The sequence below is a fragment of the Panicum virgatum genome, chromosome 6K (assembly GCF_016808335.1).
Source record: "Panicum virgatum strain AP13 chromosome 6K, P.virgatum_v5, whole genome shotgun sequence".
NCBI lineage: Eukaryota > Viridiplantae > Streptophyta > Magnoliopsida > Poales > Poaceae > Panicum > Panicum virgatum.
Window position 1 is genome coordinate 40,731,562 of NC_053141.1, and position 68,097 is coordinate 40,799,658.

A 68,097-nucleotide genomic window follows, 5' to 3' on the forward strand; every position below is an offset into this window, starting at 1 on the left:
ATGTGACAGGACTAAGAAAAAGTCATGGGAACCAAACAAAACCTAGATTCTTTTAGCCTTGTAGAATGCAGTTTGCGCTAATGTTTAAAAATCCAAGTGCCGAGCGCACTGTAAGGAAAACTTGCACAACAATCATTGGAGCATCTCTAAGAGTACCCATTCTTGTTTTTTTTGGAAAACATAAAAAAATAAACTCTCTAATAGTTTCTCATCCTAATTCCCTATATCCTAACAATTGGCAAATTGGATTATCTTGTGCGTAAAAATACACACACCTCCGTCGCTCCCCATCGCCCCTCCCTTGCGGCTTTTTTTTTCCTAGTACCGTCTTCTCCCCTCCCTCCCCCCCGCCATTCTTCCTTCGTGCCATGGATCCAGTCTATTCTTTTGGTTTTCCCACGTTCTAGAGTTTATGTGGCCGCCGCCGCCGCCATTGGCCTACCGCCATGGACTTCGCCCGCTACCACTTCTTCCTGCACCGATTCCAGCTATCATGATGCGTCACCAGCACAAGTAAGAGATAAAACAGAATTCTCTCGTCGTTCTCTTTCTTTTCCCCCAAATTTCAAACCCTCTCGTGCCCTAAATTACTGGTAATCTGACTTGCAAGAAAGCTTCTGTCTGCCAGCCATGTCCGCCAGCCATGAAAGTTTCTCGTGGAATTATCCTTGTGGGGCCACAACTTCTCATTTTTGGAAGAAAAAATAGGAAACTATTGGAGATGGACTCTTTTTTTGTTTTCCCATACGTATTTAGAGAGTTGGCAAACAACAAGTTTTGAGGAGAAAATATTAGGAACTCTTGGAGATGCTCTTACCATGACATCCCCTAATTAAGCATTGTAGTAATTGTCTGTTTATATCCAAGGGCTAGTTTTTAGTAAGCTAAAAATTAGCTCTAGATGATCCAAACAGGGTACTAAAGATGGACTAAAATTAGCCAACTCTCTAACTAATGTTCAGTCCATTAGCCCTCCAAACCCAGCTAGGGCTCATTCTTTCAAAGATGCTCATAGGTATAGGATTGTGTAGCGAAAGGACCTATAGTCTATTGGTTACAAAAGCCTCGGTAGCACCTGAGGTCCTGGGTTCGACACTCCATGAGAACAAATATTCTTTGATTTAACGGCGTTGTGCATTCAGTGGTACACAACGTTCCCATCGAGGTCGAGGATTTGCCGGCTCAGCCTTCGAAAATGCTCGTAGGAGTAAGGTTTGTGTACGTGTGTTTATAGGGGTGTGAATGTGCGTGCATTGTGAGTATCTGAGTTGTACTGTGTAATCTAAAAAAATATAGAATTGTGTATGTGTATTAATACCGATAAGTATACGTGCCATGTTTCAAAAAAAGAAAGCTAATTGTAAGGGAACATAAAGAATATTCATTTATCTAAAATACCATAGGAGGAATAGATTGTGTGGCTATGACATGTAGCATGTGTGCCTCTCCATATCCAAAGATGTTGTTTGGAAGGGTTTCTCCCAAAACAGATTCACCGGTTAAGTCAAAACCAGTAAAAAAATTGAGTTCATCCAGCTTCTAGTTTATTTTTTTTACTTGTTGACAAAACAACTTTAAATATTACAGTACCTCGATGGCTCGATTCCAGTTACACATCTACACCGTCTCTCAAAACGAACACACGCACAGAGACCCTACTTTCAAATTTTTCTGAATTTGTCAAATGTATATGTCACAGGGATGGTTGTTTGAATTCAAAAGCTAAACTTTAGACCATGTCACGTTCAAAGATAATCTTAGCATTTAAAAATATTAAATAAAGTCTAATTATAAAACTAATTGCAGAACTCTGGGACTAAACTGCGAGACGAATCTAATGAGGTATATTAATTCATAATTAACCGATGGTTACTGAGTATTACTGTAGTAGTTTATGAATTAATTAGGCTCATTAGATTCGTCTTGCGAATTAACACTCATCTGTCAAAAAAAATTATAAATATATTTTATTTGATACTCCTAAATAGTAAGATTTCTTTTAATGTGACAGAGATTTTAAAAATTCTTAAAAAACAAACAGTCCCTTAGTATTTTGTTTAGGCCCTATTTGGAACCGCGATTTCTGCGGCGGCGGCGAAGGAAAGGGAAGAATCCCGCCGAACGCCTCGCGACAGACGCGCTTATCTCCATCACGGTCGCGAGCGTCAGTTCATTTTTTTTAACTGAAACGCCCCTTATGCAGGAAGCGAGGGAATCTGGGCTTTTCTCCATCGCGAGTTTGGGTATCGCGCGACTGGTGGCCACCGAAACAAACAGGGCCTTAGCAGAGCAGTTCGTTTGATCTCAATTCTCAGGCTGCGATGTCACGCTTCACCCGGGCGATGTCCAGCGCTGCCTTCCCGTAGAGCTTGTTGCTCTGCTGATGCTCCATGTAGTCCCGGTACCTGACGCCCCGGAACTCGAGGCCCCGGCCGTCGGGTACCAGCTCCAGGACCGGTGCGACCACGGCGTCCAGGCACGGCGAGATCATGCTCACCACGGACATCCTCGCGCGCTCGCCGCCGACCACCGCGCGGTGGAGCGCGCCCTTGTATCTCCCGTTGCTCACGATCTAATTATTAGTCGGACACGAACATCAGTGGCATGACATTGCCGGCGTGCTCATAACCGTGACACGATCACACGACATAGGAGCTCGTGTTCTTCAATTCTTACCTCCAGCTGGTCGCCGGCGATGACGAAGAACGCGCCGGGGAGGGGCTTAGCGAGGCGCCACCGCCCGCCGCGCTCGACCTGGAGCCCGTCGACGCCGTTCTGGAAGAGCAGGGTGAGGAAGCCGTGGTCCGAGTGCGCGGGCAGCCCCATGCCCGCGCCGCCCGGACCGGAGCACGGCGGGTAGTGGTTGGCGACGAGGATCTGGAAGCACGACTCGAGGCCCATGGCCTCCGGAATTCGACCGCCGTCGAGGCCCAAGCTCTCGGAGATCGCCCTGGCGAGCACCAGCATCAGGGCTCTCTTCTTGGCCGAGTACTCGGCAGCAACGTCCCTGATGACAGCCACGGATCACACGTCGTTGCTGCAGCGATGGGTATGGTGCCAAAGCAGACAGACGCAGGGCAACAAACTGATTGCTTGGCACTTGTGCAGTTGTGCCAGTACCTTAATTTTGGTGGATTTGCAGGGCAGTGGAGCTCAGGGTGCGCGAACATCTTCAGGTAGTCCCTCCAGTACCTGACGCCGTCGACGACGGAGAAGAAGCCCGTCCCGATTCGGACAGGATCCATCGGCCCGGCCTCCAAGTACTCCACCTTCTCCTCCTCCGGTAAGCTGAACAGCTCCCTGCACGTCTCCATTGTTGCCTCCTTGAGCTCCTCGGGCACCCCATGGTTGACCACCTTCGTGTCGTTCGTGCCAGATCGATCGATGCACTCCATTAAAAATCGAGACGAGAGTCTTGTATCTACTACGTAGCAGGAAGAACAAATCGTGCAGCGCCAGAGTTCCAGTCCTACCATGAAGAAGCCCCAGTCCTCGCACGCGCGGCCGAGGTCCCGGATGGCCCGCGCCCGTCGATCGGCGGCGCCGTTGACGAGGACGTCGAAATCGACGACGAGGATGCCGCCGCCGTCCGCGCCGCATGTTGCGGCGTCCGACGCGGGCACGGCAGGGTCGTGCTCATTGTGCTCGCCGTCTGTGAACGGATCGGTGGAGTGATGCAGAGGAGTTTCCGCCATTGCTGTGGAGTGCGGAGAGGGCCGGAGATGATTCAGGAGCAGAGTGGCGCAACCGGCGGGGGTGTTTGCCGTGGCGCCCCGGCGTTCACTGAAGGAAAATGACAATCGTACGCGGTGCGGCGTTGGAGGTTTGGACATGACAAGGCAAGATGATGGTTCAGCTACTGTTATGTAGTTTTCTGAAGATATTTTTCGCGGTGAGATGTCCTCAGCTGTCGTAAAAGCATTTGCTGTCCTACGCCTAAAAACAAGAACGCGGCATGACCACACTTGCGTGTATTTTTCTTGGCAACAGGTGCAAATCAACCTATTCGTAAAAACTATGCAAACTTCAATCTGGATCATTGGATCAATATCCAAGAGGAGGACGCAGGGAGAGTGGGAGGGAGGATTTGTAAAAGTGTGATTACCTAATTCAAGGACGGGTGGTTAATTGTAAAATTACCTCCCTCCTTATGCCCCTTGGATGTTGATCCGATGGCCCAAATTGAAGTTCGCATAGTTTTTACGGAAATGTTGATTTGCACATGATATATTCCTATTTTTCTTTCCGAAAACGTCATACGCTCACGTACACTCATGCTCACATACACTCATGCATATTCAGCCATATAAAAATACGTATGCAATCTTACCTCTCAGTACCTCCGAAAAAATGAGGCAGCAAAGCTTGAGATTGATAAATTCATCACACACGCTTTGTTATCATCCGACATGTTGTTTACCAATAAAAAGAATAGCGTCCAATAATTTCTGATATAAATAAGAAAATTGGAAGCATATGAATCTAGTCAAGAACTCAAATCTGGATGAGCATGTTCACCACAACTCCATAAGCATGCTCAATTTACTCACGAGTGTCTGAATTCATTCTCTTTGACATTGCTTTAAAGAGCTACTTCTACATGCAAAAATGATTAATAGATAAAACAACAACAATAGACTTGTCATTGATTTAATTTTATGGTTGTATTTTTTCTTATTTTCTCTAGCAGCAAATCTATGTTGCAATGAGATTACATAAGTGGACGCTTGTCCTAACCAAAAATAAAAAAGATATCATATACCATGCCCTTTAACCATAGCTTATTGGGATAGTAAAGAGCACCACACACAAGTTTATAGCAAACATCAAATGGATATGAAATATAAAATAGAGAATGAAGAGGCTTTACTAAAACACATGGAATATAAATATGAGAGATTTGGTTGTATGGTCAAATAAGCAACATTTTTCAATATACAAAAATGTATACAGGTATAAACTATTTCTATAAGTTTTTTTTGAGGGATAACTATTTCTATAAGTGATTAAGGGCTTGACCAGTCTATGCACTATGGGCCCCAGCGCGACAACTATCCTTTATGAGCATCCATCCGGCATTTTACATTTTTTTTTTGAGAAACTGGGTCGTTTTCTTTATTGATTTAACATTTTGCACTGACAACTTACAAGAACATCCCTAAAAAGATAAAAATTACAACCATGTCCTTGTAACACTCTCCCGGTGATCCTCAATGCTGGTGATCGGAGCCGCCGGCCAACGACGACCCAACGACTTGAAGCCGAGCTCCAACTCGACGAGGAAGCTTCTGAAGAAGCCACTTCAACTTTTTTGAACCAACCTTGGCAGCAAATGGCGCACCGAAGCAATCGATGCACTCTTGAGTCGATGAACGCCCATAGAATCCATCGCCGAGGCGAAGGAGAACTGGCACTCCAAGATCCGCTGGTGACTCGACCAGCAGCAAAGAGACACCGAAAGACAAACTCCAACCCGATTTCACAAGGTAGGAATAGACTAACCTCTGAGCTGCAGCACCCGTCGCCGGAGCCGCCTCGGAGTACAAATATCCTCGCCGAACAGCAGACACCTGCCGCCATTGAGGCACAAAAGAACCCATGCGACCACGCCATGGGTACAGACCAACAAACCTGCAAACTGCCGCCACTCGCAAGGATTGGGAAACCGCCGGGGATGCCCAAGAAGGCCGCGTCGATACTCGATCTGGCTTCACCGCAACCACATCGTCGTCGCTTGCAGGAGCCGCAGCAGCCCAGGTCGACAGAGCCACGCCGCCCCGGCAGCATGGCCAAACCTAACCCTAGACTACCTACACCTAGGAAGAGGAGGGTATGTACACTGGACACCATTTCCGAGGACCCCCTCGTCCTCCATCGCCAGCAAGGACGCCGGAGGAGGAGGGGATCCTGCAGATCCGGCGTCGGAAACCGAAGTCGCCCTCGGTTCGCCCCGATCTACTGTGGAGAAGGGGAAGGAAGGTTGGAGAAGACTCCGACTATGTTGTTCCGCTAAGCAGTATCCGGCATTTTACATGGGCTTAGAAAACTTGTAGCCCACTTTGCAGAGGCCCACCGTCTCCTTTGACTTAGACGGACCCGGAAACCTTGGAACATCCATCGAATAGGTTAACGTGGCCCACCCTTATTATAGTTTCATTATGAGCGATTTTGTTATTGAGTTTGATCCATTATGAGGATAAGAGAATATAACAAAGATATCTCTATTTACATTATTTGATCTTTGAAAATAGTTGCCCTAACCATTTTTCTTAACATAGTCATCTTCCTTTGTCATAACTTTTTTTTACAAAATAATCATTTGATTGTATCATAAGAATTTTTAAATTGGTCAATATTTGGTAGAATTCCTTCTTCATATATTGAGCCCATGTAAAAATCTTGATCTTTTAACTATTTCATGAATTACGATTTTGAACAATCATAACGTTTAGAATCATAGAATGCTACCAATGATCTTCATAGCTAATAAGTAGGCTTATCATTTTTGTGCTTTTCAACATTTCGGAAGACACAGTTTGGCATTTTTCAAAACCTAGTTTGAAATTGAGTCTGTCCGGCCCATGGTTTTATTGGTTGGACTCGCAGAAAGAAAAGAAAAAGGGTAAATAATTTTCCATGTTGACCTGCTAGTAGACTGCTACAGTCCAGAATTTTCAGCTCCATAAGTTTTCTTTTAGAGAATGTGCCTTGGCACGTGTTCCATTTAGAGGAAGAACCTCTTGCGAGGTTGAAGATGCATTTACCTAGAAATGGTCGAAACACTGCTAAAATATTCCTTCTATTACACAGGAGTAAACTCAAATATGGATGCTATGCTGAATTGTTGATTGTCTGTTGTCTTTCTCCTTTGCTACCAAATTGGCATATGGATACTTAGACTTTCAGCACTTTGAAGGAATTTTGATGCAATTGTGAAATAACCACCCGTGCTTGCCTTACTATTTGGATTTGAAGCACAACTAGTTGGACTGAACGCACTTACAACTATGTGCTCCCTGGACGTGCATGTGCTAGCTTAAGTGCTAATATACGCCTATGCAACTAAAATTGGTACTCCCTCTGTCTCAGAGTATGGATATTTTTAGATTTTCTCCAAGTCAAGCCTTTTCAACTTTGGTCTTAGATGATAAAAAAATACATAAAGATTGACAACATAAAACTGACATTAGTTTATTCATAATGAAACCAACAATCATAACATGTAATCTTTTCTATTTAAAAGTAATTATTTTTGTAGATATTATTGGTCAAAGATGAAAATGTTTGACTTTGACCAAATCTAAAAGTTGTTATATTTTAGGACGGAGGTACATCAGGCTGAGTTTGAAATCAAATGGTTACAGGCTAGCTCTTCATGCTGTTTTGATCTTGCCGTGGGTCGATCACTCAGTGTTCTGTAGACTTTCTAGAGATTGACTCAGTCGACCAGGCGCAATCCAACATGGTTGAGAATTCAGTCTTGTCATATAGACAATGTTCGATTTTGTAATACCATTATTGCTAGGTGTGATGGCGAAACCGAAAGCGAAATCATACGACTTTTTTGAAGAAAAAAATAGGTGATCTGTGTCGCAATAATTAATCCAGACATTAACCGGTTCACAAGGAAAAATGATATAATGTTGAAAGCACTTCGATCTGATCATTGTCAAAACTCCGTGCTTGGAAATTAAAAGAACACCCTTTACTTGTTTCACACCTTGTCTCGAGCTGGTAGCTGCAAAAATAAATGTTGTCTTAACGAGCTGATGTGTTTGCCTGCAAGTAGGAGTAGTTGTTGTTTCGATGTGTGCATGGGCCTGTTACATGAGATGGACACAGTAGTGGCCATTTACTCTTACTCATTTGGAGATAGAAAAAAACGTATGGATATGGTAATTTTTTATGGGCAGCGTGTAGAGGACAACTGTTATGGTTAGAGCAAGTACTGTACATACAACTTCGAGTATTGTAGCTTAATTAATCCAGATCTGACGGTTGAAATCAATTGATGGAAAAGCTGATAAATGCACCGGATGGTTTAGTTGTAGGATCGTACTTGACGTACTCAAAATATGTTCTTATGGAGTTTAACCTCCATGAGAAGTGGACACTCACACACTAGATGTGGTCCACTCCAACAGAATGGAATACAGCAGAAGCATACACATAAATTGAACAAATTCCATTTTAGAGACAATTGTGAAGTTTTAGAGTTCTCATATAGATCGAGTGGCCCTCTCAAAAAAATTATCAAATGTATATACATAAAAAACCTATTTTTAGCGATTTTTTAAAAGTACAAAATTATGTAGATAATTCATGTTAAATTATATTTTTTTTTCAAAAGCTGTTAATGATACTTTACCAAATTTCAAGTTTCAATAGGCATTTTACATTCGGTACGTTGCCACCTCATCACGTCACCCGGAAATCCATCTGAACTTGTGATGGGTTGAAAAATAAATGATTTAATAGTCAAACATTGAAGAATGAACGATTTTATAATTGAATGTTGACAAGTTGACTCAGAGACTCAGAGTGTAGTTGAGGACTATGAAATGGAGTTTTTCAGAACTAAAAATGCTGATTTATTCATCCCTTTCATGCTTTTGGTGGGGATTTGAAACTGGTAGGTGGTGCTGGCTAATAGGATTTGTGGAGACTTATACACTTCAGGTGCCTGAAAATTGATGGAGAGTGTAGAACTGTAGTTGACAACCAAATGCCAGTGAGCGGCAATAGGCTAGTTTGATTAGCATCTAATAGACATTGACGTTCTTGATCGACTGAAGAAAGAAAGAAAAATATTCAGGCGTTTAAAACATATTAGCAACATTTTCCCTGGATTCTCATCATCACAAGAATGTGTTACCTCCCTGATTGTAACGAACCAAAGGAATGCAGAATTTGTTTTTTTTACCGACAGTTAAAGTTATATACACAACCTGTCGCCCACTCTGATTTGCCGCCAAAAAAGAGAGTCACGGCGACGACAAGGACACGTTCCTAACTTTTTTACCGGGATACTGTACTCTGAGCACTTGGACCTAACGGTAGAAGAAAAACGCCACGTCAAACATTGGCGCCAAGTGGTCACGCCCCGCCGTCGCACTGCTCCACGGCCTTGCCGTCGCCGGCGACCTTCGCGCCCTTGGCCGGCGCGTCAGCCTCGCCGCGCCGCACGGAGCCCCACGCCGGCAGCCTCGCGGAGAAGGTGCGCGCCAGCATCGACATGTTGGGCCACCGGTCTGAGCTGCCGAGCCGGACGCTCCTCCCGGCTCGGGCGGCGCCGAGGAAGCCGCGCCGCGCGCTCCCGTCACCGCCCGTCTGGACGCTCGCCGACCGCCGGAGGTTGCCCGCCGCGACGACCTCCCGGAGCACGTGCTCGGGCAACCGCAGCGTGTACCGCTCCGAGGACTCGGCTGCGGCGGCGGCGGGCGCGGCGAGCGAGTGCCCCGTGGTGTGCGAGCGCGGGAACTGCGCGGGCCGCCGCCCCGACTTGGTGCGCAGCGCGCGCTTGACGCTGCCGATCCGCATCAGCTCGGCGGCTTCCTCCCTCCTGATCCTCTCCTCCTCCGTCTCCTCGGCATCGACGGCGACGACCACCGCCTGCTCCGGCTGCTCCGGCACCGGCACCGCATGGGCGTCCTGCTCCGCGGCGGGCACGACGCCCGCCAGCGCCAACGGTGGCGCCGCCGCCGTGGGGGCCTCGTGGTCCGGGGCGAGGACGGCGCGGCAGACGGGGCAGGTGACGTGCGACGCGAGCCAGGCGTCGATGCAGTCGGCGTGGAACGCGTGGGCGCACCTGGGCAGCAGCAGCCGGAGCGTCTCGTCGTCGTCGAACTCGCTGAGGCAGACGGCGCACTCGAGCTCGCCCTTCCCGGCCCGGTGCGCCCGGACGTCGGCGTAGGCCATGGTCGGGAACGACTCGAGCACGGCGCGGTCCAGCCCGCGCGGCCTCCTGGAGCGCGACGCGAACCCGATCCCATTCCCGCCCGCGGGGTGGTGGTGGTGCTCGCCGGGCCCGCCCAGCGGGGGCCCCGCGCAGCGACGCAGGTAGATGGAGAAGAAGCCGAGCAGGAAGAAGGCCGTGACGAGCACCACCATGACGATCGCCATGGACGGGTTGAAGCTCTTGGGGTCGAAGTAGCTGGGCCCCGGCCCCGTCGGCGGGCCCTGCTGCGCCGTCGCGGTGTCCGCGCCCGCGCCGGCCAGCGCGGCCGCGGCGAGGACCAGGAGCCGCCGCCGGCCATTGCTCGTGCTCGGACCCATGGAGGGGAGCTAGGTAGCTACCTCTACCTGGCTATGAATCCAGCTGGGGTCTAACCGGAGGGTGGTGGTCGGGTTGGGTAGACGGGTACTCGTCCCTCGTCTCCGTTTCCGGTGGGAGTATTAATGGGGAGCGCGCGCGCGGAGTGGTGGCGAGCGTGCCGTCCAGACGTGGGTCGAGAGTGAAAGAGTAGAGGGCGCCGCCGCCGTGCACCCGCCGTCGTTGGATCCACGCGAGACCGCGACGCCCCTGCACGCCTGCGGCCTGCAACATGTGGGGGCTTCTTCCCGCGGCGCGCCGGCTCGGCTTCCTGCGTGCACGCGAGCGCAAACAATGCTGGTGTCGCCATCTGCTCCGGTTCGTCCTGGCACGCAACTTTGATGCGATCAACGAGGTCGGGCCGGCCGGCCGGCAGCCGGCAGGCTCCACCGACACGTGGATCCAAATTCCAGGGAGCTGCAGCCAGCAGGTGTACGAGCTGCTTAAAATTGGGAGAGAAAAAAATTTGTAGCCAGCGGTCGGTCCTTTTTTAACTTGGATTTGGGCGCTTTTCGCCTCAACCTTACCACAATTCGTCTCGGCAACAACATCATGCTCCTACGATCTGCGTTACTTTTTCTAATCGCGGTAGGTCGAGCATGGCAGGAGCAGGATTGAACGGTCAGTGATGCCGCTGTTGCTGGTGACTTGCGATCGGCGGTGGAGTCGTCGTCGGCAACGACCATACCAAGCGACCTTTGCGTGGGCACTGGTCAGGGAGCGCAGCGTTGTTTATGGCCGTCTCCTCCACGTCCGTGCGCGCTCCCGGTCAAACCCGGCAGCTCCGACGGAACGGCCGGCTGGGCCGGCCGCATGGTGTGGTTTTTCTCCGCCGGCACCGGGCTAGGCCACTCCGTGACTGGTAGGACTTGCCAGCGGTACCGCCCTCTCACTGACATGCGGGACCAGGTCAATTTAGATGGCAATGGCGCCGCCGGCCGCCGGTACCTCCGGCGACATGAACGGGGCGAACCGGTGCGTGAAAACCGAAAAGGCAATGGAAAAAAAACCTTGGGTGCAAGAAAACCTGCCGCTGGACGTACGCGTCGGCCGCCGTGATGGCGGCGGCGCGTACGGGGCGCGAACCCGTTGCCGACGGGCGCCGGCTCCGGCGGATCCCCGCCCGTCACGTAAAGAGACGTGGCCACCGACCACTTGCCGCGCCCATCAATTTTTCCGGCGACGGGGCACTGACCTGCTGGCACTCGGCACGGGGAGCTCCCCTTCTGGAACCGTGGCGACGCGAGGGAAACCGACGGGTGAGAGCGGGTGGCGCGAGCGGGGCCGGGGAAGCAACGGCACCGTGCCGTACCCGCACTCATCGGCCAGATGGCCCCGGGCTCGTGCTGTTTTTGCAGGCAGGGAAACGGGAGGGCGAATCAGATGATTCAGAGGGTTGCTCTAAAAAAAAGATGATTCAGAGGGTTCAGTCCCTTTAGAGATAACGGTGGAATCTCGTTCTCACTGTCTCTGTCCACGCTTTACATCACTGGCGAGTGGTTTTCCTTTACATTCAGGTCCTGTTTAGTTGAAACGCAAAAAAAAATTTGCGAAAGAATTTTGCTAATTTGAAGTACTAAATGAAGTCTATTTACAAAACTTTTTGCACAGATGGATTGTAAATCGCAAGACGAATCTAATGATACTAATTAATCCAGGATTAATCCATAATAGCGGATGATTACTGTAGCATCACTGTTGCAAAATCATAGATTAAGTAGGCTCATTAGATTCGTCTCGTGATTTACAGCCCATCCATGCAAAAAAGTTTTATAAATAGACTTCATTTAGTACTCCATGCATGTGTCGAAATATTCGATGTGACGTTTTTTTTTCCGTTTACGGGGGTTATGGGTGGGACTAAACAGGGCCTCAGATAAGCAGATAAGCAGGAAGAGTTCAGGGTCAGTGGACCTTCTTTTGGTTTTTCAGCAAAGGCCTTTATCTCCATTTCCTGGTGTTAATCCGTTAGGTCTGTTTTACCAAGTCTCGCGAACAAAAAAAGAGAGAATACTTGTAAATAAACATGGGAAACGAATGAACCGTAGTCCATAGATTTAGGAGCGCTTTGCATAGACTTTTTAGCGAGCCGCTACCCGACTATCTTCCTTTGCGTAGGGACAATCAAGACTACCTTCTGTAGGTAAGTTTCTACTATCATGTCAATGCGGACAAAAGGTACATGAGGCATCCTCCCACAAGCAACATGTAGTTTGGGCTTATGAGTAGTGAACCACCTGCAACGGAAACAAAAGGATCATGTCATGTCATGTCAAAGCAGGAAAGGATGGACGTACTGAAGCAAAAATTTAAAAGGAGGCGTTTGCTGCTTCATCAAGCAACATGAGCATTAATAACACTAATTATAGAAGATCCTTTTTCTTCTGAAATGATGACAATGATAGCACCGGATTCTGTTACCGCAATGAAACTCTAAGCTCAACTGCATGAGCTATTTGTCATGGGATTCTGTTACCCTAATGATAGCAGATCATCGAGTTAACTGACTTAGCTGATTTGAAGAGTAAACATCGTCTAACTCCAGAGTATGACAATGGAGATTAAAAAGGCTGTATAAAAAATATAGGATGCTGAAAGCAGCAGAAGAGAAGTGGCAATATGAGCATCTTACCAATAAGATACCTATTCCTTATGTTCCATTCATAGTCCCAGTGCACACTGTTGCACTTGACTGTCCAATAAGACCAGCCAAAGGATGCTTCACCGTAGACCTGTAATTGCGCGTTTCCAAACAATTGATATTGGACTTGTGAAGCGTTTGTCACATTCCATTCATTTACCCACTCTCCTGAATATCATAACACCAGGGGTTAAACAAATTAGCATAAAGGTGTACCTATGAGGTACACAGTAAGAGGAAATAGCGTCTGGTACAAGAAACGGAGAAAGCATCTTTCCAAAGTGGGAGTGAGAACCAATTTGATTAAATGAATCTGAAAAATTTAAATGAACTATATAAGATATTTGAATGAATTTAGCGTTTTGATATAGGATGGTCTGCATAAACAGAAGAGTTTGAATTGAGTTTGCAGGACCTACCGATAAAAACAAGAGGTCCATTTGCACTATTCAAGGACTGTACTTGAGGCAGCCTGTTCTTGTAAATGAACTGTATGTTCTCTGTTGCATTCAGTTTTTCAAAATAAGGATCAAAGAGGTTGTAGTAATGTAAGTCTACAACCGTGTTAGTTGCACCCAGGTATGCCTGGTAAAGCTCCATTGGGTCTGCATTCCCAATCCTCTGGCAGAATATGACGTAAGCAGTGTCTGAATAACTTCGTACAATCTGGTAGCCTGTTTTGTAATATGACACTAGAGTGTCTAGTGGGACTGCAGCTGCAGAAGGTTCATTCAAAAGCTCAATACCTAGGAGACAGGGATTGTCTGCATATCTGCAGGTAAAAACACAGCATGCCCATGTCAGGACTAAGGAAATGCCTGGTCAGACTAAGATGCTTTTGGCTCATGCTATTTTTAATAGATTTTAATTGAACCAAAACATGCCCTCTACTCCCCTTACTGTTATGTATTTCCTGATTATATTGCACAAATTTAACAATGCTTTTACGGTTCAAGACTGCAAGCATGAAAAGGAAAATCATATTGGTAACAAGTTCCCATATCTCCTAAAGTATTCTTGCGACCGAAAAAATTATCAATGTTCTGCATGTCTGTACAATGTACATGGCCTTGTATTCTTAAGGTCTGCCAAGGATATAAACAACCAAAGCCTATTCGCATCTTGTCGATGCCTTTACATACCATACTCATGGCACGATGAAGAAAACCTTTTTCCAATAAAGGAAAACTGTCGTCCTATAACATACAATGAAACAATGATTCTTACCTTTGAGCAAGAAAATTAATGACATCCAATGTTTTCTGTATGTTAGCTTCCGAAGGCCAATCTACTGAACCATCTCTGCTAGCACTGTGCTCCATTCCATTTTGAGATCCAGGAGCCGCGTGGAGATCAATGATGCACTTCAAGCCATAAATCCTGATCTCAAAATCAGAACCCGATACAATGCAGTCTCAAAATTTCAAAAGGGAAATTTTGTGAAAAGAACAATCAAGAGCACTTTAGAGACTAGACCTACTGTGCCCAATGGAATGCTCTATCGAGGGCATTCAGGGAACCACCAATAAATGGAGCAGGTGGATCAGGATCATATGCAATCCACCATCCAACTGGAATCCTGACTGCATTGATACCATTCTGCGAGATGAAAGAGAAATCACTTCCACTCACAAAGTTCTTCCGGTGTTCCTGTAAATTGTAATATAAGCAAACAAAAACTGTGCACTGCAAGCTTGGAGGAAATGATAAAGCTATGGATTTGGAACTTACTTCAAAGACTGACTTTGCCTTGTCAGGCCCATATCCATTGGCAAGCTGGTAGTCTCCATGCAAGTTATTGGCAACAATTGTCATCTCAAATGTTGCCATAGCATCGTCCCATCCTGGTTGGGAAGGGTAATTTGAAGTAAGCTGATTATTGTCTGTGACCTGAATAATGTAGTGTTTGTCAACTTTCTAGACGTTGTTTCTGAAGGTTAAGCTGTTAGTTCTCGTTTCATCACAATGGATATAATGACAGGGCATAACTGCTTCCATTTCTGAACATAGTACGAACAATACCTGCAAATAACTCCCATTTAAAAGCTTGATATGAAGCAGTGTATTGTTCCTCTCGATGTAAAATGTTTCAAAGTCCCCTGGTGAATCTGCTGTCGCTGAGATGACATCGCCATCACTTGCTGTCAAGAACTGACCATTGAAGCAGCGGAACTGAAATTCATTCATAGAAATTCTCCATAGCTGGCAAGAGATCCAAGGCGCCAACAAAAATGCAGTTCAGTTTCCTTGCACAGTTTTGGCAACAAAAGAGCACAGGGCAGGCAAATTACACACCTTGAAGGTCTCCCATGAGGAAGCGGCATCCCGGTCCACCGTCACATTGCTGCCGCCACCATCGCCCGCACACACGTACTTCTGAAGCCCCACTGACTTGAGCTGCACCTGCGTGCCATCCTGAAGCAAACCAGGCGCTCACATGAGAAGAAGAAAACAAAACGAGCCACAGCATTGCCCATGCGTGAGCTGCAACAGCCAGCAGAAGACCTACGAGCATGTCGCGGTTTGGAACGCCGTCAAACAAGGAGGGCTTGATCCACCCCTCCACCACCAGCCAGCCTCCCAGGTTCACCGCCCTGACCTTGGAGGAACTATTGTCTGCAACAACGAAGAAACATGAACACAGCACCATGGCAGACGAAGCGAGCCGTCAGCCGATGCACAGTGAAAGCGGATCAGAGTTCCCCGAGGGTCCCACGACGCAAATGATCACCTGTTGACGAATCGGCCAGCCGGAACGCGGCCAGAAGGACCGCAAAGACGAGGAGACCAGCACGAGGAAGCCTCGTCGCCATGCGGGCAATTCATCGAACAGCCGATGCGCACAGGACCCGGCCGACGGCACCGCGGCGGCAGGCGGGCACTTGTATACTGGAAGGAAAAAGCGACGGGAGATTCCAAGCCCGTCGGGGCAGAAAAAACCGAGGGTGAAGTGGCGCGCCCGGTGAGGCCGGGGGGTCGCGCCCCGCCCCTTTTGGCGATGCTCCTCCTCCGCTGGATACCTTCCTTATCGCAAAGTTCATCCCAAAGACGGATGGCGACGCAAACGGGCACCATACCGGGAACAGCGGCCGCTGCTGCTCGCTATCTCGTCGGCCGCCATTTTCTCGCTCGCCGGTGGTACCGCCGCGGCGGTGGCAGACCGACAGCCGCCGCCCCGGAGGCGCAGTTCAGTTCAGTTCTCTTCTCCAGTGGCTGCGTCTGCGTGGCAGAACAGGCAAAGCGCTCGCGAAGCAGAAAGGCAGACGCTGCTGCGGGGCGCTTTTTTCATTTTTATATTTAAAAAAAATTCAAAAATATATGTCAAATAGGGAAATTTTAAAAAATAGGTGCCTTAATGGCCGACATGGTGACTCTCGCCCATCCAGTTGGCGACAGGACCTAAATGTAAAAAAAATTTACATTTAGATCCTGACGCCTAGAGCGCATTAAACAGTGAACTTGTAAAATCGATATAAAATCCTAACAAAATCAAAAAAATACAGACTCAACTGTTCTGGATTCTATGAAACAATATCTACAACTTTTGTTACATAAAGTTTTTCATTTGATCAATGTATCTTGATCTATTTTAAATACCAATTTAATGTATTTTTATTTAAATCTCAAGATCCATCCTTTAGATGCATGTCATCTTTGGCAAGAGTGTTGCATATGGTGATCATAGGCTTGTACAAAATTGGTAGGCCCAGAAAATATTTCTAGAATAAGTTTTTAAATTAGATCTTGCAATATGTCTAGTTTAAATGGGTTATTTATCCATGCTGCTATACTAAGTATTAGAATCTATAACTTTTACAGTACTATTATTTTATTTCCTAAGAGCTATAAAAAAAGTTTGGTAAATTTTAGATAAGCACAACTAGACCAAATGAATTATTTTAGATTTTTCTAGGTACAAGAACTATTTTTCTTGATTTAGATAAATTGATCAAATGAAAAACTTTATGTAACAAAAGTTGTAGATATTATTTCATAGAATCCAGAACAGTAGAGTTTGTATTTTTCTGATTTTTCTACGATTTTATATCAATTTTACAATTTCACTGTTTAATGCGCCCTGGGCGCCAGAACCTAAATGTAATTTTTTTTACATTTAGGTCATGTCGCCAACTGGATGGGCGATAGGCACCCTGTCGACAGGCACCCATTTTTGAAAGGAAAAATTAGTCTCATAGCACTGAAAGATCACGACTTTCGTAAAATACCACCGAAAGCTTGAGGCCCCGTAAAATACCATCGAAAGGTTAAAACGTTACCCAGATTTAGCATTCTGTTAGATTTCAGTTGTAAGTCTGTTAACTTGGACAAAAGTACCCCCAAACCGCCTCCCGCCTCCATCCTCTCCTTGTGGTGCCGGAGGATCCCGTGCACGAGCCGGACCGCCTCCCGCCGGTTCTGCTCCGCCTTGCGGCTCTGTAGTAGCATTCGCACGAGCCGCGGAGGTCGCAGAGGTCGAAGATGGCCGCGAAGTCCAACGCCCGCTCCATTATCTTCAAGAACGTGGCGCCGGCATGGAGGCTGCTGCTGCTGGCCCTGCTTGGCGCGCGCCGGCATGGAGGCCACCCCCGCTGGGGACGCTCGGACGCGCCCCCTTTCGCCCGGCCAAATGCGTCCAGGGCAGGGCGGCGGACTGGGGCGCCGCTGGCGTGGGGTGCCGGTGCGGGAGGGACGGGGCGGCGGCGGCCCGGGAGGGGGGCGGGGCGGTGCCGGTGCAGGTGGGGGGTGGTGCGGCAGTGGCGGTGTCCCGCGGAAGGGAGGAGGGGCGACGTCTTGGTCGAGTGCGAGCAAGGAGGGATTCAAGCAAGCAGAGGATAATGTTTGTATGGGCCAAGGGCAAATGAGTCATTTTACTTTCCCCCTTTGTGCTGAAAATAGATGACTGAAACCCTTTTGTGAAGGAAAACTAACGGATGCTAAATTCATGTAACGTTTCAACCTTTCAGTGATATTTTATGAGGCCTCAAGCTTTCGGTGATATTTTACGGAAGTCGTGATCTTTCAGTGCTATGAGACCAATTTTTCCTTTTTGAAAATTTTCCTATTCGGCATATATTTTTGAAATTTTGTTTTTTTAAATATAAAAATGAAAAAAGGCTGCTGCGTGGGCCTACGATGGCGGGGCCGATTTGATATAACCCAGCGCACGGTTCCCGTATGGGGCTCAAAGTGGTAGGCCGACGGCCCAGCGCCGAGAGCGCGTGGCCGCCGTGGGCCACAAGCACACGGGCCGGGCGTGGTAGAAACAGCTACACTCAAACCAAACCCTCCGTGCTCCATCCGACCATCCCTCCCGGTGCCCCCGCCGCCGGCGCCCCTACTGGGCCGCGCCGCCGCGCCATGGCCGCCCGGCCGCCGCCGCCGCGCGCCGCTTTCGTGCCATGGTCGCCGCCGCGCGCATGGCCGCCGCGTGCATGGCCGCCGCGCGACGCCGCCCCTGGCCGCCGCCGCGCCATGGGCGCTGCCCCGGAGCAAGTCGAGGAGCCGTCCGTCAGCGTGAGTTCTCTCGCCGTCCTCCATTAGCCGGTGTCGAGGCAGGCGTTGCGTGCTGTTTTTTTCCTTGCAAGCTAGCTGACGTCGTGTCGCCGCCGATTGTTGTAGCAGCGGCTGCTGCCGGACGGGACGTCGGACATGCACTGCCGCCGTGCCTAGCGCCGCCGTTTGGTCGCCGGAGAAAAAAGTTCAATATTTTAAATTTATCATTTCAACATTTGACATCTACAATTTTAACATCTTATCTATATAGTTTCAACATTCGAACGTCAAATGTTGAATATGTTAAAGAAAAATATTGAATGTATTTAAAGAAAATATTGAACACTTTGCAGTAGCTAATTGAGCCAAATAGATTTTAAAATGAATAGTTATCTACCTTTCAAAACATGTATAGGAGCCCCAGGAGGGTAGGCTCCTGAATCTTTGTCAGGTTTTTTATTTCAAAAAAATCTTTGTCGGATTTTTCTTTTTCTTTTTTTTTAAAAAATCTTTGTCGGAATCATGGAGCTAAGGTTTAGACTGTCCACAGCGGCCGGAGCATCCGGTGGAGCAAAATGCTCCTTCCCCTCCTCGTTTCCCGTGCCTCCACTGTCTGCAGTGTCAAACAGTGACCGACCTTAGCTCGACATGTTGTCCGTGCGGCGCGCCATGTTGTGTGCCAGCTTGTAGATGTGGCCGGGCATGTCTAGCGTGCAAACTGTCGGGTTCAGATTCCGCTATGTGCGGACAGTTGCACACGGAGCTGCACAGTAGCTGCTCATTAATAACTCGTAAGTAGAATAGTAGATTGAATGTTATTAACTTGTCGGCGTTGGCAGCAAGCCAACAAGGAAAAGGTCTAGGACGCTATGATGGTGTCTGATCGATGGATGTATCCTGGATGCAAATGCATATCATGCGGCCATGGCGAGCCAGCTTGTCCTATTGTATTATAGTATAGGGCTATACTCCCTCGTCTCAAAAAAAATACAACTCTCGATTACCAAGAAGTCAAATAGTTATCAAATTTGACCAAATTTATAATAATATTATTAACATTTATGTTACAAAAGTATTGTTAGATTACTTGTGTAATATATTTTTATACCAAATCTATTTGGAGGTATAAATGTTCAGGAGCCGAGAGTTGAATTCTTTTAGGGACGGAGGATCTTGATCGGTCTTATTTTAACAAAATCAACCCGATCCTGATCGGGATCGGAGGCAACGGTGAGACCATATGTCTTGTTTCTGTCTGTCTTTAATTTTTTTCCTTTGGTTTTCCCTTGGAGCATGGAGCCAGGGGTACAGTTGTCTTGAAAGATATTTTCACAGTACAATCTCGTAAAGTTGCAGCATTTTTTAAATTGAACCATTGAAACAGGGGCCATATAAATAGACATATATAGGTACATATTTCAGTGACATATCCTGAACACGTCAAGCATTTATGAGTTCTGACAGGATCGAAGCTTAACTATGCTAGGCGTCAAGGAGATGATGGAGTAAAGTGCACCATCGGACCTTAAATAGATTCGGAGGTGTGTCATTTAGGTTTTCATTATCAAAGCCCTGAAGTTGTCAATCAAGCTTGTTAATTGAGGCCCAATGTCTGCTAGTTGGTGTGAATCTGCCACTTGGCATGCTAGCAGCCCACATGGCAACAACCCAACTCTATCTCTCGTGTCTCCCCATTTGTCTTCCTTCTCCCAATCTCGCATGAATCAAGGGCTGAATCAGTCAAGCAATGCCCTCAGCTCCACCTTGTGCATGCCAATGCAAGTAGACAGATTAGAGTATCTCTAAGAGTTTCTCATCCCAGATTGTCATTCTTATTTTCTTGGCAAAAATAAAAAAAAACTTCTCCAACAGTTCCTCATCCCAGGTTGCCATTTAAGCCAAGTTCGGAAAAAGAGACTCCGCGCGCGTATATATGCGCGTTCGTATCCGCGGCGCATCCGTTCGTATCAGAAGAGGTGGAAGGGCATAAAAATAATTTTATTTTTGTCTCAAGGTTTCTGATATAAGTTTTCATAAGGTGGAAGGGCATAAACATAATTTTATTTCTCTCTCAGGTTCCTGATGCAAGTTATATCTAGGTTTGGCATGTGAATTATGCCAAACTATTGGAGATGAGTTTTTTTTTTACTTGGCATATTTTTTTAGAAGTTGGCAAAACAAAAGATTTGGCAAGTAAAATTTGGTAAACTCTTGGTGATGCTCTTAATAGTAACTAAAAAGACTTGGAGTGAAGTTGGGTGACACTGTACATTTAACAAGCTTGGGAGCTAAAACTGCAAATAATCGATAGTTAACACACCAACTCGAACAAGTTTAAGGACGCTAGGTTATCATACGAAATCCACAGCTGAATGCGCATAGATGCACGCACACAAGAGACCAAAGGCGTAGCAGAAAGGGCTTGCCAGGCAGCAGTAGAGCTCAGCATCAGCAGCCTGAGGTCCTGTTTGGCTCCTAGACTTTTTTCATAAATCCCTATCACATTAAAAAAAATCTTACTATTTTATAGTATTAAATAAAATTTATTTATAAATGTTTTTTGACAGCTAAGTGCTAATTCGCGAGACGAATCTAATGAACCTAATTAATTCATAATTTGCTACAGTGATGCTACAGTACCATTTGGTAATCATAGATTAATATACCTCGTTAGATTCGTCTCGCAGTTTAGTTCTAAAGTTCTGCAGTTAGTTTTATAATTAACATTTATTTAATACTTTTAAATACTAAAAAGTTCCCGAGATTAAAAATACCTGAGGCCCTGCCCGCCCGAGGCCAGTGAAGGAAGGTCAAGGAAAGACAAGCCCTGGCCTAGCTAGCGGGAATATTTGCGCCGCGCCGCGCCGGCCGGCCCGCTGCTGATCTGACGCATGCGTGCATGTGCATTCCGCCCAGGGTTGGTGGCGCTACCTCTCGCAACCGGACACGGTTCTCGCATCCTGTTCTGCGCCGGTGCGCTACAGCTACAGGCTACAGGGGGTAGCCGCTAGCACCCCCTCCGGCCATATGCACCCCCGGGCGAAACAGTAGCTAGCTAGGCCGCTGATCGAGAGATCGTTCAGAGGTTCAGACAGACCCGGCCTGTCATTCTGTCGCATGCACGCAGCGATCTCAGCTAGCTTCATCAATCATCATGTAGGGTGTGTTTAGTTCCAAAATTTCTCTCTCCAAATTTCACTATTTACTTATCACATTAAATCTTTTACCTCATGTATAAAATATTAAATATAGGTAAATAAAAAAACTAATTGTATAGTTGTGATGTACACAACAAAACGAATCTTTTGAGTCTAATTAAGTCAGAATAGGACAACAATTACCACAAACAAACGAAAAATACTACAATATTCGATGTGACTCTTTTTACCATCATTTTACATATCTAAACACAACCGTAGTAGTAACCTGCAGAGACTTGCTGCAATTAATAATCTGCAGCGCCCTTGGTCGATCGATCTCCCCCGCCTCCGTCCAGAGAGTCACGGCGTGCCGTTGCAGTGACCGATCGAGACGGGCGGCCGGACGCGGCGCCGGAGAGCCTGGAGCCGCGCCGGACGACGGCGCCGGCGACATGGACGGAACGTCTGAACCAAACCAGCAGCGCCGTACCCGATCATTTTTTACAGACGCAAAGAGCCTTCTCCTCGCAGAGAAAGCGCTTCCATATATGCTGCGACTGCGAGCTCGTACAGGCTACACGGGTAGACCGAGCATGCAAGGGGACGAGCTACCACGTTCGAGCATATGCAACCGGGCGTGTCCTTCCTCCTCCGGTCCTCCCGTGCCCCTAGGCGGCGCCGGGGCGGGGCTCTAAAAATGACAAATCGCCGGCCGGCCGGCAGCCAGCAGCAGGCTCGTCAGTCATCAGGATTCAGGACGACCTCCGACCTGACTCCTCCCCCTCTCGGCGTAGCCTTTTGTCAATCATCTTTTGTATCGTACTCGCGGCGCCGGCCGTAGTAGAGCTCGGATCGCGCATGCATGCATGCATCGAGCTGTCCTTGCAGCTACAGCGCTGGAAATGCACGAACACATGCGCGATGCTTGCTTGCTGCTTGCATGGGCAGGCATGGCGATGGCGGTCGACCAGAGTTCGCAGGGGCGGCGGCGTCGTCCATGACTTTTCACCGGGACGTCGCAGGCCGAAGTGGACGTTGAATAGGGTGAGGAGTGGGGAGGATGGGATCAGATGAGGCCAGGCACTTTTGCAAAGTGAGGGATTCAGTGTGTGTATGCTGCGAAAGGGTGCCTCACCTCCTACCCTTTCTGTTCGTAGGCGTCGGGCCCTATGTGATTTGGGAAACTGCTGAATCCACTGGCGAGGAGTTTGATCTGAAGCTGCATAACAGGTCGCGCTTTATTTTATAGGTTCAAAATGCTGATTTGTTTATGAAATACATGGTTATATCAAAGCCCTCAACTCAATCGTGTATATATAATCTCCTTTTTTTAAAAACAATGGCATGGTTGATGGTAAAGGGCCTCAAATTTTAGCATAAATAATCTAAGAACTGGACTCTTATCATACAATTTTGAGCTAAAATTAAAATATATAAGGATCAAGTTGGATTGTGAAGAGGGCATCCGTTACCACCCGCATGATGAGACAGTCCAATGCAGTAGACCCTGCATTAACTCAAGTTAATGAGGCTGCCCATAAGATGGCATGCCCTTCAAATGTTGGGGCCATCCATTTGGACCATGGGGACATCATCCAGTTACTAGGGGCATCAAACCATTTCCTATGATCAGTGTGAAACTTATGCAGTCATATATAATGCATTTGTAGTTTCCCTTTGTCGTTTGTTGAATCAGCAGTCACATGCATGTTGAGTAAGTTAAGCAGGTATGTATATGTATGATGCGTCACAAAAGTTCACAACGTTCCAATCAGAATATATATGCAACAAACTGAACTTGGAAACATGAGTTGATTATAGAAGACATATCATGGGGAATGAATTGAAGACGATGTACTAGTGACAGGGAACAAACCCAATCAACATTGGGACTCTCCGCTCACTTTTTTCTATTTGCCATGTACTAACCTTCTTACCCTTAGTGTCTTGCATTATTCCCACTTGGCCTTACAAGATAGCATGCATGGAGCTTCCTTTTCGTTACCTTTGCGGCTTTGTTCAGGAAGGAAAAAAGGTATTGCATGAAAAGGTAAAATGTACTTGTGGAACCTAACCTTTACACACTACATTGATGAGTCAATGCATGCATCACCTTTATTGCATTGTGGCATGATTTTTTTTTCTAAGATGGAGTACATGCGACATGATTGACATGTAATCCTCTTGTAACCTTTTTGCAATAGTAATGTAGTTCAAGGATGGAACATTTATAAGACAATTTTCCGCTTCAGTAACATTTATTCCCCTAAGAGGGTAACTCCATGATTTCCATATGCTTGAGAGTACGTTTTGGCAGATCTGTAGGGAGAAAACAACAGTGTAGCAGTTGAAATATTTCCCTGGCCTAATCTAGCCAAGATGCATGATTAGCTGGTGACATACACACTATATTGTAATATCTATTCATTTCCTTTGCACATAATTGGATTCCAGTAGATTTATTATTAAAAAAAGGAAGGCCACACCCCTATAAGTGCAATTGGAAAAAAAAACTAAAGTTGACCAGATGAGGGAAGACCTCCCCAACCCCAAGGATATTGTTCATCAAGAGACTAGAAGATGACATCAACTACATACTCGTAAAGAAAACACCCCGAACTTCAACCTTTGCCGGCGAGTGAATTTCTTTTAATACCAGTCCCATACATTCGCTCCCGCAAGGGTCTTTTATAGCAGTAGTCTCTAAAGGTCTTTTCATAGTAGTAGTCTCTATATTATATTTTTAAAAGAAAATAGAAAAAGCAAAGCCAAATTACAGTACGTTATCAGAGGAGAGTATTGTGAAGTTGAGCGACGACGAAGTTATTATTAGCCATATGTTCATTCAGAAAACACGTATGTGATGACACGCGAGTCCGTGGAGTGCAACCTGCGTTTTTTTTTGAATGGTCACGGGGGAGGGAGTATCCCCACCTTAATTGTATTCAAAAGGTGTGACAAGCCACATATCGAAGGCCTTATTTTTAGGAAAAAATGAGACAAAACCCACATTACTCGGTTAATTTGGGAAAAATCGGACTAAAACTTCAACAACCACCTAGCTAAACTAAGTCTAAACCAACTCCAGAGCCCAAGCACATAGGCAAATTTGTGGCATAACCACGAATAGAAAAAACACGCACACCCCAGTATAAGGGTGGAAATATGGCACAACCACGGATAGCAACAAAGCTATTGTCGGCCTTAGGAAGCTAGGGTAGTCGCTTTCGCCGTCTTCCGATGATGTACCGCACCACGGTCCACTGCAAGCCAAGTCGTCTCACGAGTCGTAGTTGCAAGCGCCGTCCATTGACGCTGCCCCACACTTCACTTAGTTGCCATTGTGGTTCGCTACAAGCAGCCAGCCGACAACGACGAGACAACCCCTAGCCGCCAACCAGCCATCGATGTCATATGCTGAGTTGGTTCTCAAGCAGCGACCCCTCCGAGGAGGGGGCCGCCACCGTCGATCGCCACGAGCCACGGCCGCAGGCTGCAATGGAACAGGTTCTCCAACGAAGACGCTTCCAAGAAAGGAACGACGCCGAGGGCTTCTCCGCCGCCCGCCTCAGTGAACTCAGGCAAGGTTTTCACCGAGAGAGACCTGTCAGGGAGAGGAGGGCACCTCGACAACGCCCCCAAGAGGGAACATGGCGTCCACTGAACGTCGTCGTTGCCGGCCCGGCCAGAGGCCGAGCAAGACTTTCGTCTGGCAAACCCCTCATCCCCCAGTCGCCGTAGCACCATGCGCCCTCTGACGCCATCTCGAGCCGCGGCCGCAACCGCAGCAGAGGTGGTCGTCGGCCACCATGGCACCTGCCCGCGCGCCCACGACGGACACCCCCGTTGCGTGATGCCGCCGCCGCTCAGGGGCGTCGTGGACCCCCACAACGTGCCTCTGGGCCGGGGCGCCGGATCCGGCCGCCGGCGACCACGCGCAACCGGCCACGCGCCGCGACGGACGCTCCCACGTGATGGAAACCGCCACCACTGTCGCTCCGCGTAGATCCGGTCAGGGGGTCGCGCTGCCCCGGGCCGCCGCCGCCGCCATCATGCCTGGCACTGGCGCAAGCCGTTGGGGGGGAGGGGGAGCCGCCGCCGCATCCTGTAGATCAGCCCCCGGAGGTGCCGGATCCGGTCCCCAGGACGCCGCCCCGGGCCGCCACCGCCACCTAGCCCGGCACCCGGCGCTGCACGTCATGCACCGGCCGTGCCTGCTCGCAGCACAGGAGAGGCCCCGCCACCGCTTTCCTCGCAGGTGCACGGTCTTCCGGCGCCCTGCTCCAGTGGCGGTGAGGTGGAGGGGGAGGTCGGGAGGGGGAGTGCGCGGCGGCGAGGGTGGGCGCCGCCCGAGTCCTCGGAGGCGACGTGAGGGCGAGTTTCCTATCTCGTACACGGAAATCTTCAGTGCAGGTGTTCGTTTGCCACCGATAACGCTGGTGTCCTAAGATGAGCTCAACGAGAACAAAAATCTCGTGTGGAACAAAAGGGTAAAAGCTCGTTTGATTCTGATTTCCGGTACGAATACAAACTGTGAAAGCGTGACCTATCGATCCGTTAGACCTTCGGAGTTTGAAGCTAGATGTATCAGAAAAGTTACTACAGCGATAACTGGCTTGTGGCAACCAAGCGTTCATAGGAAAGTTGGTTTTTGATACCTATCTTTTGAAAAAAGAACAGGAGTTGATTCCTAGAAATTAATGCTTGCGTACGCGAATGCGAGCGCGGAGGCACCTACAGTGACGCTACCTATCACGTCAGCCTCCGTGCACGAACGTAACGCGCAGCTCAGAGCGTATACTTAGCGAATGCATGCACGACACGCACCGCACACATGCCTCCCCGTGACCGCCGGCGGCGGCTGTAACACCCCAAGTATTAATTATGTGTAATTAGAGTTAATCACATGCTTGACATGATAATTAGCACTAATTCATTCATTTATAAAGATATTAAATAAATTTGGCTAGCATTTTAATATATGTAATGTTGAATTACATTAAATAAATTTGAATTCTTCTCTCTTTAGAATTTCAAATTTTATAAGGTTTCAACTTTCAAATCTAGGTGGAATGGGTTCCCAGAGCTATCATCTACTTCTGTACAAAATATCAAGATTTTAGCACCTCTCCAACTACCTCGATTGAGTGAGTAAAGAGAGAGGAAAGGAAATCCTATGAAAATATCAGCTTTTACTGTAGTGCCGAGAGCCTTCTCCTTCGTCTCACTGTTGCTCGTCAACATGCCGTGCCACCTCACCTCCACGCATTTGCAGTCGAGAGGACGGGCCAAGTGAGCCTCTGGGTGCTTCCCCCTTCTTCTACACGCTGCTGCTCCACCGCTGCCCCTCTCTCTCCCTCGCCTCTCTCTCTGCCCCTCTCTCTCTCCCTCGCCTCTCTCTCTCACGCGCGAGCGCCGCTCGCTTGCGCTGCTGCTGCCTGCGCTGCTGCCGCGGCGCCGAGCCCGCGCGCGCGGCCACCTGCCCGCGTGCCCTGCGCCGTCGCCCGCCATGGCCGCGCGGCCACGAGCCGAGCCGACGTGTGCCACTCTGCCCCGCTCGCCGCCCGCTCGCGCGGCATTGGGCCGTGCCTCCGCGAGCCACGGCGCGCCACGGACGCCCCTGGCCCTGCTGACCTCCGCGCCGCTCTGCCCCACCACCGCCTCGCCTCGCCATCGGCGAGAACGACGCCGCCACCGCCGCCTCCACCACGGCCACCGCGGACAGCTCATCTCCGGCCATCTCCCGCCGCGCCAAGCACCTCCCAAGGGAGCCCGTGTCTCCCTCTTGCTTCTCCCCCACCTAATCCTCGCCGCCGGCGAGCGAGCTCGCCAGATTTCGGCCAAGAACCGCCGCCGACCATGCTAGGGGCCTCACGCAAGAATAGGAGTAATTCCAGGGGTTTCTTTGCAAAGTCTGTGACTCATTTGAATAGTTCTTAATAGTGCTACGTAATTCTAGAAAAGTCTAGGGGCTTTGATGTAAAGTGTCTTTTCCTTTTATGCATAAATTAGCTGTTAAATTCCAAAATTCATATAAAATCATATAAACATCAGAAAAATACAAACTAAAATTTGTTAGATTCCTTGTTCTAAGGTCTACAACTTTACTTACAGGTTGATCTTTAGTTTCTAAATAGTTTTTGCTCTAGTTTAAATATTAGTTTAAATGGCTGTAAACTTTGAAAATGCATAGTAAATCATGGAAAAATCATAAAATAGAAAATAAATATGTTTTGGAATTGTTGTGATTAGATATATGCATTTAACCTATAATATGACATGTGTTAGTATAAAAATATTTTCCTAGAATTTTATCCATGCTTGTTAGGGATAAAATCATATATGTAGTTATGTTGCTCCTTTTTGCTGTGAAATTTTTATGGTAGATTAGTCATGTGATGCATGTGATGTGGTAAAAGTTTCAGATTTATTAGTGCACGTGTGCATGAGTTATTGATTTAACTTGGTTAGTGTTTAATAAATAGTTTATGAGTAATAGGAATATGCATAAATAATTATGCTTGCTGATAAATCATGAAAACTTCATGCTAGGGTTGTTTTCTATTGTTTTATCACTAGTAAATATTTTATGTTCGGAACATATAGGTTGCTAATCAAAAATAATTTTTATTAGTAGTTAGGCATGTTCTATTAGAAATAATAGTTTCTTTACATATCAGATCATAATAAATTTATGTAAAATACTTTGTTAAGTATAATTACAGAATATAATCAGTAAGAATTAGTTTGTGCTATTAAATTGTACTCGTGCAACTTATTTTGTTCCTAGCATGTGTAATTTATCTTGTTTTGTGCCATGTAAATATAACATTAGGTGTCACACTTAAATACACACCACCTTGGTTCTTTAGGTAGTTACTAATGCTTGGTTCTCTGTAAATGAGTGTCCAATGTGATAAGTTCAGAAGAGAGTAATTATCATGTTAAGTATCACCTTTACCACCTAATAAATTTCACTTATGTTACTGTAGTTTAAGTCTTACATGTTTGTAACTAAAGGTACTTAATGTATATAGATGATGCAATTAACATGTGGTAGACTTCTTATTCTTGTGACGATATCCATGATGCCTTGTTAGCTTTAATCACTAGGGCAAGTAACTTCATAAGACAAATCTCAAGGATGAACTAGTCCTTCGGGTGAGGATGAGTGGTCAACCTTAGTACGATTTGTACCTTACTTCTTTACGACAACGTACCACGCATTACTTTCTGGTCGTCCTTAGAATATGTGCTTATGCCTCTTTTGTGCATGCATGTGCATCTATGCATATCAGTTAGGTACGAGGGTAGATCAATTGAAGGACGATTGGAACATGAAGATGGAGAAAACTCCAAAAGATGGTGTGTTAGTTTCTATCTAGAAGGTGGTGGATTATCTATCATGAAGCTCCAACCTACTAACTTATAGCGATACTTTACTCCCAGGCAAGCCCGGTGCATAACCTACTATTTTAAATTATGAATTATTATATGTGTATTACTTGTGCATTACATTTTTAGGAGTTGTCTAGAACTTTAGTTGCATGATTCCTAGGTTCCCTAGGTCTTATACTAGTATGTATAGGTTGATATCTTAGTCTTATACTAGTATGTATAGGTCGATAGCACTGCTATGCTTAATAGGTCTCAGTAGAAGTCGGGTGATTTCCTGTCACTCGCGAGCTATAGGGCAAAAGTTGAGTAATTTCCTATTACTCGCGAGATATCAATATCCTTATATTTCAGTATATGAGATATGGAATGCAATATGGAATGAATAGAAAAATTGAGACCGGACGGGGAATGATGATGAAATGTAGGTGTGGCATCAGGACAGGGTTCCTGGTGCCTAACCCCATCTGTGTCGATTGAGGACCGCACCGTTGTTGTCCCTGCTGATCATGTTTGAATTGTACTAATCGCATGTCGGGAGTAGGAGGTAGTCGAAACCGGTAAGCCTAGTACTGCCTCACTTCGAAAGTACAGGACTCCTTCCCACCCCTTAGGGCGAGTCGAGTAGTCGCGGAGAATTGGGATGCATGTATTTACTTTTGGTGGTCTCTCGTTGAGCTCGGCTGACTATACGCTGATGGGGCGGTCTTGTAGTTCGAGGCAGGGAGGGGAATGGTTGGCTCGTATTGTCCGACGGGGTAAATATGTGCCGTGTTGGTTAGGTTCACCTTGTAAGGTTAAATCAGATTGATTCGCTGTCAGTCGCTCTCGGACATGAGCACCTTGATCTCCGAGTCACATCGTAGTAAGGAAATGAAACGAAACAAGTTGATAAATGTTGATGTTATCTAATTAATTATGTTTCCATCTTGGTTGCTATAGATATGCAAATCATAGATGTTTAGCCAATTTATTGTTATAATTTGGAGCTAAAATTTTGAAGTTAAGGATCTATTTTTAGATGATTTTTGGCAAAACAAACCCACCAGCCAAAAGTCTTACATGTCTAGATAATGAGCTAAGTATACCCTTAGTCGGGTAAGTCTTGCTGAGTATTAGTATACTCAGGGTTTGTTGTTTATCCTGTTTCAGATATAGGAGCTAATCCGAATTCACATCGGTGGGCTCATGTGACGTCCTCACATCTCCGTAGTTATTGTTTTATTTCATTTTATTTCAGTTGGTTTCTAATGAAAATCTTCCTCAGGTTAGACTCTCTCTACCACTGCTATTATCTATTATGTGAACTTTAATTTATAAAAAATATTTTATAAATACCTTAATATTATTTACTATTTTGTAAAATTGTATTATGCTGGTACCGTCTGCGCTCGCCGTCGCGCGAGACTTCTGTTGTGTTTTGATCAGCCTATGGGTTGGAAATAGGCTGTCAGGTTACACTTAATTAAGCTAATGCGTCTGATGCATTCAAATGATGGCCATTACGCTTAATTAGGCCGTTTAATTTGGCGGTTCTGTCACAGCGGCCACAATGATCCCCTCATCATCATCATGCTCCAGTGGGGGCGCCTAGGGATGGATGATGGATGGACGGACGGGCACGATCCGCCCGAACGAGGCAGTGCCGGCTTTCCCTGCGAGCTGCTGGCAGCCCAGCCGCGGCCGGCATCGGACTGCGGCGGCTACGCTGCAGACTCCTGCGGCTCTGATGCGCTCAACCCCCCCCCCCCCCCCCCCCCCCGCCTGAGAGCGAACGAGCGACGACGACGACGACGATCATATGCCCCGGGGCTCTAGGAAAAAGTTACCAGGCGTGTGGGTCTCCGTCGCCCACTCCGATCAGAATCAGATCACCCCCACCATTTTTACCACGTGGCTGATGTCCGGCGGCCTCTGCTCCGCCCGGTCCACCTGCGCAAATCACCTGCCGCGATTGGTAAATCTGGAATGACATGTTGTGTATTTTCTGTAGTCTAGGGAGCCCGCCTTGTTTTTAGCTTCCCCACTACCAGATTCACTGGCTTTGCCGAGTGCCGGTTACACTCGGCAAAGGCCAGTTTGCACTCGGCAAACTCTTTGCTGAGTGTTACACTCGGCAAACGCCACTTGGCAAAGCCTCCCACGGCAAAGGGATCTTTGCCGAGTGTCGGATTTCGGGCACTCGGCAAAGTAGCCACGTGGCGCCACCCTGGGCCGGCACTTTGCCGAGTGCCTAACGGCGGACACTCGGCAAAGTTTCAAACTTTGCCGAGTGTCGGCGTCTGGCACTCGGCAAAGTGCCGGCCCAGGGTGGCGCCACGTGGCCGCTTTGCCGAGTGCTGGATCCTGGCACTTGGCAAACGTTTGAAACTTTGCCGAGTGCCAGGGTTTTAGCACTCGTCAAAGTACTGTCGTGCTGTCCTGTGGAAGGCCACTTTGCCGAGTGTATTGGCTTAAGCACTCGGCAAAGTGGTCTATTTTTCTTTTTTTGCTTCTTTTTTCTCTGTTTTTTTATACAAATACAACAAATATATATATAAATGCAGGGGTCATTACAGTCAGTTATAACGACAAATATATAATTGTCAATTGCGACAATAGCATCGATGCAAATAACACAAAGATAATGTCCATCACATCACATAAAACGAGTCTGAAAGTCCATCACATAGATAGAGTCCGAATACAAGTCCATCACATCACATCACAAGTCCACAAGGGTACTACAAGTCCATCACATCACAAGTCCAGTAGGGTACTACAAATCACTCACGGTCAGGTGGAGGGGGTTGGCCAAGATTGCCACGGGGCCGCCGGCGAGTTCTGGTCCGGAGGAGGGTCGTTCGATACATTCCACGACTGATTCTGCAAATAGAAACACATAAATTGAGTAAGAATAACAGAGATATAATAATTAATATCTACAAACAAAGCATACTCACGGGAGTGTCAGAAGGTCCTGCAGGAAAGTAAGGCTGAGCTGGTAAGGCGAAGGGAGGAGGCGGTGTCGCATAGTTCATTGACGTGCCAAGTCCTTGCATCCAGGTGACCATCCTGTGCAACATAACCGACTGCTCCTCCCTCAGCTTCCGCTCCTGCTCCAGCTTGGCCTCGATCTTCATTCGGCACCTCCTCAAACTTTGCCTCCATCTCGGCCTACAAGATTTAAACCTCCATGTGACAATACGAAACAAAGTTTCATTTTAATCATAGAACAACAACTAAATCTAAACTAACCTGTCTTTGGTGCACGCTGGCCACTGAAGTCTCAGGCTGTGGGCGTATGGGCGGGGTCGAGTCGGTGGTACTTGCCCTAAGCTGCGAGAGACTGGGCGTACTCGCCGTGTCGACCAAGCTGTTGGCGATCAAGTACCGCCCGTGCTTCTTCCCCTGTCCCGCCCTCATGATGGCTTCTCCGGAGAGTGGCGCGGTGGTCGGATCCCAAGTCTCCCCGTGGAGCACCCTTCCCACCTCCGTGTACGCAGTGATGCGCGCGTGGATGCTTGGGTTTGTGTAGGCCTTTGGTAGAGCCGCCGGGTTGTAGGCCACGTCCGACGTCGCCCTGCCCATGTGAGACATGGCGTACGCCGTGAAGTCGTTGCAAGACTGGCCTGGATGAGACTCCGACTGCCAAGAAGTCAACAAGATGATTAGTAAGAATTAAAAATATAGCTTTAGAAAGAATGAAGAAATTAGTGAACTTACCCAAGTATTCTTGTACTCGCCGAGGCTAAGCCTCCCTTGATGATGTGCCGGACCCGGCATCATCAAGCGGCGCTCCCGGCATAAGGCGTGCTAGTGGGCCCAATCCTCGTTGATCCACTTGTCCACCATCATAGACCAACACTCGGCCTTGTTTGCGCACCAGTTCGGAGGCACCTAAACGTAATGAAGTGCTTGACATATTGTAATATCAAATACAAGATAAATGAGTAGAGATGGCATTTATTTACCCTTAAGTACTGGTCTCGCGCGAGTAAGATGTCCCTTGCGGCTGGTTTCTTGACACTCCTCTTCTCGAACTCGGCGCAGTACACAACGACGGCCTGGACACGCGCCTCGTAGTGCATGTCCTTCACCAGCTTGTAGCAAGCCTGGTGAGCCAGCTCGTTCGCTCGGGCCTCATAGCCTTCCTCGCACCTGTAGAAATCCTGCATATATACCCACAAGATAATTGCCATCATTATTCCAAAAATTGAAACAGGATGCGATATTTCAACCATTTTAGTGCGAGGATGACTTACCCACAACTCCCCGACCACCCGCCTCGCTTTGGTGGTGAAGTTCCTTCCTTCGCGATCAGTAGCATCCGGGCTGGCCATGTAGTGGTCCCACGTATATGCCGGCTCCAGCACCCCGGCATGCATCACGAGCCCGGGGAAGTGCAGCCGGCACAAAAGACCCAAGATACCATTGGGCTTCCGTTTGTGCTCACTAGACTGCACAAAAAACCACCCCATGCAAGAGTGTTTAAGGTAAAATTTTAGTTAGTATTGCAATTTTAAATATATGTAATGCATAATAAATAAGTACTAACATACTTACTTAGGCTCTAGTGGCCGAATCATCGGGCGTCTCGCTAGAGGTATCGGACGTCGTGGGAGTTGCGACGGTCCACGCAACCACACCACCTGCTCATCTCCTGCCGCCCCCTCCTCGGCCTCCTCCTTGTCTCCCTCCACGTGCTCCTCCTCCTCCTAGCTCCCCTGGTCCTCCACCCTCTCCTCCTCCTCCTCCTCCTCGTGCTCTACAGGAGAAGGGGTCCTCTCCCTCCTCCCCCTCCTCACCTTACCTCCTCCACCACTCCCACTACCTCCTCCTCCACCCCTCCCTCTCCGTCTCCCTTTCCCTCCCCCTCCTCCACCACCTTTGCGAACACTACGGCTCCCGGACCCCTCGGGTGCGTCGGACCCACTACCGCCTCCTCCACCACTGCCTCTGTACAAGGAGCTCAGCCAAGTCATCTTGTGACCGCCTGGCATCTTTGTTTAGTTATCTGAAATCAAAAGGAGTGAACGAATTAGTCAGGATAAACAATACTTGCAAATAAATAAAAATAAAGAAAATATAACTACAAATTAACATAATATATATTAAATATTGCGAGTCCTACATGTTTTAGAAGTAGTCATCATAATCGGGATTAGCTGGATCGTAATCCTCATCATCACTATCAGCTATGTCAACATAACCAGCAGAATCCGAAGGAGGAATGTCGTCTTCACTGTCTCTGCCTAAACGTAGTCGCTCTAGTAATTGTAAGTCTTGAATATTTTGAACCTCATCTCCACCTTCCTCGTCAACTTCCCTTTCATTGTCGACTTCCATTCCAATCTCGTCGGATAAGTCTATCTCAAAACTTCCTTGCAGCCCCTCTTCTTGAAAAAACTCTCTATCATTGTTGTAATCTTCGTTGTTTGGGAGATGTAGTTTGCCGTGTGGCGATACTTTATACACAACATCCCAACCCCGAAGACGTTGGTCGGTTTGGCACGGGTATGAGAGATAATAAACTTGTATGGCTTGTTGAGCCACAATGTACGCATCTTTGCCTTGTAACGTTGAATCCTGTCGAATTTCGACTAGGCCAACACTAGGGGTATGTCTTGTTAATGTTGGATCAAACCAATGGAATTTGAAAATGATTGGAGTGAGCGGTACAGAACCATGAAACTTGAGTTCGTATATTTTTTCAACTCTTCCGTAATACTCGACTCCGTCTTGACTTGGCGTAAAAACGCCAGTATTAGTGGTTCTTCGATTGGGTCGACTCTGCTCGTATGTCATTGTGTGGAAGCGATATCCGTTCACGTCATAAACGTTAAACGACTTGACCCTGTAGCTAAAACCATCGGAAACCTGTCTCAACTCGGCACTCATGGACAAATCAGTTTGGCCCTGTAAGCGTATGCAGGATAGTTTGTCATATAGTTCGAGGACAACGAAATGGAATAGAACTATGAATTCAAGACTACCTTCTGTTGAAACCAATAAATGAAATCGGGTTGTGAATTTCCCGCGCCATTTTTAAGAAGACTCTCCATTTCCATCGGGGTTGGAGCCCTTGAGCGACGCCAAAATAGTTGTTGAAATTCCCTGTATCAAAAATGACAAAGGGGGTTGGATGCTAAGTAGTGGAAACTTGTGAAACGAAAACTCGTGAATTGGGCACAATGTTGAGTACTTACGCAATATACGGCTCCCCCTCGGAAAGGTTGGTCAACGCGTATAGCTTGATACGGCGCCACTCTTCATGGTTCAAGGTCTTTTACCTCGCATCACTTGCACTTCCAAGTTGTCCTCGGAAGATGCTGAGACTCGATTCATTATCGCCAGCATTGTAACGAGGGGGTGGATTATGCACGCTGGGAAGATTGTCACCATAGTATTTGGTTGTCAAGTTTGACACCTCCTCCAGAATATATGACTCTGCAATAGAAGTTTCAATTTTACATTTATTTTTGCATTTCGTTTGAAGGACCTTCTAACATCTCTCAATTGGATAGCACCAACGGTACTGCACAGGGCCCCCCATCCGTGCCTCATACGGAAGATGTAGAAGCAAATGCTGCATCGGATTGAAGAAGGCGGGTGGAAAGATCTTCTCCAGCTTACATAGCAACACAGGGGCCACTTTTTCCATGTCCGAAATGACGACCCGAGATAACTCCTTAGCACACAGCTGGCGAAAGAAATTGCTCAACTCTGCCAACACTCGCCATATATTATCAGGGAGATAGCCTCGAACCATCACAGGAAGAAGCCGCTCAATCCATATGTGGTAGTCATGACTCTTCAACCCGTTAATTCGCATCGTAGTCAAATTAACTCCCCTCAGATTCGCTGCATACCCATCTGGAAATTGTAACTTTTGGATCCACTCTAGTGCTTCCTTTTTTTGGGGCCTCGTTAGGACGAAATCCGCCGGAGTCTTCCTCCATTGTCTCCCTGGTCTCAGAGTCTTCATTTCGTATCTTGGTCTATCGCACAACGTTGCCAGATCCACTCGAGCCTTGACGTTGTCCTTCGTCTTATCAGGAATGTCCATGACAGTTCCAAAAAGAGCCTCGCCCCAATTCTTTTCAGTGTGCATGGCATCAATATTGTGTGGAAGGAGGAGATCATTAATATAGGGAAGCCTCCACAAGCCAGAGACCTGAGTCCAGGAATGTTCTTCGCCATATCCCACAAAACCACCTGCATCATTGACCTGGAGAGCATCTATCTGATCATGAAGCACGGCACTCGTCAGCATCTGCGGTGCAGATCGTGTAACTACGACACCTTTCGTGAAGTTCTTAATGCTCTTCTAAATGGATGGGCAGCAGGAAGGGATTGTCGATGTTTGTCAAACGACGAATACTTGCCCCCCTTTCTCAACCAAATGAACTGCAGAGTTGCCTTGCATGTTGGGCATGGGAACTTTCCATGAGTACACCACCCGCAGAAAATGCCATACGCTGGGAGGTCATGCAGAGAGTAGTGGTACCACACATACATTCTGAAGTTTGTCTTTGTCGCTCGGTCGTACGTCCACACCCCCTCCTCCCATGCTTTGATCAACTCATCGATTAGAGGCTCCATGTAAACACTCATTTTATTCCCTGGGTGCTCAGGAATAATCAACGACACAAATATGATTTGTCATTGAAAGAGAACGCCGGGGGGGAGATTCAAGGGAATAATGAACACGAGCCAACATGAGTACAATGCGGCCATCATACCATAAGGATTGAATCCATTGGTTGCCAGCGCAACACGTACATTACGAGCTTCTTTAGCATTCTCATGATGAATCTCATCAAAATGAGTCCATGACTCACCGTCGGAGGGATGCACCATCTTATATGGGTTGTATCGAACACCTTTTTTTTGTGTCATGTCATCTATTTCGCGGTTTCCTCGTTCATATAGAGTCTTTGGATCCTCTGAATGAACGGAAGGTAACGTACGATTTTCACAGGAATCGTGAGCTACCTCTTAGGCTGACCGTCACCAGCATCCACCTCCAGGAATCTTGAGGCTTTGCATTTTGGACAATAAGTTTCAGCCTCGTGCTCTTTCCTAAATAAGATTCACACATTAGGACAAGAATGTATCTGCTCATATGGCATCTTCAGTGCACTAAGGATTTTCGTCGCCTGATACATTGTCTTGGGCAGAATGTGAGGCCAAACTGGGACTTTAAGGCCATAAGGCGTCCAATGCCGTCCAGCTGAGAAACCTTTGTTTGGCCGTGAAGAGGTTTCTGTGCCGCCTCCAACATCTCGTAAAACGCCTTTGTGCTTGCCTCTGGCTCCTTCTCTTGCGGACCTTCACCGAAATGTGCCTCCTCATAGTCGTCTAACATGTCTCCAATCCCACCAGCAGCATCACATTCATCGATGCGTTGCCTCACGACCTCGTCCCTCATACGATGGGCTTCACCATGAAAGATCTACCGGGTATAGTCTGGCGTAAATCCATAATTGACAAGATGTTCGCCCATGACCTTCTTTGTCTTTCGTTTCTGGTTTCCACAACTCTTGTAGGGACACCACATGAATCTCGACCCTTCAGCTTGCGCCCATGCCCCTTCCAAGAACTCGTTAGTCTTCTCAATCCATTCATTGGTCATGCTAGCTCGAGTTACCCGGCCGGTGTACATCCACTCACGGTCATCCATCTTCCAAGATATCAGCGACTACTATCAAAATTCGGCTTAGACTCTTGTCGGTAAAGATAGGTCCTAATCCCACCCGACCATGCGTAGATAAGATCAGCTTCTATGATCCACTCCTATCCGAGACAGAATTTCGACAGCACCTCCCCGTTGTTCTCCAGATACACGTCCCGAAAGGGAGATTGTGTATCCCGAGAACAACAGGGAGGTGATGCCGAAACTCTGACTCGGATCGGAGTGGACCATAGAACCTGACCCCATCTACGCATCCTCGGGCTGTCCAAAGAAGCGTGGACAATTCGAAACAGATACAATTAAAGATATGCAGAAAAAACTGCATATCTCCAGTCGTATCTCTTCCGAACGGGAGACGCCTAACTGTTTTACGCGATCTACGAACATAATTTACTAAATAAACTAAATACATATCAATATCCAAATGAACTAAACTCTAAAATAAACTAAATAAATATCTACTTCACTAAATAAACAAACAAATTAAAAATATACACTAAGAATATATATAAACTAAATTCTAAATAAACTAAATTCTATATAAACAAACTATAAATAACTATCTAATAATAAACTAAATAACCTAAATTCGATATAAACAAAATATAAATAACAATAAAAAACTAAATTCTATAAATAGTAAACGATTAAATTATGAACTAAAAAAATTTAAAAAAATTACCTCGGGCGGCCGGCGGCGCAGGACGGGGGCGGCGCGCCCAGAGCAGCACTGCGGGCCGGGGGCGCGGTCCGGCGGCGTTGTTGGCCGGGGGCGGCGCGGCCGGAGCGGCGCTGGCCGAGGCGACGACGAGCGACGGCGCCGGCGCGGGCCCGGGCGGGGCGGGTCGCCGGGGCTGGGGCGCGCTCCGGGGGCAGCGAGGGTCGGCGGCGGTGGCGTGGCGCGGAACGTGGGCTGCGCGGGTCGGCGGCGGGGTGAGGGCGCGGTCCGGCGGCGGGACGGCGGCAACGTGAGCGTGTGTGTGTGTGTGTGTGTGTGTGTCGAGTGTGTGGCGTGTGTGGAAGGCGCCGGGGTAAGTCATGAACCCCCCACTTCGTCGAGTGCTGCATCGGCTTTGCCGAGTGCCCCCGATCTGGCACTCGGCAATGCCCTTTAAAAAATAATTCTTTCATATGTTTGCCGAGTGCCGGGTCAGGTGGCACTCGGCAAAAATTTTTTTTACAATAAACTGTGAATTAGAATGCAGATAAACCATGAATTCAAAAAAAAAATTATTTCATGCATAATTATTTCAAACTCAAATTATAAAAATTTGTATTTCAAGTTTCTTGATTTTATGCGAGAAAATCTGTTATTTCATGTGTTTCTAAAGTCAAATTTAATTTATATCAACAAATTTGTTTTGATGAGGTATGTAACAAAAATTTAGTGACTATCAACTAAATAATTTATCAAAATAATGCAACAATTTATGGTTCATGATTTCATGCAAAAAAATCCTATTATTTCATACGTTTAAAGATCAAGTTGAAACTAAATATATATATTGATTTTCAATGTGTCCCAAAAATAATTTTATATATACATAACGAAATAAAAAATTAACCAAATTTTCAGAGGACACATATTTTATTGTTATTTCTCTATATAAAAAGTTTCACGTTGAAAATCATATGCGACTTTCATTTCAACCACAAATCCAATCGGATACTACAAATCTCTTTGAAACTTCTCCGGAGATTCTCCGGCTTGTAAGCGGCGTACATTGTCACGTGTCCGAAACGTCAATTTTTTTTCCACTCTATCCTCGCATGAAACCAAGAGATTTGCACAAGTCCCATGATTTTCAGACATTGTATGCTATTTTTGGTTTTTTTCCGAACGTCCGTGCACACGCTTGTGATCAAGTTTCCGAGTAAAGATGCTTCAACTGTTAAGTTCTTTCGCGCATACGGCATCCGTTTTGATTCACGTACATCAATATCAAATTTCCATTCATTGATTTCGAAATTTCGACCCACTTCTAATTTTAAATTGACTTCGACTGATTATTCCCCGCAAACAAATAAATTAACAGAAAATAGTAAACCAATCAATAAAAGTATTTATGTTACTAGGCATTACATTCCCAAATTTAAGTACAGAACAAAAAAATTTGAAAGCTCAAAAAAAATTAACCACATTTGCCGAGTGCTGGAGCCCGGGCACTTGGCAAAAGAAGCTTTGCCGAGTGCCAGCCGTGGGCACTCGGCAAAGATTGATCTTTGCCGAGTGCCACGTGTAGACACTCGGCAAAGACTTAACGCCGTGAGCCACCCTAACGGCCGGCGTACGGCGGGCGCGCATGCTGGGCACGTGTGCGGTCTTTGCCGAGTGCGGACCCGGTGGCACTCGGCAAAGAGCAATGGTTGCCGAGTGCCATACTTTGCCGACGGCCAGCTCTCGGCGAAGTTAGGGCATACCGTGTGCCACGTGTTTGCCGAATGCCCTTTTGCTGGCACTCGGCAAAGATCATGTTTGCCGAGTGACCGTGGTCTGGCACTCGGCAATTATTGGTTTTCCGGTAGTGCCCCTAGTGAGGGTTGCGTTTCCTGATGCCACTGTGCCACCCAGCAATGCAGCCAGCACACCATCATGCGTCCCCTTCCTCTCCTCTCTCTCACTCTCTCTCTCTCTCCTCCCCTGCGGCCCTGCCATCTCGTCCCCGTCTCTCCGACCAAATCATGGCCTAATCACGCCACTCCACTCCGAGCCCCCCACGGCCGGGGGGCCATGGATCCTGCCTGCACGCACGCACTATGTCTATAAAGTTTATCCGTCAGCTCCAGATGTGTCTCCTCGTCTTTCTTCCTCCTCTCGGACCTATGGCTGCTGGCTCGCTAGCGAGCTCGGCCGGGCTGAGCTAGCTAGCGACACGTTACATGCTGCCTGCTGCTTAATTCTCGCCTCCTTAGCTTGCTTGCCATTGCCAGCGTTTTGGACGCTAATTAATTTGTTTCTCGAGGCATGGCGCTGGAGGCCGTGGTGTTCTCTGAGGAGCTCTTCGGCAGCTGGGCCACGGCGGCGGCTCCAGGAGGAGGAGGGTGGAGCTGGGGCGACCAAGGCGAAAATGAGCATGGCGGGGCCGTGGAGAGGGTGATGGACTTGGAAGGGGGCGCTGCCGCCTACTGGGAGGTGGGCGCAAACTCCTCCGCCTTGATGATGCAGGGGGCTGATCATCAGGAGCCCGACGGCATCAGCTTATCTGCTCCGCCGCTGCCGGAGAATGGCGGCGGCGGTGGCAATAATGCAGCAGCTGCTGGTGGTGCCGGCTTCTCCCAGGAGGTAGCGGTGCCGCCGCCGCCGGCGGGGAGGCGGAAGCGTCGCAGGACGAGGAGCGTCAAGAACAGGGAGGAGGTGGAGAGCCAGCGGATGACCCACATCGCCGTCGAGCGCAACCGCCGCAAGCAGATGAACGAGTACCTCGCCGCGCTCCGGTCCCTCATGCCGCCGTCCTACGTGCAACGGGTACGTGCCTGCCTGCACTGCACCTATCTAGCTAGGGCGAGTAGGGCCTAGGGCTTAATTGTTTAACCCGCCATTGCCGATCTCGATGAAGATTATTGCGTGGTTTTCTGTATCGTGGATGCTGGATGTGCACAGGGCGACCAGGCGTCCATAATTGGCGGCGCAATCAACTACGTCAAGGAGCTGGAGCAGCTGCTCCAGTCGCTGGAGGCTCGGAAGCACGCCCGCCGCCAGGACCTGTCCCCCGGCGCCGCCGGCTGCGACGCCGACGCCGCGGCGGGGCCCTTCGCGGGCTTCTTCACCTTCCCGCAGCACTCCATGAGCGCCGGCGGCGCCCCCTCCCCCGCCACCGCGAACGCGCCACCCGAAGACGGCGAGGGACCGAACAACGCCGACGCGGACGACGGCAACAACGGCGACGGCGACGACGCCGCCGCCTCGGGCTCGCGGCCGTCGTCGGTGGCGGACGTGGAGGTGACCATGGTGGAGAGCCACGCGAGCCTGAAGCTGCTGTCCCGGCGGCGCCCGCGGCAGCTGCTGCGCCTGGTCGCCGGGCTGCAGGCCCACCGCCTCACCGTGCTGCACCTCAACGCCACCAGCGACGCCCGCCGCATGGCCCTCTACTCCCTCAGCCTCAAGGTGCGTACCTACCAACCACCCTCCCCCGCCGCCACTTTTCCCCTCCCTCTCCCCGGCCGGCCGGCCTCGGTTTCCGCGCGCGCCGCGCCTTGTCCGGAACGACCCCTCCAAACTCCCCCGTCTCCATGTTTTCAATGAAGCCGGCGACATGGGGCCAGCGACAGGCCGTGGTCTACGAGCACTATGTCGCCGTGGAGCTAGTAGATCGAGCGAGCGGCCGTGCGCGCCATTGTTTATTAATGTATCCCAGCTCATGATGACCTGAAGGTGGAAGACGACTGCGCGCTCTCGTCGGTGGACGACATCGCGGCGGCGGTCCACGGCATCGTGGAGGCGGTCGACCGCGAGGAGGGCGGCGACGAGCTGCTGCTCGTCGGATCGCAGGCCGAAGAAGGAGAAGAATGACGCAGCAAACAGTGCACCCCCTCTGATGTTCGAACTGATTTTCGCGTGTACGTACGTTCTGTGTGTTGCCAGCGGCAGTTGTGTTGCCAGCGGCAGTTGTGTGCAAGCGCCTACTGTATTTAGCAACTTTGCTTCATCCATCCAGCAAACACGGCCATGGACGGATTTGTTTGGTGTGTGTACTACGTGCGTGCATGGGGACCGTACGACACGACACGAGTGGACTGCGGGGCAGTGACGTGTTCTCTCCCCTGCGCTCCTGTAGCCTGTAGGACGACGACTGGACGACGACCCAAGACGAGTGACGGGCACAATCGCGGCAGAGCTTTCAGAGGCCTGCGCCCGGCCTGTGCGCGGCGCCCAGTTGGACCGGCTGTTTCCCTCGTGAAGCAGCAGCATTCCCGATCGAACTATAGCAGGAGCAAAGATTCCGGGGACGACAGCCCCGGTCCGCCGCCCGGCCGGTGGCCACCCACGCTGCCGGCGTCCGTCCGCCCGCCCGCTTCGGTGGCAAGAGCTCGGCCACGCCGGCGGGTTGGCCGGGGCGGTGGTGCGCCATGCCCATGCCATTGCCAACCCGAGCGCAGGAGGGGGGCAAAGGGTTGACGAGCGGTTCCTGCAGAAGAAGGGGTGGTGGGGAGGGAGGGAGCTTTTGCTGTGAAGGGGCCGGGCACGGGGGCATGGCCGAGAGAGCGACGAGCCGACGATGGATTGAACGCTGGAAAGCGAGGTGATGGGGGAGAGGAGAGGAGGGCAGAGAGCTTGGGGCTGATCGGCTGAGATGACAGGAAAAGAGATTCTGGGACGGAGGCGCCTTTCCCCTTGCAGAGCCCCTTTTCCCGTTTCCGCCTAGGCATGATTGATCCCATTGCTAAAGCCGCTTGAAATGACGCGTCTCTTTCTCTCGAGATGTCCTCCTCTATTTTTTTTTTAAATGTCCTCCTCTCTCTTTTGCTTTCGAAAGGAAAATCAGGTGATTGTTACACTTGACCAATGTAGCTACACGAGGACACGTGGCGCGTGATCCTAGCGTGGAAAGTCACTGGCAACTGATCTCACAGAGGAAACGGTGGCACAACAACACAGACTGCAGATCAAACTCTCCCTGGCCACACAGACTACAGATCTTATGTGCTCTGATGAACTGAGCTGAGCAGCTACCCATCTCATCACTAAAAACTGGAGGGAAAACGTAGATGAGACCTGAAGGCCCAATCAAGCCCTACCGTTGGAAAGGAATGGCACAGTATTAAGGTAGCAAGAACACATAAGAATAATACGTATTCATCCTGCCAGTACAGCAGCACAGCGCCCATATATAACGGCATAACAGGGTGTTTTAGCTTCCAGAAACTCTGCCCTGGATCTCTGGTATTGGAAAGAAACGACCGTCCAGCAGAGTACAAATTTTCACAATCAAGATAGCAGCATACAGAAACATCGGTGCAAGAAAATCTACAGGTGGATCTACAAGGGAAAATAGGTCATTAGGAACATCCAGTTTCATGTTTTTGGCAATTACCATTTCTGTTTTGTCATTTGGTTTAACCCACCAATTCCATTGCAGAACACCACTGCATTGCCATTTTATTCCCCATCATACTTTTAGCTTAAACTACCAGAGAACTGGAATTTAGAGGCAACATGGCCGTACATAATTCATGCAACTAACTTAGATCAATAATTTACATGACAGTTTTTGGAGAGAAAAGGAATGACATATTTCACCACGTAAAAGACAAACGGACAAGTTGTTTGACAGCTTTCCGTATCATTCGATGCTTCCAAACTTAGATCAATAATTTACATGCTGTTTCAATGGCCTACTTGTTGTTTGACAGCTTTCCGTATCATTCGATGCTTCCAAACTTAGATCAATAATTTACATGCTGTTTCAATGGCCTACTTGTTGTTTGATATCGAGATCATGTCTGAAAGGAATAACTCCAAAGCCTAGTACATCCCTGAACAAACACGACAAGAACAACTTTATCAGAAAGATTCCTGTATCTACAATATGTCGGACAAAGCATTCTTTTAGTAACAGAGAGATTGGTAAATCATAGGAAAGTGACATGATATATAGTTGGACGTACTCGTACTGGTCAGATCTTCCAAGAAAGAGCTCAATGGAAATAAAAGCTAAGGACTAAGGAGGTATTAAAAACACAGGTGAAGAATAGAAGTGCTTGAATCAGATATAAAAGTAAAAAGATAAGATTTCTCAAAATAAAAAGGAGTTTGACTTGCTAGCCGGATATAGTTTGATTTAAAGGCGGAAAATTCCAAGAAGACTTGTATGTTTTGCTCAAAATTAAAGAAGATCTGGCTCATATTTCTGAAGTGTTAATGGAGTATTTGATTTATGAGAATGCACAGAAGTGGTGGCTGAGTAACGGGTCTCATCTTGTTCTTACTATATATTGCCATATATCCCTGTGGTGGATTCAGGATGTGAGATGGGCAGGGATCAATAAACTTATTTGACTTTGGGAATGCCAAGGGATAGATTGTTCAGTAATGTGGTTCTGTTTTTTGTTAAATATTTTAGGTTAAAGGTCTAGATAATACTCGTATACTTTGCTGTGAAGAATGTTGATATTGCATTTCTATAGTTTAATATAAAGCAATACAGGTTTATTATGAATGTTGACATCTCATCTTGCTCTGAATATATGTTGCCAGACACACCTGTGCGGAGTTCAGAACATGAGATGGGTAGGGATTAACGAACTTCTTGACTTTATTGTCTACCAACTGAAGCAATGGTGAGTATTATGCACAGCACAAATAGAGAGCTAAAAGAGATGTATCACTGTTCTGGCAACCTGAAAGAGTCGAGGAGAGAGGCTCCAAGATTGCCAACATTTAATCACAAATTCGCCTTTTAAGGAAGCCATGAGATCATTAAGTAATGCAAGGGTTGCTGTGGCGAGGCTCTTTTTTTTTAATGAACACCATCAACTATGTCTACCGTACATGACATAATTAAGCAACTTCACTAGATCTCGTTGAAATCATTTTGGAAAAGTATACAAAACAATGGTTCCACAAATAACTAGTTATTGGCTCAATGCACAGCTGAACTCAACTTTTGTTGAGTAACGTTGAAAGGATCGTGGCCCAAGAAGGGGGGGTTGAATTGGGATTTTTTCGAATTTCTAACTAGTCCTTAACCTAGACTAGTATTGCCCAATCTATAAATTCGAAACCTAGTCACTAGAGCATGCTAGCAAAGGGTCCTTAGGTAGGTAAACACACTATCATGATCATTTTGCCTAGATGGATGCACACTAGCAAGATCAAATCCTAAGTAAGAGCTCACGCTAACAAGCAAGTTGTCCTAGTCAAACTACAAGCAAAAAAAGCAACAGAAGGAATTAAATGCTTGAAGTAAAAGTAAAGGACACGAGACAACCAGATTTTTTTCTCGTGGTATCGAGGAGTTGACGCTCCCCCCTAATCCACGTTGGAGCACCCACACAAGGGTATAGCTCCCTTGCTTCACCAAGAAGCAAGTGATCACTAAGAATGCTCCTTCTCCATCTCCGGAACGGCGAGCTTCACACCGTGTACAAACTTCTCGTCTTGGGGCTCCCACAAACTCCAAGAGCTCACCAAGAACCTCCCGATCACCAAGACCGGCTAGGTGCCGTCAAACACCAAGAGTAACAAGCTCCTAAGCCTTCACTTGACCTACACTCAGTTGGCCCTAGCTCAAGCACACTTGCTACACTTGCAAAGGATGGATTCTTCAAGGTTGAAGCACAAACAAAATGCTAGATCTTCTCTTGTTTGCTCAAAGCACTTCCTCTTCTTCTCTTGGGTGGCCTCAAGTATTCAGGGTGTCAAAGGCAACTGAAATGAGCCATGGGGTGCCCTTATATAGAGTGGAAGGAGTTACATAGCCGTTGGAAGTCCACTGCAGAAAAACCGTGAGCACCGGAAGAACCGATGGGTGTCAGTTTTGAGGCGTCGGTTCAACCGGTCTCTTTGTGTCCAAATTGTAGCCGTTGGGGTTCTGACACAGTGTCCAGGCTTGCTTCAATGCACCGGTGCATGCTCCGTAGGGGCATCGGTTCAACCGGTGCTGAAGAGGTTCACTGATCAATTCAAACAAGCTCTCTAGAACATAGGACGTTCAATGCACCGGTGCTTTGATTCCGAAGCGTCGGTTCAACCGGTGCTGAAGAGAAGTTGAAGTCCACCAAAACATGCTCTCTGGAACAAAGAACTTTTATTGCACCGGTGCTTACTTTTCTGACCATCGGTTCAACCGGTGCTATACAGGATTTCAGCCTTCATCCAGAGGAGATAGACCGACAGGGCATCGGTCCTTCCGCCAAGCATCGGATGCTCCGACGCTAGGGCACCGGTTCAACCGGTGCTGCTGTTTTTCCTGGTTTTCAGCTGAATTGACTTGGATTTCTATGTAACTTCGATTGTTTCTTCTTCCAAGTGTTGTGTTAACTTCTATTGGCTATCTTGAGCTGTTTTTGAGCGAGTGTGCAAGATTTCTAAGGCCAACTCAATTTTGATCAAGCTACTAACTCATGAACCCCTCTTAATAGTACGGTCAAGAACTAAAAACTATAAACCCTATCTAAATCAAGTGTCCTTCATCTCCTTGTGACACTTGAGACTAGAAAGGTCCTTAATCTTTGAAATTGAGTCCTTGGCACGCATGATTGTTCCGAATTGAGGGGTCTCTTTTCACATTTCATATGGGACTAAATCAATCATTAATTTTTCCTTCAAAACACACGTTAGTCGCATACGGTTGTCATTAATCACCGAAACTTACCATTACATCTATCGGCCTAGATGCACTTCAAACGTACTAACATGTGTCCGCATCAGTTTGTTAAGTCTTCTCAGAAGTTGGACAATTGATACTTTGGACAAAATCCACAAAATTTAGTGCAGATGGAGAAATGTAAGTGTCAAGATGCTGAATACTAACCTCCATTCACAAATAATTGACAACTTTGACTTTACTATTCAAAGTTTGACTTTCAGTTTTCCCATAAATTCATTGTTATGCCATTTTAAACTTGTGTCATACTTAAGTATTCTTGACATAAAATACAATGATACTCTAAGTGTTCTCGTTAACTGGATACTTTTTAAAAAATTAGCGGTCAAAGTAGCAATAGTAAAAGTCAAAGTTGACAAGTATTCGTGAACGGAGGTTAGTATCAGAACACACTATATTACAAAAAAAAAACTTGTTTAGTTGATTCTCAATTTGTCAAAACTAACAAATGGTACGGTTTATAGTAAATACATTGAATTTTTGTCATGTTAAATAAATGTTTGTGGTTTCAAGACTGTACTGACAGTGGTTAGTGGGAAAAGGGAAATGCAGTTCACACATATATCAATCTACCTTGAATTAAACAAGTGACAAACTAATAAGAAGGGGGAAACGAAGGCAACAAGGCACTGGAGCATTGCTACTACCTACCCACTCTATAAGGCAACCCATAACTGCAAGATGGGGCTGTATAATGTCTCAGAGGGCACATAATTAAGACGGTTTGCAAATTCAAAGCTAAGTTCAGAAGAATCATATTCCATGCCGCGGTGCCTGAGTGTGGATGCAGAGTTCATCCGCAAAATTGATGTGTTGGCCCTAATGTCAATCAACTTTCAGCACCATTCCCCGAAATTTTCCTTTTACTAAGATCGATTCACATGGCAAAACTTGGTATCAATTCGCATTCAACGAATCCAACCAGACGCAGTTTAACCGCAAGATCTCATACGAAAATTTTCAGGAAGAACGACTGCCTCCTTACCATCAGGAAACTCACCTCCGGCCTCCCGGCAAATCAGCACCAATCCATCTCAACGCCGCCGCCACCACTACCGATTCCCGCCTCCCGCGTGACCGCCGAGCGCCAACTCCGTCAAACCCGTGGACTCCGATCGCCGCCGTTCGTGCTGCTGCTCCACCGCTCTGCTGCCGTTTCCTGCCTGCCGCATTCAAGCTGAGAACCTGGTGTGCACCACTGGTCTTTGTAGCCGTCGCTCGGAGGTGGCCGCAATGCCGGGGACACGGATCTCGCCGTCGCGGCGGCGGTGGCGAGGAGGATTCCGAATCTCAGACGAATGATGTGGAGGCGGGCGTCGGTTGCCGGGAGCATGGTTTATGTTATCACTGATACATGGTTTATCAGTGCCCTCCGGTATCGATAATCTATTGAAAATCGGTGAAATATCGCTAAAATCGACTGATAAGGAAGGTTAAATTCAAATATCGATAATCAATGATTTATCATTGATAATCGATGCAAATCGGTCGATTTATCGAAAATTCGGTTGAGAAATGTATTTAGCAGATGGAAAATAGAAATTTTTATAGTATTTTTATTTGGTTTGTTAAGTATGGTATTTTATAAGGTAAATTATACATACATACGTAGCTTACGATAGAATTGCATTAGAAATAAACATGTACATATATTTTGGACATAAATTGAATAAACTATAGATACATATTACATATATCCATGTTATGTATAATTATGCAAACCACACAAATAGGCATACACCAAATGAAATTGCACATAAATACAAAAAAGTACATAGTCCATACAAACCACATTGTCCATATTAGCATAAATTGACACAAGTTTTATGCAAATTGGTAACAGACTCATATGACCACATCCATAATTCATACAGAAAGACACTTAAAACATCCATTTTTCATAAATGACACTTTTTTATAATAATTATGTAAACCAGTTAGACAGTTTTTTTAGTATAAGCATACATATTATAGTCAACATTGAAGCCTATTGTATCCTAACTGATTTAACAACAAGTCAACATTGAAGTCTTTCTTCCCACCACTAATATTTAACACTAATCTACATTGCAAATTATCAGTATAACCATCCATTTGTAGCATAATATACAACAATATAGTAAATACCCCATGCATATTTGGTCAAGTTGGTGAAAGGAAATAGAAAATCAACCAAAATTGTTGAATATCAACTGATTTGCATTGATTATCGATGGATTTGCATCAATTATCAGGCTTTAGTATTGGAAACATTTTTTTGTCTAAGCAAACGGTGGTTGTTTTTAATATGTGACATCATTCTAGACTATAGAGAGGCTCTAGTTTTTTATAGAAATTTTTCCACACTAGTTATAAATTTCTTTGAATTTTTAAAATTTGGATCGAAATTCATCGAAAAATCAATTGAAAACCGATATCAGTCAACATCGGTAACGGTAAATTTCACCGATAATCACGATTATCGAGCGGTTTTGTATTCCATGGCCGGGAGTCGACCCGTCCGAGTCAGGGGGGCGTTTGCAAATACTACTAAATTCGGAAATTTTCAAAAGAACCCCTGAATTGATAATCACGATCCAAATTAGAGGATACTTTGCAAATACTTAATCTAAATTTTACAAAATACTTCTAAATTGGGCCGCGATCAATAATCATGATCCAATCAGGGGTGTTTTGCAAATATTTCATCCAATATTAATAAAACATAGGGGCTCTACAAAAATGCTTCGGGGTGGACTTGTTATTTATATTTTATTCTCTATTGATTTTTAGTCTTGCTCATCATGTATTTATGTAAGCTATAAATATGATGCTTATCATATTAAACTTGTTGATTATTATAAAATGCTCATCCTGTATTTATGTGAACAATGGATTGGACAAATATTTGGGAAATGCATATAGTCACCAATCCATTATATGCATTCACAAACACTATAATTACAAAGCAACAACACCCATACCTGCCACCAAAATATTGAAAGTTCACCAAAATAAGAAGTAGAGAAGACGGGATGTTAAATTTATTAAAAATTCACAAAATAAAATAACAATTGCACTAGGTTAGATTGCGTTTAAAACACCCACAGGTCTACGGGTTCGGGTATTGTAGAAAAAAATATGTGCCCATACACCTAACAGGTAGTGCTTTGTGCTCATTACCAAGCATATGAATATTAAAGTTGATCCAAACTCATGCTCTAAAAGAGTAAAAACATATCAGATTTTGGGTACCCATTGTCATCCGTAGCAACAGAGGGTTGCGGTGGTTCAACCTGCTCGAGGATACTGGAAGAATTCCAATTTCTACTCATCTTTTTCGGCATCAATCCATCCTTCGAGTTCTTTTTTAGTTAGGTGCTTCCCGCCACACTGCCATACTTCAGTTATGTTTATTTGCTCTACCCCATGCATGCAAGTCAATCTCAAGGAGCAAGGATTCGAATAAAAGGCTGTGAAAAGGGCGAGGACCAACGATTCGAATAAAAGGCTCTGAAAAGGGCGTACAATGTTCCACCTTCTGTGCTTAAACTGAAACTGATGTGCTCGCATCAGACCAAGACACCATGGTAACTTTGCCGGAGATGACAATCTATTACGATTACTGGAGCAGCCTGCTTAAAAGGGTTAAAAAAAGGAAATTAGTGATCAAGTCCACTCCGCTTTTGTGTGTCGGCCTTTGCTGCTAAATCCTCTGTCAGGCAATTGCATTTGCTTTGAGCTGCATCGCCCTACCTATGGTTTTGTTTTCCTTTGTATTCCATGCACGCAGATCAATCTTACAAGGTCTAAAGATTCTGGAGGGGTGCTGAGAAGTAGTACCGTTAAAGTAATAAAAAAGAAAAATTGGATAACCAGCTGGCCAGAGCCGTCCGATCAGGTTTAAGCGTCCCAGATCGTTGGGTGATTAAGCACGACACCTTCGCGAGCGCCGTGCGGGCCACACAAACCTCCTCTCTGATTTTTATGATCGATTGTAATACGAGTCTTCTCCCCCTCCACCAATCTCAATCCAACCCAGCCTCTCCTCACCAGCTTCCCCCAAATCGATCCCCATCGCTCCGCTCCATCCATCCATGGCGACCCTCACCATGCAGCCGATCGGCCCCAGCCCCGCCCCGGCTGCCCAGGAAGACCAGAGGCGAGAGTGGTTTCCTTGCTTCGCTTGTTTGTTTTGTTTTGCCCGATTGACACCCAAGGAACTAGGGATTTGGAGCGTAGTTTTGTGATTTTTGGTGTTCCTGGTCTTGATGCAGGAAGGCGGAGAACCCTGCTGTGGATGCTGCCGATTTGAGTGACATCGACTCGGGGTAATTGCTTGCGTGCCCCGTTTAGCCCGGTACCTGACTTCCCTAGCGAATTAGCGCATGTTTTTGTTGATGCGGCTGTGATTCTGCGCAGCTGGGTTGTCCTTAAGAACTCGGATATCGTTTCGGCAGATTTGGCCGCCGCCGCCGTCAGTGGCGGTCAGCGTCTAGGCTCTTCCACGATTCCTAGCTGGTACGCGAGTGCGTGGTTGTTCCGCTGTTGGTCCGATTACTGTGAATTGTTACCAATTTCCTTCGGTTTAATTTTTTCATGTGCATTCGGTGTTTTTGTTCTCCAAGGGTACGGTGGGTTATTGGAGGCGTGGTGTACACGGTCGTTCCATTCTACAACAGAGTTAGGCAGCTTGAAGGTACATAAGAATATAAGATCAACTTAATACTGGTTATTCTCTGTCCTGTCTCGTTTATAATATTCTTTCATATAATCTGTGAGGAAACAAATTCCTAGTTCTGCATATGACCTGAGTATACTCATTGAATGAATCTGTAGTTCTGTACCAAGTACTTGCAAATCCTTAAGCTTGTCAATAAGTTTGGAGATTCATGTTGCTGTGACTTAATTTCATGCCAGAGGAGACAGTGGAGTTTGTGGAGAATTCTGTAGAGGTTGTGGAGCATGTAGCCGAGGCAACAGAGAAGCTAGCTGCAAATGTGGCCAAGCAGCTTCCTGAAGATGGGTCTCTGCAGAAAGCAGTGGAGGAGGTTGAGCACATTGCTGAGGTAGTGGATGCTGATGCGGAGAAGGTTGAAGCAGTTGCTGAGAAGGTTTGTTTCTGCTTCTTATATTCTTGTAGATTGTTCGATACTCTCATCCTATAATTATTAGTTGTTTCCATATTGCAGCTGCATAAGACAGATAATCTTATTTTAGAAATTGTATCATTGCAAATTACCAATTGAACAAAAGACAACATTGTGCTTGTTCTAGAATTTTGATGTATGCCAAGCTGCTAGCTAATATGTGTATGTGTGGGTATTTTACCCTACTTGATCATAAGTTTAACTTTTTAACTCCTGAAGCATGAATGATTAGTATTTTAATAGTTTCTTTTGGAGAGCAGAAATTTGCTAGCTAATATATGTTGTAATCCCGAAACAGAGTTTTTCATGTATGCAGAGTAACAATGAGTACTGGGAACTGTTTGATGCTGTTTCTTTTGGAGAGGATAGATTTCCTTATATCTTAAGCAATTTCTGACCATTTCGGATCCCATTCATTCAAAACTCACTTGACTGTTTTGGTTGAAGTACCTTCTGACACTCTTAGACTGGTCACTGTCGGGCTGAAGGTTTGCTCTGTAGGAGTTTAGTTGTTTCTTGTGGGGAGCTGAAATCAGTGATCAGTTTCAATATTTATGGTGGTGCTAGTATGGAATTTTATGAGAAAACATTTGGAAGTTGAAAGATTTCTTGCCTGCTTGGTGCTGCAGGAGGAGTAACACTTCAAACATTTTTCCTATGATATAATAAGTTTATGAGAAGTTTTGTAAAGCAACAAGAGAATACCCTAGGTTTGCAGGGCATCTAGAAAAAAGAAAGTAGGATTTTATTAAGGGAACCTTTAAATAGAAATTTTGTGGGCAACATTCGACAGTAACATAAATTTGGAACTAAGGATTGGGAGATCTGTCAACCAACTTGGTTAGAAAAAGGACAACTACAATAGAGCACGAAATATCTTCCTTGTTTTAGATGTCTGGTGAAAGTTAACCTGTTACAAAGGTATTAACATCTTATGGTTCTCCTCACCTGTACAGATCGACAAGGTCAGCGATGAGATTGACGCTGCTGTGGAGCCTGTCATCGAGGAGCTTGAAAACGAACTCGATCAGGGCGCAACGTCCGACAGTGGCGTCAACGCACAGAAGTGATCAGTGGTCTGTTAGGAGTGCTCCTCAATGTGCATAGCGTGTGTACTGTTGTTTTTTCTCCTCTCCTCTCATTTGAAGCAATGCTTGTACATATGCATGATGTTGTATGAATTGCACCCGGCCACCATCATAGTAGGGTGTGAAGATTGTGTGCGGGGTGCTCGTAGATGAAGCCGTGGAGAACTGAAGACAGTTCAGATGTGGAACTAGATGAATATTCGTGAATTATTGGTATGCTATCAAATCATTACGTAAATAAATACATACTGGCCCGTGAACATTTACTGATTCTCTGAGCTGTAAATCAGCCTTCTAGAAACTTGTACTGCATTTTTGTTCTTCTGTACACACTGCCTCAACAATATGCAGACCACCAAAACCCAGGGCTTCCTACTATCAAAACACACACACACACAGGGCTTCCCAGTCAGCAGTGTTCGTGTCGGTGTCACCGAAACGTTCGGCGACACGGGCAGGCACTTGGCCGGGGCGCTGGCCGCTAACGTTTTCGGCGTCGGCTTGGCGACGAGCTGGGATATTTTGCCGTGGCGGATAAAACCCAGCTAGCCCGCGCCACGGACACGGATATCTTCGCCGCCCTCAGCCCCTCAGCGTCGCGAGCTCTCGCCATGGCGCTCCCCCTCGCCCGCCTCCTCCCCGCGCCCCCCGCCTGCCAGAGCCAGCCCCCGCTTGGCCTGCGCTTCCCCACGCGCCACGTCTCCTTCGCTGCCTGCTCCCGCGGTCACCGCGCCGCCTTCACTTTCGCTGCCCGCGCGGCCGCTAGTGCCCCCGCGGCCCCGGCCCCGGAGGCGGTGGCGGAGGAGAAAGTGGAGCCGAGGACGCGGCTCGTCGCGCAGAACATCCCGTGGGACTGCACGGCCGATGACATGCGCGCGCTCTTCGAGAAGCACGGCTCCGTCGTCGGCGTTGAGGTAGACATCTGCTTCGGTCCCCTCTCTCCCTTCTCTGTTCCAAGTAAAAAAGAGGGGGGAATACAATGCAGTTTGCGAGTTTTGGCCTCTTAATAATAGCTCTGTAACAGTGGTAGAAGTAATCCTGTTAGACAGTGGATGCTGTCGAAAGCTGTGGCTGCCACATTGAAATTCTTGGAGTAGTTTGCAGTTGCTCAACTCATGTAGAAATTAAACAGAAAGACAACATGGCTTGATGAAAAAACTGAAATGCATTTGGTGTGTCATGGGCCTCACGGTCCACTTTTGCTGTGCTCAAGTACGTGCAATATAATTATTGAAAGGCTTAGAATCTGAAGGAAACCTCTTTCTATGCTTGTGCGTATCTGGCTGCAAAGTACAAACATGACGGGCTGACGGCTAGTTTAGAATTCTGCTATTAAAATGTGCAGAGCTTAATCACTTGCAAGGTGCCCTTCCCTTTATTAACATTGGAGCTAGTTATATTTTGTTAAAAAAAAATTTGGGTTAGTCTTATATGATTTCAATGCCTTGTATTTGGATGCTGTGAATCAGGGTTTTGTGCTATCATATTACTTTCTACTGCTCGTGAAACAATGACTGAATTACTTAGGAGAAAATATGCTGTTGTGAATGGGTCAGTGTGTGGCATAGGAGCTGAACTGAACATCCAGGAATTTGAGTTATGTTCTGTGAAAATGGCTGACATGACTTTGTTCCCATGCTGAAAACTAATGTTATATTGTTTTGAAGGAGGAAATATTCTGTTGTTAAAACTGATTTTTATTTACTATGTTGTGGACGCCTCAGCCCATATCAAAGTAGTACCACATCTCTATTCTAATAAGCTTTTCATGGCCGCTCATCAACCCATTTCACAATAGGTGAAAATTCTATACAAAGACAGCAGTGGCACTGTTAGTGATTATTTTTTCTTATTTGATTTCCTAGCTTTCAATGTACAATGCCAGTAAAAACAGAGGGTTGGCATTTGTAACGATGGGTTCAGAAGAGGAGGCTTCTGCAGCTCTCAACAATCTCAATTCAACTGTAAGTTTAAGTATCACCTAAATTGTATCTCACTCTCAGACTCACATTGCTTACTTACATCATTGTTTATTTCCCTTTCAATCGTCATTTTGATGTAGACTTTAAATGATAGAAAAATCAAGGTGGACTTTGCGCAACCTAGAAAGAAGCAACCTAAGCAAGTTAAGCAACCTGTTGTGGTATCAGATAGCACGGAAAAGTACATTCTGTTTGTCGGAAATTTGACATGGAGAGTTAGAAATCGGCACCTTCGTGAATTATTTGCCTCGACCCCAGGTGTCCTATCAGCTGAAGTTATCTTTCATACCACTACACCAAGGCGATCCGCTGGTTATGCATTTGTTTCTTTTTCTTCGAAAGAGGATGCAGAGGCTGCCATATCTACTTTAAATGGACAGGTAAATATTAACCGATTGTACCACATACACGTGTGTATTGTTATTAAAATTCTACCCCATAGCAGTTGTTGTTGCATCTGACCTATGATTATGATTGTAGAATTTGATGGGACGGCCCATTAATGTGATGTTCAAAGAAGAAAGTGCTAAGAAGAATGAATCTTCTGTCCCAAAGGAAGAGGTGTCCGAGGTGGAATCATCTGAGCAGAGTGATAGCTAAACACTAACCTTTCAGAGAATCAAGAAAAGTGAAATGAATTGATCTGTGGTTATATATTCTGACCCATGGTATTTCTTTTCAGCAATAGTTATATCCTTTGTTTTATTTAGCTCTATTTATTCCATGTACATATTCGTTTACCAAGTTTGGAAACTGTATTTCATGTGAGAAATGGAACAACCTCCTTAACATGTCAATATTGATTACTTGTCTGTTTATTTCTGCCGAACCTACAGCTATTTTGTCCACTACTGGTTAGTCTTTCATGATATAACCTAACAGAATCATGTTGATTACGGCATCATTATATAAAATTATGACTACAGCCCCTATCATAAATATGGCCAGCGCTACATGAGTAACTTCTTTCTCGCAGGGATGCCGTATTGTCACTCCGTTTTGCTGGTTCAGGGTCAGGGCTCATCAATTTTGAAATACGTGCTCTGTAAGTTCTCCGGTTGATATCTGTAACATTTGGAGGTCAGGAATGCTGGGAGCACGCAAATATCACGCAAACGGCTGACGTACTTGACTGCAGTTTTTGTCTGTGATGAAATGTTCCGTTTGGAACATACCAGATAGAAATTTGGCCGGTCAGAAATACTGTTCTTCCCGGTTAGTGGGATTGAAGGGTTTGGGGATTAGGCTCATAATTTAGTGAGGGGCCATGAAAGGAAGGGTTAAAATGCCCAGGCTCGAACTAGACGGTGCCATCCGCGTGGATGAGTCTGAGGAGCTCCTTCACTGACTTGTTAAACCAGATATTTGTTTGTCTTCAAACCCCTCCTACTCCCTCCGCCCCAAAAGAAATGCAACTCTCGCGATAAGTCAAATACTTTTAAATTTGATTAAATTATTAATATTTATATCTAACACAATGATACTTATTTACAATATAAATGTTAATACTACATATAAATTTGATTAAATTTGAAATTATTGGACTCCTCCGGAAGCAAAAGTTGCAAAAATAAATTTGAACGGAGGGAATATGTTTATTTGAGTTGACAAATCACATTTATTCTTTTTATTCTTCATCAGAATCTGTCAGCTATAGTCATTCATGCGATGCCGATATCTATTTTGGTTGACCCGATATTCTGGAACGACAAACCCGCACATAGAGAAACGGCAACGCAAACGCATGAAAATGAGAAAAATCCATGCGTTACGGCAGTTACAGATAGTCGCTCCGAGATTCATCCGCCGCCCTCCATTTTTCAACCGCCGTACCTACCGACCCCTGCGACCGTCGGGATCCGACGAGGCCCCGCCGGCCTAGCGGCGGGAAGCGCGGCCCGCGAGCTCGCAGAGAGACCTGCGGTGACGTCCGGCCTCTCGGCACCCGGCGGACGCGAGCACGCGACACGCCCAGGGTTCACAAACCGTTGGGAACCGGTCCGGTTTGACCGGTAAATCGGTTACCGGTCAGGGCTGGTATCAAACCAGCCCAAATTTAAAATTCAAATTTGAATTCAATTTTTTTTAAAAAAATTCCTAAAAATACTTCAAGGTGCGACGAATTTAATGGTGTCAAATTTTCTCAAAAAATCATTCATTTAGTATAGTTTACGGGAATTTGAAGTTAAACAAAAAAACGTGCATACAGAAGTATACAAATACAATATAAAAATAGTACAAAAGAGAGTTAGCGGGTTCATTTAGGCTAAAATATATTATACAAACATTCATTTAGTATACTTTGCGGGCATTTGAATTTAAACCAAAAAAGAAAAAAAATTGAATTTGACGAGTTACCAGTCAAACCGGCCGGTAAACCGGTACAAACAGTTTGCACAGAGAATTTTAAATTCAAATTTGACTTTGACCAATTTAGACCTGTTTCCGGCCAAACCAGTCTGATATACCAGGACCCCGCCGGTTTGGCCACCGGTCGGTAACATAAACCTGGACACGCGACGGCACGGACGAGAAAGGGTAGCTGGGCCTGGTCGAATCCGGGGTCCTTCCGTGCCAGGCCGAGCAACCCCCCCGCCGGCGAGCCATCATCGGGCGAGGCAAGGCAATCACCAAGCACGCAACGCAAGCAACCCACACAAAAGACCTTGTCCGTGGCGCCCACGGTTTCAGACTCTCGGTTCCTTCCTCGCGGAAGGCTCCGTTCCGTGCGCCACGCCCGAAGCAACCTCTCCCTCCGGCCTCACCAAACCGCCCGCGCCCCGACCAAAGCCAGAGACCGACCCCCCACCCCTCAAACCGCTCCGAGACGATGGAGGTGGAGGCGGCGGCGAACGAGAGGGGGAAGAAGGGCGCGCCCGGCGGCGGCGGCGTCGGGCTGGAGTGGGAGCTGGAGCGCCAGTACGACTTCGAGCGGGAGATGATGCTGATGGCCGCCGCGGCGCCGGGCGCCGGGCCGCCGCCGCAGCGGCGGCGGCCTTTCACCGCCGATCTGCTCCAGAACTGCGACCTCCCTCCTCCCGCCAAGCTCTTCGGCCCCGTCCCGACCCTGCAGAGGTGAGCGAGCGCGCGTCGTCCCCTGCTTTACTTCCTCGCCGCGAGGAGAGGAACCCCGTCGGGGATTGCATTGCTCTGCTCGGGATTCAGAACTCAGCACGGCGCCGTGTTTGGGGGAAAAAAACAGGTTGGAGAGCGCGGCGGGAGCGGACCAGCAGAAGGGCGACGCCGTCGTGGGCGACGGCGGCGGCGGGGGGAACAACGACAGCCTGCTGAGCGCGCTGCGCCTGTCGCAGTCGCGCGCGCGGGAGGCGGAGGAGAAGCTGGCGGCCGCGGGGGCCAGCAACGGGGAGCTCGCGGCGCTGCTGGTGCGGGACTCGGTGGCGCTCTCCGCGCACCGCCGCTGGGTCATGATGCTGGAGGCCGAGAACTCCCTGCTCAAAGGCGGCGGCGCGCGCCCCCGCGGCGCGGACCCGGGCCCGGACGGCGACGCGCCGCGCGGCGGCGGCGGCGGGGTGGCCGCGTGGTGGGTCGCGCTCGCGGTCTGCGTCGGCATCGCCGGCGTCGGGCTCGCGCTCGGCAGGCTCCTCTGCTGAAGCCGTGAACACTGTCATTCCCCCCGGATTTTGTAAGCGGAAACTGCGGATCGGAAGATCAAATCCACCACCCCATCCCAGGTTAGAACAGTTCATTGGCAATGATAAGGTCACGTAAGTTCTTCGGAAAACGGAAAATTATTACAGCTCGGTAAGAAATTTGTGATCGATGATTAAGCATTCCCTTCTGCTGCTGTAAATCGGGGAGGAAAGTATGAAGCGCGCCTAGTGTAAATACTCTTGGTCATTGGACTAGAAGCTGCCGTGTGCATCACTGCACGCTTTCGTGAAAAGGGGACAAAGAGAAAAATCTCATGGTCGGAATGGGCCTTTCAGGTTGTCTCCATTTCGATGCCTGCCTTCAGGTTCCGGCGATTCTGCGATGATCTTGCTCGGGTCGCTTTCGATAGCGCTTGTCTGATCCCAGCATAGGAAGTTGACAACGGCTGTTCTCTGTGGCTGTACGGCACGGAGTACAGTGTACAGACGCAACGGAACTCGAATCCTCTGATTTTACGGAGGCAAAAAACACCATTAAAATCGAAGCAAAAAAGAATTAATTTGGGAGCCATGATGAACATCATCCCCCATGAGGCGCAGTTGCCACGGTACTGTACCGATACTAGTACTGTTTCGACGCTGCACTTTTTCACAAGTGCTTGAGAGCAATTTCAACACATCTCCTACTTTTGGCCCCCCTATTACACCCATATGAGGGTCTTTTTTTCATCCTGTTTCTTTCTTCTATTTCACAATAAACTCCAACAAACCTCTCAAACTTACTTTTATATCTCTAACTTCCTCATTCTTTATTCATATCAAGTAACTACCATGAGAATTATTTTGACTTATCATTTCATTTTCCAATTTTCAGTTTATTTCTCTTCTCTACCCCTCTCTCTCTCTGTTCAAGCAGAGCAGCGGACGAGCAGCACAGCCACAGCAGGCAGCCACCCTCGACCTCCCACCCTGCGACGCGGAGCACAGGCGACCGGTAGGCAGCAGCAGGCTCTTCCCTTCCCGACCTCCCTCGAGTAGCACAGGAAGCAGCAGCCAGGAGCCCTGCTTGCTCCCCTCCCCTTCCACGCGCAGCACAGCAGGCGGCCACCCTCGACCTCCCTCCCTTCGACGCGGAGCACAGGCGGCCGGTGCAGAGTCCGCGCGGCGGCCAGAATCGCCCGCTCCCACACCTCCCCTATCTCCATGCATCCGGAGAACCCTGCCGGCCGGCCGACCGCGCAGGTCCGGCCGTTTCTTGTTCCCCCGCATGCTGCAGGGGCTCGACGCGCGCGGATCTGCTGGCGGGAATGGCGTCCAAGCCAGCGCGGGAAGGGGCGACGGTTGCTCCTCCACCGGATGAGAGTCCGGACCGGGGCTCCCAGATGCAGATGTAGGAGGTTGAAGCTGACGGATGAGAGCTCTCCTATCCAGGGTTAACCAAACCGGTGCTAACTGATCCGGTTTGACCGGCGGTCCGGCCCGGTTACGGTTTGAGCCGGTATCAAACCGGTCCCAATTCAAAATTCAAATTTGAATTAAAAAAAATAAAAATTCCCAAACCGGTCATACCGACCGGTAAATCGGTCAAACCGGCCGGTACACCGGTTGAACCGGTCTACCGGCCCCAATTCAAAATTCAAATTTAAATTAAAAAAATGAAAAACTCCCAAACCGGTCATACCGGCTGGTAAACCGGTCAAACCGGCCGGTTTACCGGTCAAAACTATCCTATCCTTAGGAACCTGATGAGAGACGGGTTGGAGGAAATTTTTTTGTCTCTCTCCTAAATCTAGAATAGGAGGTGGGAAGGGAGCTGGGTTGGAGTTACTCTGAGGGCCTCATTCAGGATAGGGCTTGCCGAGTGTTTGACAAGTGGCAGAAAGAAGGCGCATGATGACGGCAGTTGGATCTGTGAGTTACTCACTTTGTTTCATTTTGTTTCAAATTGTAGGCTCCAAATTTGATCACTTATTTTATTTAACAAATTTGTACAAACTTAATCAAATTTAAGTTGTTTTTGAAAACTTGTATTGATAAATCAAGCCACAACGAAAAGGAGTGAGATTTGCACAAATTTGTTTTCAAACTTAAGATAAAAAAAGTCAAACGACCTATAATTTGGATCAAAAAAGTCAAACGACCTACAATTTGTAACGGAAGAAATAATTATGTGGAAGTTTGATTTCTAGCCACATTTTGTTGCTTTAGCATCTGATGATAGCTTAATAGAGGGTTCTTGTATATTGCTTGGTTCCTGCTCTCGGAGCAGGATATCATAAGCTATAATGAATGGCCGTTTATCTACTACTCATATTTCATTAAGGAAGAAATATACCACCCCTCTACCTAGGTTTAAACGAAGCGACTTTTGCACATCTCGTTACAGTTTCAATGACCAACCAAGAGAATTTAAATCCTAAACCTCCAAACTCTCGTTCCGTTCAAGCAAATGCACCTGCGTTAGTGGGGCTTCTTGTTTCTGTGCTTCGCACATGGCCAGCCAAATTTTGGCTACTTCAAGCAAATGTCCATATTTTTCTCACTAACAAAATCTTGACATCTTGCAACCACAGAACAAAGCAAGCCAGGTTTCTTATGGTGGAATTTATCCACCTAGGTTCAGACTCGACTCACTGTTGGTGTTCGCATTTTTCTAAATTAATTCTAGGGATAAATGTGCTATTCTTTTATTGATACTTGGTAAATTCAAGATCTGCTGATACTTGGTAAATTAATTCTAGGGAGTAGGGATAAATGTGCTATTTTTCATTAATTCTAGGCAACATACTTATCAACAATGAGACATGTATAACTATTAGGGTGTGCATGCTCATTGATCCTGAAAGTAGGGTGTGCATGCACAACTTTCCTAAACACTTTCCTAAACTAGGAAACGTGTGCATGTATATGAGTGTCTGTATGTAATGTGTTTCAAAAAAAAATCCCATATTTTGGATTAGGTCGTGGTTCTGTTTTGTTTTGTTTTTAGTTCAGTTCCGACGGCAGCTGATCTATGATCCGTTTCTGTAACTGCCATCATTGCAGCTAAACCTACTCAGAACTCTGAAAGTCTGGACCGATGTAACTCAAGCACCATTTCGCCTCCCAGTTGTGGCACTGTCTTACTTTTGGCCACTGACCAATCATCGGTTTTCAGCAACCTCGTAACTTTGGCCGGGGCTTTCTAGGTCAAGAACTAAACATGCCCCCAGTCACGACTGATCAGCCCCGTCAAATCGCGTTCTCAGTTCTTTCGTGCAAAGTAATCTCCCTCCTCTGGAGTCTTATCGATTCTGCCTGTCTGCCATGCCCAGGCGGCCAGGCACTTCTCCAATTCCCCTGTGCGTGCTCCCATCCAAATGGAAGCAGGTCGCTGCCGTCGATGAGCCGGCCGGTCGGCCGGGGGTTGGTGGCGCAGCCACCTGCTCCCCTTCGCTGCCTCGGTGCCTTCACTTGGACGCGCCCTCGCGGTCAAGCAAGCCACGGCGACGCCTGTTCAGCTGGCAACCATATGTAGTATTTTTTTCGCACACCAAATCAGCATCAGCTACTAGCCACAGCCAGCAAAACAGAGTGAGTAATTGACAGCCGCCCAAAAAACAACCCTCACCGTGCAGACGAAACTAGCTCTGAAGTCTCAACTTTCTAGCCCGCACAGCACGGTATGCGGCCTGACGTTGTTGTGCAAGCGTGCAAGCCATTGGACGCCGAAGGTTCAACGGTCTGCCTCTGCATGCTTCGCTGCCAGGCATTCGGATTCAACACACACACGTACAGCATATTTTGATTGACTATTCTATCAACCTGTACCGCACGGGTTATTAATTAGAATTAATATAAAACAAGGCTTATAACTAATAATTATAATTCTCTATCTCACGTCCTCTTTCGTCTATTAAATATTCTAACATATTCAAAAAAATACATATTTATTATTATTTAGTTTCAATAGATTTCATTTTGCATCACAACTTCATGTGTGTTTGATATATATTTAATGAACCATTTATTTGTGAATTGGTATTCTTATCTCTTCTATCATTAAATGAATATATGGTGACATATATTGTGAGTATCTTTATATGAACAATAACACGTGTAATATATTAATAATGATAGAAATAGTAATTTGTAATTTTATATTGGCACACTTTAATTTTTTTTACAATTATATAATTTAGATTAAGATTTAGGGGGTCACTTTAACATTTGATAGTGATATAATTGGATAATTTATATGTAAATTTAGGGGGTCATTTGCATTTTTTTATAATGACACAGGTGGGTAATTTATACGAAGATTAGTTGGTTACTTTAGATTTTCATAATAACATAAGTGGGTGATTTAGATACATCTTTAGTGGATTATTTTAATTTATTTTCATAATGGCAGAGGTGGATAATTTATTAAGAAAGATAATAGATTCAATGAATATTATAATTAGAGTTGTTGGACTGATGGCTAGATGTTTCTAATTTTTATGAGAATTTCTATTTCTCTATTTTTTAGAGTGTCCACTTAGAATCCTAGGTAGCTACATATGAGGCTTCAAAAAAAACCTCCAATTAGTATAATATGTCTTAGCTGCGTCGCCAAGGCCGGCTTTTGACTGCTTGCGGCGAGCATCTGAAATTCTGAATTTGACGCGCTGAGCATGTGTCCTTCTCGTAGTAGCTGTGCGTTCTGGTCTATGCGGATATGTCGGGCCGCGGCATGGCGTCACATTGACTTTGGACGAAGATATTGTGATGTTTCAGCCGGTGATGATCACGTCCGTGTCTTGTTTATTTTCCTGTGATTTTCTCAGTCCTTGAAGGCTTGAACAGCATAGCCATTGGCATAATTGGCAGTACTCCCCCTTCATTTTCAGATAGTTGTGCAGCGCATCAGGTAGCTTCCTTGTTAGAAATCTAGAAATTTGTGCACACGTTCTCATTTTGACCTCCGACTCTACCTTTGTACTTCCTCCTGCTACAAAAGAATAAAATTATGGGATCTGTGCGAAATAATTTTATTATGAAAATATATTTTATAACTAGTCTAATGGTATTTATTTTATATCATGAGTGCTATTACTTTTTTATATAACTTTAGTCAAAGTTCAAACTGTTTGACTTATCAAAAAGCAAAAATTGCATTCTTTTGTGGACATAGCTAGGGAGTAGATTTTTTTTTCAACTTTGCACATTTCCCTTAGTTTTGGCGAAATAATGTACCATTGCCCCAGATTTTGCCTGCTTTGATGGCAAAAAGTGGCAAACTGGGTACAACGATATGTTGACTTGGTTGAAATAGGGGTAATTGTGCAAAAGTGAAAAAAGGACGAAAATATGCAGTTGGAGAACAAATTTGCGATATAATTCCGACTGGACCAAAAAAAATCTAGATTGCCATTGGATTAACTAGGTGTATGCCCGTGCGTTGCTACGGACCAAATATTTGTTTTCATTTATCCAATAAATTTTTGTAACATGTAGTTATTACTAAAACAGAAGTAAAGGTCATTGTCAAAAAAAAAAAGAACATCTACACACAATGTGGATACTTAACAGATTTTTTTCCCACGTGAGATCCAAAGATCCAAGTAACCAGCGGTGCAACTGCAACTTCATCGTCTTCAATATTTGTTTTCATTTATCCAATAAATTTTTGTAACATGTAGTTATTACTAAAACAGAAGTAAAGGTCATTGTCAAAAAAAAAAGAACATCTACACACAATGTGGATACTTAACAGATTTTTTTCCCACGTGAGATCCAAAGATCCAAGTAACCAGCGGTGCAACTGCAACTTCATCGTCTTCCTCTTATCCAAGTGTTAGCCTGCCACCACCAAGTAACCAGACACAGCTCTACGCTGGCATGCCCCTAGAGGCTAGTGGCAATATTTTTGGTTGGCGACTTCCCGCTGTCGACGTCTGCAGGAGCACCACCTCCATCACGGGCGAAGCTACGTTAAAAAATAACCTGGTGCACACTCTAATGTTTAGAAGAAAGCTAGAACATTTTAGATAATAAAATTGAGTCATCTCCAAGTAAAATTTTGTTTTACCATGGTGCACGTGCACCATGGAAAGTGAACGCCCCTGACCTCCATCATACCACCCACTGGTCATCCATCCAACCAGCCAATGAAGGCAACAGGTTAGGATGAGAGTAGTATAAAATCACAGGTTAGGATGAGAGTAGTATAAAATCACAGGTTAGGATGAGAGTAGTATAAAATCACAGGTTAGGATAAGGTTCATCATGGGATTATTATATAAACCTTTAGTAAAATTTATCCATGAACAAGTGCAATAGCCTGACAGATATCAACACTTGGATGACTGCAAATAAATTTTATACTTAGTTTAGTTCTCACACCAGCACCTAGAGTTTTATTTGTCTAGAAAAGAATTGGCATTCACATTTTTTGGTGTTCTTACATATACAATCAAATAATATTTTTAATGAAATTGCGATCTCGCCCCTAGCTACTGATCATGCCAATTTAACTTCAGACTGATGTGGTGTTATGTATATTTCAACCATACATCTTAGCTTCTTTTGCTCGGAAACTTACAGCGCTTTTCTTCAGAAACTTGCAACAAATATCATCTCTTTATATTGTAGAAGGTACTGGATTCTAGAAGCATGTATATATCAAGCATCTTTTATTCACATTATCCGATCCAACTTCATGCAGAGAATTCTAATGCCCAAAAAAAAAATCAACACATGAGAAATTCAGTGAGTTAATAGTTAGACATGTGCGAAACCTGAAATCAGGCTAACTTCTAGGTTTGTCCACTTCTCCCATGCTTTAGATGAGAATGAGACACAGAGAACCCAATACAATGAGTCTGATATAGCACAAGATTCAAAAATACAGCAATGTGGTGTTGTAGATCCATCTATTTTGGAAAACCAGAGCAGCATAACATATCTGCAATGAGCACAAAGATATAATGGAGTTTCCATCATATGGCATAGTCCACGTTTCTGCATTCAAAACTATAGATCAATCAACGAAAACTGTATATAAATCAATCAACGAAAATTGTATATCCAGGTGCAAAAAGACAAATTTATCCCACAAATTCTGTGCACCCAAGCCTCTATCGTCAAGAGCAACTAATTTCATGAACTAATAAAGATCATTGATTCGGTAATGATTAATCTGTTCGACCACACATATCACCATCTTAATATCAAAAGCGAACCAACAATCATACAAACACAGATCACAACTCATGCATTTCCTATCAAATTAAGGTACATCAACAAAAAAATCATAGGCTCATAGCTGCACAGCTTGTTTACTACAATTGTATCACATAACAGAATAGTTCAAAAATATCTTACATAAAAGATAAAAAATAATCTCATCCTAACATTCCATCGAGAAACAAATCGATTCTTCCAATTACCTCACTCTGCTTCTGATGAAGTCGTGCTCCAGCTGCGACACCTTCCCATCCTGCAAATTAATCGACAAATGAAGAAGGGAATTACTCAGGGGAGCTGCAAATAACCATGAGAGTGCACAGTTAAATTAATTTGTCTAAATTGGATCCATCCAGACTGATGCTGGCATGCTCAGGTGAAAGTGTTGAAGTCAAGACATGAAAAATTTGTCCAAAAGAACCAGGGAATGACTACAGTAGTAACTCCTCCAATATTTGCTTGTGATGTGCCTTGTCAAACCATCCCATGAGCTGCAAATGCCACACACAAGTCATATGAAGCTAAGATTTGTACTAAATACCAGTTATGAGCACGAATAATGGAAACATGGCACAAATAGACAACCATTCATTCAAAAGAATCGGAAGTCTAGATGTTAACTCTCCAGGTAAATAGATTAGGAGAATGAATGTAGATTATAGATAAATACATTAAGCCCAAAAAATAGCACATGTACACTACTCTAGTTTGATAAGGGGTAAGCGATAAAATTCGAAATGGATGTGATGGCCATTAGGCACGAGTGAATGCATCAGTGATGGCCATTTAATTAGATTAGCACATCCCTCAGGGGTGGAGGTGGAGCCGTTCCGTTTCGTACAATTGCAGGTGCAGTGGTGGATGTCAGCATTGGGTGTCGACGCGGACGCCGTAGCCCGTAGGGGATGAAGAGGATGACAGCAACATCACAACTGGGCGTTGGATGACAACGTTGCTGGGGATGCAGAGGCCCAGCTGCGGACGGCGACCTGACAACGGACGACGGTTTCATGGGCATTGCCGCATTGGATGGTCACAACAGGTTGGGATCTACGTGTAGGGTGTGGAGCCTAGATTACCGGGATGCGGATCGGCGGCTGGACCAGCGCGGATCCGCCGGGACGGAGCGGCGGTGCGGCGAGGATGGCGGCCGGACCTGCGCGGATCCACCGGGACGGAGCGGCGGCGCGGTGAGGACGGCGCGGGCGGCGGCCGTGACGGAACGGCGGCTGGGCGAGGAGGGCGCCGAGGAGCGCCGGGGATGCGGATCCGCCGGGGACAGAGCGGCGGCGCTGCGAAGCCCTGTTGAGAGACCGCACGGAGGGCCTGTTTGTCAGGGTTCCAGCTCCTCCAAAAATGGCTCCGACTCCGGCTCTTCTGGTGGAGCGGCTTCTCTAGTGGAGTTGGAGCCGTTTTAGAAAACGTTTGGCAAAACAGCTTCATCTGTTGCATTGAGATTGTAAAATGTCTATATTGCCCTTTCTTTTTTTTCTTTTCTTTTTTCTCACCATTTTCTTTATTTTTTTTCCTCCACTCATCCTTATCTACTCGCACCCGCGCCTCCTCTTGCAAGCCGCCGCCAGATCCTCCCTCCGGTCGCCGCCACCACATCGTCCCGCCGGTCGACGCCGCGAGTTCCAGCCGGCCCTGCACCCGCGGCCCTGCCGGCCTCCACCCGCGCCTCCTCCTCCTGCCGTCCGCACCTCCTCCGATCGGCCACCGCTGCGAGCTCTGGCCGGCCCCGCCGGCCCTCTTCCCTTCTGGCGGCCCGCCCACCTCCCCTTCGTTGACGCCTCCACCCGCGCCTCCAATTCCTGCCGTCCGCGCCTCCTCCAACCGGCCCCCGCGGCGAGCTCCGGCCGGCCCCGCCGGCAGCTAGCCCTCATCCCTTCCGGCGGTGGGGCGCCCGCCCGAGCTCCCCTTCGTCGACGGCGAGCTCGCGCCTGCCGCCCTCATCTGCGCTCTCACCAAGGGTAGGCCTGGTAAAATGGTGCTCTGGAGCTCCACGGAACCGGGTGAAACCATGATTCCGTGGCTCCTCCAACACCAAAGTGCTCCAGTGAACGCATTTTGCGGAGCTCCAGAGCCGGAGTC

At 46.7% G+C, this 68,097-nt stretch overlaps 9 protein-coding genes and 3 long non-coding RNA genes across 15 annotated transcripts in view; 6 read left to right on the forward strand and 6 right to left on the reverse strand.

The window, feature by feature from the left end:
* The window catches only part of LOC120712665 (protein DETOXIFICATION 27-like), a 15,495-nt gene extending 15,328 nt beyond the window's left edge, over positions 1-167 (forward strand). Inside the window, exon 9 of the mRNA XM_039998507.1 lies at positions 1-167. This exon is cut by the window's left edge and continues 547 nt beyond it. The gene's annotated coding sequence lies outside the window, so the exon portion shown is untranslated.
* A 1,779-nt stretch (positions 168-1,946) lies between these two features.
* Positions 1,947-3,811, reverse strand: LOC120712666 (2-oxoglutarate-dependent dioxygenase 19-like). Its single transcript, XM_039998508.1, has 4 exons — positions 3,474-3,811; positions 3,121-3,356; positions 2,677-3,007; positions 1,947-2,572 (listed from the first exon to the last, which is right to left on the reverse strand). Exons 1-4 carry the CDS (start codon positions 3,693-3,695, stop codon positions 2,312-2,314), a joined length of 1,050 nt encoding a protein of 349 aa, XP_039854442.1. The 5' UTR covers positions 3,696-3,811; the 3' UTR covers positions 1,947-2,311.
* A 5,016-nt stretch (positions 3,812-8,827) lies between these two features.
* LOC120712667 (E3 ubiquitin-protein ligase ATL6-like) lies at positions 8,828-10,755 on the reverse strand. Its single transcript, XM_039998509.1, has one exon. The coding sequence runs from the start codon at positions 10,273-10,275 to the stop codon at positions 9,097-9,099; it is 1,179 nt and encodes a 392-aa protein (XP_039854443.1). The 5' UTR covers positions 10,276-10,755; the 3' UTR covers positions 8,828-9,096.
* A 1,558-nt stretch (positions 10,756-12,313) lies between these two features.
* Positions 12,314-16,202, reverse strand: LOC120712668 (probable glucan 1,3-beta-glucosidase A). 3 transcript variants are annotated; one of them, XM_039998511.1, is made up of 10 exons: positions 15,685-16,201; positions 15,463-15,569; positions 15,249-15,368; positions 14,976-15,155; positions 14,685-14,843; positions 14,434-14,603; positions 14,181-14,333; positions 13,373-13,725; positions 12,945-13,121; positions 12,314-12,549 (listed from the first exon to the last, which is right to left on the reverse strand). In XM_039998511.1, exons 1-10 carry the CDS (start codon positions 15,764-15,766, stop codon positions 12,470-12,472), a joined length of 1,581 nt encoding a protein of 526 aa, XP_039854445.1. In that variant the 5' UTR covers positions 15,767-16,201; the 3' UTR covers positions 12,314-12,469. The 3 variants fall into 3 exon arrangements, 1 of the variants encoding a protein (XP_039854445.1); XR_005690973.1 differs by having other exon boundaries at positions 12,336-12,549; positions 12,945-13,266; positions 15,685-16,202; XR_005690974.1 differs by having other exon boundaries at positions 12,335-12,549; positions 14,181-14,603; positions 14,685-14,797; positions 15,685-16,202.
* Positions 16,203-31,756: 15,554 nt separating this feature from the next.
* Positions 31,757-36,074, reverse strand: LOC120713491. The gene is made up of 7 exons (XM_039999442.1): positions 35,979-36,074; positions 33,226-33,420; positions 32,935-33,132; positions 32,687-32,776; positions 32,219-32,608; positions 32,054-32,137; positions 31,757-31,846 (listed from the first exon to the last, which is right to left on the reverse strand). Exons 1-7 carry the CDS (start codon positions 36,072-36,074, stop codon positions 31,757-31,759), a joined length of 1,143 nt encoding a protein of 380 aa, XP_039855376.1.
* A 4,171-nt stretch (positions 36,075-40,245) lies between these two features.
* On the forward strand, positions 40,246-42,346 carry LOC120712669 (transcription factor bHLH94-like). The gene is made up of 3 exons (XM_039998512.1): positions 40,246-41,124; positions 41,260-41,763; positions 42,031-42,346. Exons 1-3 carry the CDS (start codon positions 40,624-40,626, stop codon positions 42,166-42,168), a joined length of 1,143 nt encoding a protein of 380 aa, XP_039854446.1. The 5' UTR covers positions 40,246-40,623; the 3' UTR covers positions 42,169-42,346.
* Positions 42,347-43,800: 1,454 nt separating this feature from the next.
* Positions 43,801-48,308, reverse strand: LOC120712670. Its single transcript, XR_005690975.1, has 2 exons — positions 47,985-48,308; positions 43,801-44,132 (listed from the first exon to the last, which is right to left on the reverse strand). It is a non-coding gene; the product is annotated as an uncharacterized LOC120712670 (long non-coding RNA).
* A 2,620-nt stretch (positions 48,309-50,928) lies between these two features.
* Positions 50,929-53,471, forward strand: LOC120712673. Its single transcript, XM_039998514.1, has 6 exons — positions 50,929-51,125; positions 51,241-51,294; positions 51,386-51,484; positions 51,592-51,662; positions 51,884-52,077; positions 53,070-53,471. The coding sequence occupies exons 1-6, from the start codon at positions 51,061-51,063 to the stop codon at positions 53,181-53,183; spliced, it is 597 nt and encodes a 198-aa protein (XP_039854448.1). The 5' UTR covers positions 50,929-51,060; the 3' UTR covers positions 53,184-53,471.
* Positions 53,472-53,710: 239 nt separating this feature from the next.
* On the forward strand, positions 53,711-56,618 carry LOC120712672 (28 kDa ribonucleoprotein, chloroplastic-like). Its single transcript, XM_039998513.1, has 5 exons — positions 53,711-54,115; positions 55,067-55,165; positions 55,264-55,563; positions 55,664-55,851; positions 56,160-56,618. Exons 1-4 carry the CDS (start codon positions 53,813-53,815, stop codon positions 55,781-55,783), a joined length of 822 nt encoding a protein of 273 aa, XP_039854447.1. The 5' UTR covers positions 53,711-53,812; the 3' UTR covers positions 55,784-55,851; positions 56,160-56,618.
* On the forward strand, positions 54,122-54,753 carry LOC120712674. The gene is made up of 2 exons (XR_005690976.1): positions 54,122-54,373; positions 54,439-54,753. It is a non-coding gene; the product is annotated as an uncharacterized LOC120712674 (long non-coding RNA).
* Positions 56,619-57,784: 1,166 nt separating the features above from the next.
* Positions 57,785-59,136, forward strand: LOC120712675. Its single transcript, XM_039998515.1, has 2 exons — positions 57,785-58,258; positions 58,386-59,136. The coding sequence occupies exons 1-2, from the start codon at positions 58,014-58,016 to the stop codon at positions 58,792-58,794; spliced, it is 654 nt and encodes a 217-aa protein (XP_039854449.1). The 5' UTR covers positions 57,785-58,013; the 3' UTR covers positions 58,795-59,136.
* Positions 59,137-64,402: 5,266 nt separating this feature from the next.
* On the reverse strand, positions 64,403-67,317 carry LOC120712676. Of its 2 annotated transcripts, none has more exons than XR_005690979.1 (3): positions 67,083-67,317; positions 65,360-66,992; positions 64,403-64,902 (listed from the first exon to the last, which is right to left on the reverse strand). It is a non-coding gene; the product is annotated as an uncharacterized LOC120712676 (long non-coding RNA). The 2 variants fall into 2 exon arrangements; XR_005690978.1 differs by having other exon boundaries at positions 64,403-64,761; positions 64,847-66,992.
* Positions 67,318-68,097: the final 780 nt, after the last annotated feature.

Coding starts and splice junctions, on each gene's coding strand:
- LOC120712666 (XM_039998508.1), bottom strand. CDS start 3,695: ATGGCGGAAACTCCTCTGCATCACTCCACCGATCCGTTCACAGACGGC. Junction 3,357..3,473: donor AGGACTGGGGCTTCTTCATG/GTAGGACTGGAA, acceptor AACGACACGAAG/GTGGTCAACCATGGGGTGCC. Junction 3,008..3,120: donor GCAAATCCACCAAAATTAAG/GTACTGGCACAA, acceptor GGCTGTCATCAG/GGACGTTGCTGCCGAGTACT.
- LOC120712667 (XM_039998509.1), bottom strand. CDS start 10,275: ATGGGTCCGAGCACGAGCAATGGCCGGCGGCGGCTCCTGGTCCTCGCC.
- LOC120712668 (XM_039998511.1), bottom strand. CDS start 15,766: ATGGCGACGAGGCTTCCTCGTGCTGGTCTCCTCGTCTTTGCGGTCCTT. Junction 15,156..15,248: donor CCTCATGGGAGACCTTCAAG/GTGTGTAATTTG, acceptor ATCTCTTGCCAG/CTATGGAGAATTTCTATGAA. Junction 12,550..12,944: donor AAGGAATAGGTATCTTATTG/GTAAGATGCTCA, acceptor TTTCCGTTGCAG/GTGGTTCACTACTCATAAGC.
- LOC120713491 (XM_039999442.1), bottom strand. CDS start 36,074: ATGCACACTGAAAAGAATTGGGGCGAGGCTCTTTTTGGAACTGTCATG. Junction 33,133..33,225: donor GGGTGGTCGGGGAGTTGTGG/GTAAGTCATCCT, acceptor GTATATATGCAG/GATTTCTACAGGTGCGAGGA. Junction 32,138..32,218: donor CCAGCGTGCACCAAAGACAG/GTTAGTTTAGAT, acceptor TAAATCTTGTAG/GCCGAGATGGAGGCAAAGTT.
- LOC120712669 (XM_039998512.1), top strand. CDS start 40,624: ATGGCGCTGGAGGCCGTGGTGTTCTCTGAGGAGCTCTTCGGCAGCTGG. Junction 41,125..41,259: donor CGCCGTCCTACGTGCAACGG/GTACGTGCCTGC, acceptor GGATGTGCACAG/GGCGACCAGGCGTCCATAAT. Junction 41,764..42,030: donor TCTACTCCCTCAGCCTCAAG/GTGCGTACCTAC, acceptor GATGACCTGAAG/GTGGAAGACGACTGCGCGCT.
- LOC120712673 (XM_039998514.1), top strand. CDS start 51,061: ATGGCGACCCTCACCATGCAGCCGATCGGCCCCAGCCCCGCCCCGGCT. Junction 51,126..51,240: donor GCTGCCCAGGAAGACCAGAG/GCGAGAGTGGTT, acceptor GTCTTGATGCAG/GAAGGCGGAGAACCCTGCTG. Junction 51,663..51,883: donor CAGAGTTAGGCAGCTTGAAG/GTACATAAGAAT, acceptor ATTTCATGCCAG/AGGAGACAGTGGAGTTTGTG.
- LOC120712672 (XM_039998513.1), top strand. CDS start 53,813: ATGGCGCTCCCCCTCGCCCGCCTCCTCCCCGCGCCCCCCGCCTGCCAG. Junction 54,116..55,066: donor GCTCCGTCGTCGGCGTTGAG/GTAGACATCTGC, acceptor TTGATTTCCTAG/CTTTCAATGTACAATGCCAG. Junction 55,166..55,263: donor TCAACAATCTCAATTCAACT/GTAAGTTTAAGT, acceptor ATTTTGATGTAG/ACTTTAAATGATAGAAAAAT.
- LOC120712675 (XM_039998515.1), top strand. CDS start 58,014: ATGGAGGTGGAGGCGGCGGCGAACGAGAGGGGGAAGAAGGGCGCGCCC. Junction 58,259..58,385: donor CCCGTCCCGACCCTGCAGAG/GTGAGCGAGCGC, acceptor GGAAAAAAACAG/GTTGGAGAGCGCGGCGGGAG.